Source organism: Fukomys damarensis, unplaced genomic scaffold (genome assembly GCF_012274545.1).
Source record: "Fukomys damarensis isolate Sample0158 unplaced genomic scaffold, DMR_v1.0_HiC HiC_scaffold_14, whole genome shotgun sequence".
Taxonomy (NCBI): Eukaryota; Metazoa; Chordata; class Mammalia; order Rodentia; family Bathyergidae; genus Fukomys; species Fukomys damarensis.
The window spans coordinates 68,695,639-68,767,556 of NW_022900926.1; the positions used below are offsets into that span (position 1 = coordinate 68,695,639).

The following is a 71,918-nucleotide window of genomic DNA, read 5'->3' on the forward strand; positions in this document are numbered from 1 at the left end:
TACCCACCTTGTAATTTTCCATTGGGTCTTATAGTTCTGTCCCATTTTGTACCTGTCTCACCACGTGGCCCTAGTGGGGTGAGTGGGCAACCCACTTTCTGGTCCCCCTTCTGTCTCTTAGAAGCTTTCTTTCCCTTAATAAATTTTTCCTACTCTTAAAAAAAAAAGTTATCTTAGATGATAAAAATCTGCTCACTTACTGTATTCATTCTGGTCCCCCTTCTGTCTCTTAGAAGCTTTCTTTACCTTAATAAATTTTTCCTACTCTTAAAAAAAAAAAAAAGTTATCTTAGATGAAGAAAATCTGCTCACTTATTGTATTCAGTAATGACTGGGCAGAATGTAAAAATTTCAGGAATACCATTCCTGCCTTCAAGTGTTGACTGTTGAAATTGACATCTTGACAGGAGGGCAAAGATCTTCGTGGCTGCCCTCATGGCTGGCCAGTGGTTAGAAACAGGTGCTGCCCCTGCTCCTGACTCTGAATAGCACCTTAGTGGGGCTGCAGCCAAGGACCCCCTGTTTGCTGACACCTCTGCCTACTTCTCCAGCCTCATTCCTGTCACCTCCCTCTTAGGTAGAACATGGTGTTTTGAATTACTATTCATACTTCCATTAATGGGTTGAGAAATAGAGGATTCCAACAGGGGCTTTTTTTTTGTAGCTAAGAATACTTACCATGAGATTTGCGCTTTGAAGTGAGCTGTACAGTATTGTTAACTCCAGAAGCAAGGTTGTATATGTCTCTGGAATTTGTTCATCTTGTATAATTAAGATTGTGGTCATTGATTAGCAACTCTTCATTTCCTCACCCCAGCCCTGGCCATGAATGTCCTAAATCCTGGTCCTAGGAGTTTAATTAAAAAAAAAAAAATTTTTAGGAGTTTAAATATTATAGGTACTTCCTGTAAGTGAAATGAAAGAACACAGTATTTATTCTGCTGTGACAACGGTTTATTTTATGTAGTGTAAAATTCATCAAGTTATCACACACATCAGGATTTCTTTTAAGGCCAAGTAATATTCCATTGGTTGTATATACCACACTCACTGTGGCCAGTCTTCCATGGATGAGCATGTAGGGTTTCCACACGATACTTGCCATTGGAGTGCCAATCTCTCTTTGTCAAACAGAGCCTTTTGAAAATGAAATGGAATCAGTGAAGAATATCAGTTTATTGCCGGGCTCACACCTGTAATCCCAGCACTCAGGAGGCTGAGACAGGAGGATCTGTGTGAGTTTGAGACCACCCTGGGCTACATAGTTCCAGGTCAGTCTCATCTACACAGTGAGCCCCTGTCTCAAAAAAAAAAGAGTAGTTTGGAAGGGATGTGTAGTTTTTTTTTTTTTTTTGGTCCTGGGGATTATATTCAGATCTTGTGCTTGCAAGGCAGTTGGTGGCACCACTGAGCTAAATCCCTGGTGCAGAGTAAAGTATTTCTTAATGGGGTTCACAGTTAAAGGATCTTGAAAGCCAGAGTGTCTCAGGTTTTATGGAGGGCTTCTTACAAGGTGACCCTCATAGAAAGGAGCCAGAAGTTGGCAGAAACACCTGCACACAGTAGGAACTCACAGTCCCCATACCCTGAATATCGGTCCCAGCTGGCCTGGCAGCAAGTCAGTTTGGCTGAATGCAGAAGCTTGGGAAATAGCTGAGCATCAGGCTGAGCAGATAAAAGAGAGAAGGGTGTGGGGAGTGGGGTGGCCCTGGAGATGAAGGGTGTCTGTGCTGAGCAGAGGAGTGGCCTGGGTGTGATGTGCTGGAATGTATGGGCATGATAGCATGGTATTTTCAGGGTTAGATGTGCTTACAAGGCAAGGAGCAGTAAAACCTTAAAACTGCTCATAGATGTGTTGGAAGAGAACTTGTGCTTAGAAGTGCTCAGCTTTACAGACTAGGCTGTACCTTCACACCAGAAAGAACCCTGGGTCTAGGGTCAGTTTGTGTTCCAGTCCAAGGTCTGCCAAACTGCCTGTGCAATCATGAGCCACAGTCTTCTTGATTTGGAAATGAGAGGGTTTGACTTTTGTCTTATCCCTTCCAACTTCTACAGTTTAAATGATATTTTAATAATGTACATATTTCAATTAAGTCAAACCAGGATGTGTTAACTCTGAAACCCACCTGGAGGTGCCTGTCGCTTTGGTAGCATGGGTTGTATTGTAAAGGCCTATATATGCTGGCTTCGGGGCAGTGCAAAAATACTTCCTGCAAGTATACACTATATACTAAATAGGCAGATTCCCAGATCACCCCACAAATGTCTGCTTCACCTTTACTATGACAGGTCCAACCTTAGGTACCACTTACTGTGTCTTTTGTGTGAGAAGTAATTCTGACTCCCAGGTGCCAGAATTTCCTTGTTTTGCCTGTGTAGAGAACGTGATGGGGAGAGGGGAGTGGGGTGGATGTTACTCCTAGGTGCTCTGCAGCCTGCTGGAGTTGCATGCTCCCCACCCCAGTCTGCAGATGCATGTTTTGTGTGTAATTTGAATGTGCATATTGAAAGGCTGATCCAGGAAAGCAATCTGGGATGCAGATATGGTGAAGAGTATCACTCATGAGGTGTCCAAGCCTTTTCCGGATACTTCATGGCAGAGGTATCATCAGAATTGAAATCTGTGACTCCAGCTGCATTTCTTAAATACATTGTATAGGATTTGAATAGTTTACAATGCTATTTCCCCAAATCTTCCTTTGGAGCATTCAAAGTGTATAGGTTGTGGAGGTGTAAAAAAACAGCACTTAAAAGCTGGGCTTGGTGGCACACGCCTATGAATTCGAGACCAGCCTGGGCTACATAGTGAGTTCCAGGACAGTCTCAACTACATAGTGAGACCCTATCTCAAAAAAACAAAACAAAAACAAACAAACCAAAAACCCAGCACTTAAAAGCAAACATTGTTTTTCTAGTTTTTTTAAGCCAGTGCAATGCTTCTTAAAAGAGGGGAAGTAAGGCCAGTGCTGTCCTTGCATGCTCCCCACCCCAGTCTGCAGATGCATGTTTTGTGTGTAACTTGAATGTGCATATTGAAAGGCTGATCCAGGAAAGCAATCTGGGATGCAGATATGGTGAAGAGTATCACTCATGAGGTGTCCAAGCCTTTTCCGGATACTTCATGGCAGAGGTATCATCAGAATTGAAATCTGTGACTCCAGCTGCATTTCTTAAATACATTGTATAGGATTTGAATAGTTTACAATGCTATTTCCCCAAATCTTCCTTTGGAGCATTCAAAGTGTATAGGTTGTGGAGGTGTAAAAAAACAGCACTTAAAAGCTGGGCTTGGTGGCACACGCCTATGAATTCGAGACCAGCCTGGGCTACATAGTGAGTTCCAGGACAGTCTCAACTACATAGTGAGACCCTATCTCAAAAAAACAAAACAAAAACAAACAAACCAAAAACCCAGCACTTAAAAGCAAACATTGTTTTTCTAGTTTTTTTAAGCCAGTGCAATGCTTCTTAAAAGGTAAGAAGATAAATTGTCCTCTGATTAGTGGAAAAGTTCCTGTGAATTTTTGAGAGGTAGATGCAATGTCTTAATATTTATGAGTGTTATGGATAAAACAAAGCTGAAATTGGGTTTATTAAGGTTTGGTTTGTCAGTTGAGCCTGAACTTCAGCTTTGCTTGTGATGTGGTCCACAATGCTTAACTATTTAGATGTAGTTTTAGTGACTTAAGTATTCTGTGTATATAAATGCAAAACGTTTGTGGAACATTTCCATCATACAAGTTCTTGTGGCCTTTGGCAGATGTTGGAGGGGAGGCTAAGAGAAGATTTCAAGTTCTTTAGATATCACCCTTGGAAAAGAATGTGTATTACAAATAAAATTGTTTTGAACATCAGTCTGCAGATATTTGTATGGGCTTATGCTTTGCTTTATCTTGGTTATTACTTACAGTGGTGTGCTCTTAACTTTTTTTGTTTGGTATCGGGGATTGAACTCGGGTCCTTGAGCTTGCAAGGCAGGTCACCGAACTGCTGAGCTAAATCCCCAGCCCTAGCTCTTAACTTTTTAAGGAAGCTACCACATTTTCCAAAGTGATTCTGCCATTTTATATTTTTACCAGCAGGGTACACCAGTTCTACTTCATGCATGTCCTTGCTGACATTTGGAATGGAAAGCCTAATTGCACGGAGGTAGTAGGACTTTTGTGTGTGGCAAACTTTTGAGAAGCAGGGAAAGATAACGGAGTGAGGCCATGGCTTTTCCCATCAGGCAGGCACTGCAGGCTCTGGTAGCAGTATTGTGGGTTTTTGGTTTTTTTTTTTTGTTGTTGTTTTTTTTTGGTTGGTTTTTTTTTGTTTTTTTTTTTGGTACTGGGGATGGAACTCAGGACCTTGCACATACAAGGCAGGTAGCGGAACCACTGAGCTAAATCCCCCGCCCCAGCAGTATTGTCTTGAATGTATCAAGGACTTGGAAGAGCAAAATTGGATTTCTAGCCAAAGTAAATGTCACAAGCTTATATGCATGTTTTAATGGCTCAAATGGTCCTTGAAATCCCGACTATAATTTTTAGAAATGGTTGTAATGCATGTACTTTAGGGTCATTTAGGTAGTGTTTCCATGGCCGCTAGTGAGTGCTTGACCCTATCATGAAACTGAATATAGTGGGTTGAGTATATTAGAACGATGGCCCTGAATGAATTTCCACTTAAACCTGTGCTTCTCAGGTGTTGTGTAAAAAGATAGGAAGCATGTAATAAGCCTCAGCTCTAGCCAAGTTGTTTTTGTTTGTTTGTTTGTTATTGTAACTTCTGTTTACATTGCTTGGTATGGAACCCACCCAGGGCTTTGCACTTCCTAGGCACCCCCTCCACCACTGAGCTATACCCCAAGCCTGAAGAGTTTATGTTTTTATTCATCTTTATAGGTAACCAGGAAACTCGGCTATCTGGATTGGTCTGTTCTCGGAGTTCCTATGGCCATGTTTCTACTCTTTTGGATGCTTTCTAGAGGCCTTTTGGTATTCCGGATTTTTTGTGTCTGTTGTGGCTGGGATTTGATAGTTGAACTGATTTCCAGAATATGATTACAAAAGAACCCCCAAAACAGATGTTCCTAATTACATAAATATTAATGAAGAACCATTGTTGTCTTTGTTTTCTCCCTGCCAGGTTTTGATTCTTTGGCTTCAGTTAACTCCTTTCTTTTTGTACTAAATACTGATTTAAGAATTAAAACAAAGCCCTCACATGGAAGGCTCCATGACCCCTTTCCTGGAAGCTGTTGAGAATCTGGGGAACAGATCAGCCACAGGAGTTAAGAGCTGGGGTTTCCAGTTTCACAGAGATGGGAAAGGTCTTGTAGTACCTGTGAAAACTGACTCGCACTTTGCTGAAGTGCTTGAAAAAGTTGGTTTTGCAGCAAGCAACCTGCTAGAAACACTAAGAAAGCTGACAGCAACAGAAAAACACCCTCCTGAAGTGTGTGCCCTGAGATATGTAACCAACCCTAGGACAGATCGGAGGAGGTCTTGTGTATGTGCTTCCTCAGCTACCCTCTCTAAATGCTCTCCTGTCCAGCAGACCAGGTGTGGAAACTGTCACTATGGAGCCCAGGCTGAGCTGGGTCTGGTGGAGGTGGTAAACCTAGGGGTTGTGATGTGTTGGTTCTGCTACTCGAATACAATAAGAACTAGGAAGTAAACGTCCTCTAAGCAAGAGTTCATGCCGTGTGCTCCCAGAAGCGTGTCTCATGCCCTTCCCCGGATCACTTACTTTATACATAGGTCTTGTAGCTTGGTTATCTGATGTGTCAGCTCAAGATGAACTTCAAGAAACAAATTAGGCAGAAGACCACCGATCTAGAGGAACAGCTGCAAGAAAAAAACAAAAACATGTAGATAGGGCGAAGTGGCCGTAAGTCTTTCTTTGCTCTGTTTCTAATTAAAGAAATAAAATGGCTAATGAAATCTAAAGCTCTAATTTAAAAAATGAAGGTATTATTTGGTAGCAAAGGAAGATATAGTAAATTTTGGAAAAATTCTCACCCACATATATGTAAAAGTTGTTCAAGAGCTCATACTTTCTAGTGAGGCCCTGACCGAGCCAGCCTTCTTGGCAGTGCAGAGCAGGACCTGTGTTATGTTTGGTACTGGTGTGGATGGCTCCCCCTGGGGAGGCCAAAGGGGGCATCACCTTGTGCCGGTAGAGGTTTCTCTGAAGAGATAGCACTTGAGCCCCAAGCTGTCTGAAGGCTGAGGGGAAAGCTTTCAGGCAGAGGATCAGAAGCACTTCAGAGGTCCTGTGAAGTCATTGTTGGAGGAACCGATAAAGGCCAGGACCATGCAGCAGGGGAGGCAGGTAGAATGAGGAGGCCAAGAAGATAGAGGGGCTCTGGTACTCCTGAGGAGGAGTGTTGGCATTTCTGACAGTGAGCCACGGATAGTTTCCAGGAGAGGATACTGATCTGCTTGCTTGGGGAGAAACCCTGGGTCTGCGGGTAGGCAGTTTCCATATTAGTAACTTTCCTTTGTGCCCAAGACCAGAAAATCTAAAACAAATGCCTTTCAAACAGTACTTTTGTGAAATAGGACTTCCCTTTCTATGAGAGACATACTCTCATATCTTACTCTCTACTCCTTTAAAAAAGTTTAATAGTGTTGATCACAGCCCACCATGGCCCCGTAAAGTTGAAACCAGCCTTTGAAAAAACACTTAAAAATTCTCTACCTCAGTGTTATCACTACCCTAGAGAAATTAAATTAAACCAAATCCACTGATCTTTGAGTGGTACTGTTGGCTCTTTTTTTTTTTTTTTTTTTTTTTTTTAAAGACAGGGTCTCACTATGTAGTTGAGGACTGACCTGGAGCTCACTGTGTAGCCCAGGCTGGTCTCGAACTCACAGCAATCATCCTGCCTCAGCCTCCCGAGTGCTGAGCTTACAGGTGTGAGCCACCACGCCCGGCTTGTTGGTTCTTTACGTACCTGATTTGATGTAATGCTCCTCAGTATTGAAGATATTTCCTTCATTTTACCGAGGAGACACTGACCCACCAAGAAGTAGCCAAAATTTTATCTGATTGCCTGCACCCTTCTCTGCTTGGCCACAGAGGTCACTCACATAGGCAGGAAAAAAGGAGCCCAGAACACTTGGTTGGTTGTTTGTTTTGGGGGGGTGTTGATGCTGAGGACTCTTACTACCGAACTAAATCCCCAACCCATGACAGTTTTAATAGGCTCCAACCAGAGGGTAGAAAGGAAAAAAGAGAGGAAGGGATGCTGGTACTACAGAAAGTGATTTTATTTTTAAATGAAAATAAGTGAATCTTAGAACCATCAATGCAAACCTCAGCATTTTTCATTACCAGTTGGCCAGTAACTTGAGTGAAATACCAGTGTACTCACAACAGCTCTGTTGAATATGCTTGGTGGACTTCTCAGCCCACAAGACCACTGCTGACCAACTAAGGAAGGTGGCTGCAGCCTTGCCAGTGAGCCCTGTGCCCCAGCACATGGATGGCATTCCCTCTTAAGAACATCAGGCTGACTTCACTTGTGAACTATGAAGCCATAGCTGACCTTTTCCCAGGGCTGCAGGAAAGGGCTGGAGTCTGAGCACCAAGCCCAGAGCTTTGAGATTTTCATCCTCCAGAGTGGTGTCAAATATGGCAGGGAATGAATTTAATTAATGTGTCTAAATCTTCCAAATTCTTTCTTGACTAAGAGAATTTCTCTGTTGGCAAAATCTGTTATGACATCCAGGTAAATTTCCTGAATGGGCACCCCATGCAGCCTCAATGACAATGACTGAGGTTTTCATTAAGATTTCAAATTGCAAAGTTCCTGTGTTATCTTGGTGGCCACAACAAATGTCACATTAGTGACTTGCTGTGCTACTCTTGCAGAGTTGTTGTGTGAGAAGACTGGTAAGTTTCAGAAAAAAGAGTGGGCTGCTTGCATGGGCTTTGTACACACAAAGCACAGTCAAGGGATTTCTTACGAATTAGCCCATGGGAATGCAGAGCCCAGAGAGTATATTTTGCATGCCATCTGTGAGGTGTGAAAGAGCAGATCGATATCGAAGGATTTCCTTTGTGCCAGCATTAGTGTGTCTGGTAAAAATAATACCCAGTTTGTGGTTTCTCTTGGGTTTTATTTTAGTTCAGTGCTATTCATTATGGTTTTTACATGATACAATTTAACATGTTCTTCACTGTCCAGTAGTGACTAGAGAATTGAATTATTTTGTTTTTGTTAATTACTTTAAAATTAACCACACAAGCCTAATGGCTACCATAGTGGACCGCATGCTTTGTTTTGTTTCTTCAATAAAGGTTGTCATTTTCTCTTTATGAGACTCCCGTTTTCTTTCCTTTTAAAGACTTGAAAAATTTCACATGGGTCTCATATCACTAATCTAGGAATGTGGAGAATGTTTTTTCTTTGCAAGACAACGTAATGATTCCAGGAAGTTATTTCACTTAATCGTGTGGGAAAAAAAATAATTTATTTTTATGCAGTGTTAAAATTGAGATTAATATATTATAAATAAAAAGCAGCCTGCTCTGAAAGCTAAATTCCAAATCTAGCACACCAAGGGATAACCAGGTCAGGGTAAGGCATGTTTATTTTGGTTTCTAAAAATTTAAATTTCCTGCAGAGCAGTGATGTTGAACCTTACAGAGACCAAGTGGCAAAGTGCAACCCAGTAAATGGGTTCACTTATTTATTGCAAAGTGCCAATACTGCAGTTAAACTTGAACAGTAGCCAGGCATAGTGGCACACATCTGTAATACTAGAGCTCGGAAGGCTGAGGCAAGAGGATTGCCTCAAGTTCGAGGTTGGCTCATGCTATAGCATGAGTTCAACCAGCCTGAGCTACATTGTGGGACCCTGTTTCCAAAAAACCCGAATACATTTAGGAAAAACAAATAACATGCATAAGTTTAACACCACTGCCCTAGAATGAATCACGTGGAATTCTATGGTATGAATTGACATTTTTTAAATAGGTAGAAAGCCTCTTCTCTCAAAATACATAAAATGTTTTAAGAATTTGTTATAACTTGAGACTTAACTAAAACTCTTTTTAGGACACAGAGCAATTTAATATATCGTCACCAATTTAAAATATCACCCACCATATGTACATAAAGAATCATAGACACGCACTTTACATATATTTTGTACTTATTGGCCCCCCAAACTGCTCACAATATGACTGTGAAAACAGTTTTATGATATTTGTAGCATCATTACCAAATCTAACCCAAGGCCCCCTCAAACCATATTTGGAGCTGTTTTGAATTTTATTACATCCGAATTACAGTTTTTTTAATTTGTATTCCTTAACTTTATTGGTACATTTTAGGCTTACAATATGATGACATTCATCATTGGGAATTTGTACCTTTACATGATGTATCTTGGTTCTTATTTTTTCCCCATTCCCCTCCCCTCCCTTCAACCCCTCTACCCCTCCCTATTTACAAAGACTTTGTTTCTGTTTTTTCCTTTCCCTTCTTTCCATTCCCCTACCCTTCCACTTTCCCTTCCCTTTTGGACCTTTTCTTCCTATTTCATGTTATATATTTTGATCCTTATTTACACTTTCAGTTTCTCACACCAGAGAAACTATTTGATATTTACATGTGTGTCCTATGTATTTCACTTAAACAGTATGGCCTCAATTTGCATCCATTTATCTATAAATGGCTCTAGTTTCTCTTTTTTTTTTCCTGAGACAGGTCTCACTGTGTAGTTGAGACTGACCTGGAATTCACTAGGTATCCCAGGCTGGTCTTGAACTCACAAGTGATCCTCTTGCCTCAGCCTCCTGACTGCTGGGATTTCAGGCATGTACCACCATGCCCAGCCTAGCTTCTCATTCTTTATGGCTGAGTAGTACTCCATTTTAGTTTTTTTTGTTTTGTTTTGTTTTGTTTTTGTACCAGGGATCAAACTCAGGACCTTGAACTTTCAAGGTAGTTGCAGTGCCACTGAGCTAAATCCCCAGCCCAGTAGTCCATTATAAATATATATATGTATGTGTGTATACACACACACACACACACACACACACATACACGTACACACACACACACACACACACACACACATTTTCTTTATCCAGTCTCCAGTTGATGGGCTTTTGGGCTGTTTCCAAGTTTTAGCTATTACAAACTGTGCTGCAATAAACATGGGTGCTGAATTACAATTTCTTACACAGTTTTCCACTATTTAAAACACATGCTCTTTGAGTCTTGATCTTCAGGTCTTCCCTGTGTAACTCTGGGTGCCTAAAAATTAGGTAGCATTGCTGTGCCTAGGGGTGTCCCAAGTTTGGATATCATGCTAGATACAGGTACCATCCTGCTCACTGATCAAGAGTGCTTGTTAATATTGTGCTGTGTGAAGAAATGGTCTTCGAAACAAAGGCTTGGTCCTAAACCTTAAAGAGTTTAGGACCTGCAGGAGGCCCACAGGTTGCACACGGGGGCATGATCTGAGGGCAGTGGCACCAGAGCCTTGCCTTTGCCCTTTTTTGTTTGTTTGTTTTTTGGTTTTTTTGGTTTTTTGAGACAGGGTCTCACTATGTAGTTGAGTCTGACCTGGAACTCACTATGTAGCCCAGGCTAGTCTTGAACTCATAGTGATCCTCCTGCCTCAGCCTCCCAACTGCTGGGATTTCAGGCATGCGCCACCATGCCCGGGTTGCCCATTTTCTAGAAAGGCGTTTAAATGTAAGTGGATTTCCTCTGGGAAGCCGGATTCCCTACATGGAGTTTTGGAGCATCCCTTTGTTCATTCTGCATGCTGAGACACGTAACTTAGCTGTGCCCTGTTGTTCGCTGTCTCCAGCTATGAGCAGTCTTGAGAGAAAGGAGCCACATCTGCCTGGCCTCGATGCCCAGCATGCTCAGTGTGGGGCTTCATACAGCATGAACAGGGCAGTGTTCAGGCACCGATCAGTCATCAACACTCCTTAGAGCCTTGGCCCTCAGGACAGCTGTGGACTTGTTTAGGAGTTGGTATTCAGAAAAAACTGGGCCCCTGAGGAGCAAGCGAATCGAAACAACTGTGTAATTGTGGAAGAGCCAAGGATGGAGTGGAGGAACCACCCCGAAGCCTAGGCCTCAGGAGGGTGGCTGCGATCCTGTCTGCACCACAGTCCTCCTTGCAGGCACGCAGAGCTGTCACTTTTGGCCCAGACCAACCTTCCTTGGGGCATGGGCTCGCCCCATTCACTGCCCCTTGCACACTGTCCACTGAGGACTTGGTGGTGGGCTCCTCCTCAGGGCACGGACACGCTGGACTTGTGTGGTTGTGAACGGGCAATTCCTTGTTCTGCAGAACTTCTCAGAGTGTAATATCCCCAAATGGGAAGCTGCTGTAAGTGTTCTGAGGCTTGTGGAACTAGATTATTTCCTAAGTAAGCAGTTTTCACATCTAGGGAGTAGAAATAAGTCAGTGTTTTATAAAAAGTGCCTATCTATACCCTAAGATCTGGAAGCCTTTACCCTCAAGAAAAAAATAACAAAATGTATGAAACTAAGAAAAAATAATTTAAAAAAAAATTTGTACTCAAGGGCTGGGGATTTAGCTTAGTGGCACTGCACCTGCCTCACAAGCACAAAATCCTACGTTCAATCCCTGGTACCAAAAAAAAATTTTTTTTTGCACGCATGCCATTTAAAGATAACATAAATCCTTAAAAAATTAAATACTTATACTAGCTCTTATTTTAAACTTTACAGTCCCAAGCATTCTGCTCCATGGCTAGTCTGTGTTCAGTATTGTACTGAGTACAGTACTTATATCACCCTCTCTTAAGATTATTTTTTTTTGGCCTACTTCTAAATAAACTTAAGCACCTTATTACCCTTGTTGAAACCTGCATTAAATGCCTGGAGAGGATCATTGTGTCCAGGTTGTTCCTAGCAATACTTTGTAATACATAAGGAGAAGTACATAATGTCTTTCTTTTTCTCATATCCTTCAAACCATTTTTAAATTTTTTTTCAATTTTTATTGTGTCTTTGTCCTTGGGTCAGCTGCTCAGAGATGTTGGTGGCCTTTATTGTAGTGAGACAAGCCTTTTAGTAAAGGGGATGTGAATTCTCATAGAAAACAGCACATGAGTGACTTGGCAAAGAGGTCCGTTATTTTTATTGAATCCACTGTCTCCATATCAAAAGGCAACTGCAGAGTAGCAAGGTTCCTAAGTCCATTCTAGCGAGCTGTCCTCTGTGCAGTGTGGAGAAAGGAGCTTGCTGCTTCCAAGGTGGTGTGTTAATACGTGAAATTGAACGGTGAGCACGTACCATGCTCTTTGGGTGTGTACTTCACAGTTGCACGCATGTGTGAAGTACACAGGGGTGTTGCTGGGATTCTGAGCTCATTGCCTCTAAGTTAGGAAGCTGATATGGTAAACCAGACCCCCAGCAGATGCCCGAAACCCTGGGCAAACCCTATATATACATTGTTTTTCCTGTACATGTGTGTCTGCAGTAATACAGAGTAGTTTATAATGTGGCTATTCTCTCAAAAGCACAAGGTAAATGTTAATAGTTTCAGACTGTGGTAACTGAAATGATAGGAAGCGAAACCTTGGATAAGGAGGGGGAGTACTGTGAATTTAATCCTGGGGATCCATGTGGTGCAGAAGGGCCGCTGAATCTTTTGTGTTTATCTCCATCGGATACGTGGAGGGATATGGACAGATGAGGGCTACGGACAGAATCCAGAACATTATAAGGAGCTTGCCATGGCTTTGGGTTTTTTATACCAGGAAAGCGTTGTTTTGTTGTATCACTTCAGGTTATGATCATTTTCTAGGTTACTAAACCAAACGCATTTTAAGCTCTGGCTTGGCTGTAAGGATTCAGTTAACTGAGTGCTTGTGTGAACTAGAGTTGGGAATAAACATAAATGTGTTGAGATGATGGGGGTGAAACAACAGAAGCGAGAGGTTAGAGTGGAAGTAGGTGTGGATGAATGTGGGGAGCGCACAGTGACTGGAGGAAGAGCACTTCAGAAGGCCGAAAATCGCCCCCACCACCACAGGGGTCAAACCAGGACCTGCTGTAGCAAGGCAGGCACGGCGGCCCTGAGGCCCTGAGCTAAGTCCCCCCGGCACCGTAAATTTCAGTTTGAAAATGTTCAGAAAGCTCTTAAGGCTTCCACTAAGAAATTAGACTTATCAGAACATAGATCTGTTTTCCTCCTTCATTTGGTAAATATTTTGATGTATTTATTTCATTTGCTTAATTAGTTAATTATTTTTTAATTAAGGAGAGGCTGGTTTAACATTTTTAATGTCGTCTACTTGGCTGATACTGGACCTCAGAATGAGTTTGAGCTATACCTGTCCTTTTTGCCTTACTCAGGCTGACTTTGTAGGCTAAGTGATTTTTGAAAACTAAGAATTTCAAGTCTTCTAGGAAAGCAACAAATTTATTACAAGTTAGCCTGTTTCATTGCTACAAAAGCTCATGCTAATGTTGGAAATAGACCTATGGTGCAAAGCTAGGCACTGTCTCCTTAAGGAAGCGTCTTCTGTGGGGGAGAAGACAGTTCTTATAAGGTAGATAGCAGGCAGCTGTGCTTTAGCCAAGGAGTGAAGAGGACAGACTGCTAAGGGACTGAGAGTTAGGAATGCAGCGTAAGGAGCATGGGGACTCCAACCCATAGGCCCTAAGAGGTGAGCTGAGTCCCATCTGTTTAACTGTGACTGCAGCTATTGCTTGCAGCTCAGCCGCTGTGTTAGAGCATCCGGCCTGCTTCCAGCAGAGCAGTAATCCAGCTGAGAGATTGTCAGCCAGTACTCTATACCCTTTCATTGCCTTAGAGCACAACTTTATAAAAAGCCTGTCATACCTTACGAAAATCGTTGTCCTTTGTATTCCTAGCAGCAAAGTAGGACAGCTGGACTCTTGTGGCCATGGGTTGCTGATTTAGCCTCTTTGCACACCTATAAAACGGGTGATAAAATTTACTTTTATATGATAGGTTTAAAGGTTAGTATCCATAAGTGAAGAGTTCATGGCACAGCTTTTCTGTTTGCACATAGTTAAAGACAAGCTTGATTCCCATACACAATATCTTTTTGTCCACCCAGCCCAGGACTGCACATCGCTTCTTTGCACAGGCCTCACTGGCTGGGTGTCGGAGCCTGGTGAGTGCTATCTGGCAGCCTGCGTGTCCAGACTGATGCTGTGGGCAGTGCCTGTGTAGAGTGCACACATCTGCTGCCAGGCCCAGTTCTTACCCTTTCCTGATCTAAAAAATGGATGAGAACCTTACCTCATCAGTAAGATGATTCATAAAAATAAATTCAAAGCTTATTTTTTGCTGTCGTTTAGATCTGCCCCACTGTTTTCTGTGGTTACCAGAAACCCCCCTACCCCCAATTCTTAGCTGCAGGCCAGTCCCTCTCTTATCACATTATAAAACTGAGAATCTGTGTTTCCATGTGAACTGTCAGGAAAATAGGGGGAGTACTGTTGCCTGCCCCCCCTTTTTAAGTGTTGTAAACCAGATGAGATGTCAGGATGTCTTCTCTAATGGTCATTGTCATGGTGCCTTATACAAAGTACTTTCAGGTATTTGCTTGAATAATCCAGTTCCATACCTTTCCACTTCAGTATGCATACTGACTCATAATCCTGTCTATTCATACTAACCAGCACGATTTAAAGCACACAATAGCAGGGAAAACAAAACACAAGTTCTAGTTGTGCTCTGCCCAGAAAGGACTTACATTGGTAGTTAGCTCTCTATTTTTATCAAAATTCCAACAGGTATCATTGTAAATGCACTAATATGCCCCGCATCATAAATTTTTACTTTTTCAGTGGGAGGAAGTATATTAAATTATTTGTGATATGCCAAAACTGAATTGTAGGAACCCACAAAAGAACTTTTCCACACAGTTGTGTTTATAAGCATGGTTTAACTCTCCAAAAATAGGACATTTCTCAGGCATGGTGGCACACTGCTGTAATTCCAGCACTTGGGAGGCTGAGGCAGGAGGACTGCTGCGGATTTGCAGCCAGTCTGGGCTACATAGTGAGTTCAGAGCCAGCCTGAACTGCACAGCAAGACCATGTTTCAAAAAAAACAAACACTAAAGTAGGACTTTTGTAGCAAGCATGATTATTAAAGAATCTGCCAGCAAGTATAATCTTTAACTGGAACATCCAGAAAACCACTTTCCTTATTAACTATGATAAACTGAATGAGGAAATTTTAAAATGCATCTTGTTTACAACTGTTGTGCATAGAACCTTAGCTTTGAGATTTGTCTCTCTTGAGTAGAACTTGTCACAGTGGACATCTTGACCTTTCTGTAGGACATTGAGTGAACAGGAGCAAGGGATTGGAGAATGTGTTTTTGTCCATAAACAGGGCCACTGGATGGCCACCTCTGCAGGTCCCCATGGTGTGCAAACACACCCTCCTGTGTGCAGACGTGTGAGCAGATGTGACATCTGTGTTTCCCTGACTTTATCTCTAAAGGCCACACTGAGCTCGGATCTGGAAAAGTGTTAATCTCTCCTTTATTATTTTCCATAGGTGGAATACATGTTGGTATCTTTTGATCATGAAAATAAGAAAGTCCAGTTGGTCCTGAATGGAGAAGATGTTCTTGAAACTCTACAAGAGAAGGGAGAAAGGACAAATCCAAAGTAAGCTGCTGCTGTACTGGGAACTTGATCCAGTGTTTCCAGGACTTTTGGCCCCGCTGAGACAGAATCTTTGGTGGTATAGCTTAGGAGTGTGAGCTCTTGCTCCACGTGGAGTCAGTTTCAAATACTGGTTCCTCTACTCGGTAGATGAGTAGCCTTAAACCTCTCTGTGACTCCGTTTCCTCGTCTCTACGGAAGTAATATTGATACTTGCCTCTACAGTGTTGAGATTGAATACATTAATATGTTGAAACAACGCAGTAAGCGAAACATAAAGCCTGTTTACTATGACTAAACTTTTTTAAAAATTGCCAAAACAATGGAGGTCATATGCCATGCTGCCAGCTAAAACACTTGGAGGTGAGCTTTGTTTGGTTGGCGTGATGTTTTAACAGCATCTGGGAACACGCAGGGTAGTGGCATTGTGCTGTGGTTATCTTGCTCCCACGAGCTTGCGAAGCTGCCCTGGCTGACCCCGCCAAGGACCACTCACTCCTTTCTTGCAGCATGCGCTCGCTAGCTTTGTCCCAGGCAGCGAGTGACTTACAAATAGGTTTTTTGTTTCTTAATGGAAGAGCTGTGAAAGTGAAGAGCCGTATTAAGTTTTTAGCTTTGTGTAGTGTTCAGTTTTTTAAAGCAATTTTTCAAACTTCTAAAATTCAGGTAGACGGCAGCAAAAGACCACGATTAAAACAAACCTTTCTCCCTGTAGCCATCCTACCCTCTGGAGACCAGAGTATGGGAGTTACATGATCGAAGGGACCCCTGGACAGCCCTATGGAGGGACAATGTCCGAGTTCAACACAGTGGAGGACAACATGAGGAAGCGCCGCCAGGAGGCTGCTTCGATATTAGGAGAAAACCAGGCCCTTTGCACAATAACTTCATTTCCCAGGTTAGTCCCTGTCATCAGTTACTTTCTCACAATGGGAGAAAATACCTGACACCTGGTACTTAAAGCAGGAGTGGTCTTTTTGGCTTACGGTTTCCGGTAAATTCAGGCCAAGACAGAAGAAGTACAGGTAGATGGGCAGGGGGAGGCCAGCTGCTCAACCCCGGGCTGCCAGGAAGCCAGGGAGAAGGGCAGAGCTGGGGGCAAGTCCAGGTCATGCCCCAGTGAGCACCTCCTACAGAGCTTGTCAGTAGGTGAACCCCCTGAAGTGTACATCACCCCTCAGTCAACCACTTTCCAGATGCATGAGACTTTGAGGACTTGTGAGTGAGCTCCAAGCTATGAAAGTTCCTATTACCAGTGTGTCTTAGCTGAAGCAGAGGGATGTCCTAGGGAGAGAGGCATGTGCGGCAGCCCTCGGTGAGCAGGCGAGACGCACCTGCTTGGCCCTGGAAGAGAGCCATTAGTTAGCTGGTACAGACAGGAGGCAGGGTGTGAGGTGCCAGTGTGCCAGGCAGGCAGCAGGCCAGATCAGGATGGAAAAGCCCTAAAAATGTTGGGATAAGTGCACAGAGTCACGTTTTTGGTCTGTAGCCCTGGTGTGGGCTTGTGGCTTAAACAGCTATAAATGGGAGGCAGGCACATGGTTGCCTGGCTGAGGGTAGACTAGAGCTGGGGAATGCAGAAGGTGCAGAGCAGGCGTCGGGGCTGTGGTGCAGGTCGTTGCCGTGTGCCTTGGAGTGCTAGTAACAGCCACGAGCAGACCTCCTCATTACTGGACAGCTTTTAGTGGCTTGAGAATTCAGTGTCATCTTTTCCTTTTTTCTCCTTTAACATTGTAGAGGGCTTACATTTTACACAGCACATTAAAAAGGGAACATAAACTAGAGCTGTCTTATATTTTTAAATTCGAGAATATGTAGTACTGATAGGTGGTAGATTTTGTTTCTGGGTAACAAAATACAGTATTTGGTTAAACCGTACCATGTCTCATACCTTAATTCTGAGAATGGCTGTGTATGAATATGTGGTTGTCCTGTTAAAAATGTTGAAGCTCTTTTAAGTCACTAGGAAGGGAAAGTTGAGTCAGGGCTTTTTATTTATTTATTTACTGTGCCTAGCCATATGTATTAGGATGGGAGGGTACTTTTGGACTTGTAAACAAAATAAGAATAATTATTAGTGATTTAGTTCTTAGAAATTTCCCGTTACAATACCACTGCACTAAATGATGACATTTTATTGTGCTATGGGGTCAGGAGAGAAGGGAGTGCTCTGTTTAATTATAAACATGTGCCTGTCTCTCTGAAGTGTTAGAGCTCTGGAGAGAACTAGAGTCCAGAGCAACGTTCATGTGGCTGCTTGAATTAACCTCACATAAAACGAACCTCCCGCGTGTCTGGCAGCTGCATTTGGCTATTGGCTGCTAGACTGGTTTGGCCACACAGAGATTCAATGTTTCCATCGCTGTTGGACTGCACTGTCTGGGAGAGCAGGGCTGCCAGTCTGAAGAGCCACTCTTGGCTTCTTCTCAGTGCCGCACGAGCACATTCTCATCCTCTCTGTCCAGCCTGACTGGTTGAACAATCTCCCAAGTTTACATTTGCTGCACCCCCTAAAAGACATTTCCTAAGTGTGTGGCTTGTAGTCAGTTAGTAGATGATACACAGCTGCAAGAGTTTTCTCTGGCACCCACATGGCAGAGAAGTTTTCTGGGTAAGATCAGCACCTCCAGTTTGCCGAGTACAAGTGGGCAGCTGTGGGCTTTTTGTTTTATAAAGATAAGGGGAAAGGTAGAGAGGGAAAAGAAATAATTTGTGAAAAGGACAAACACAGAAACGATGTCTTTGTAAACAGGGAAAGGTGGAAGGGCTGAGGGAAGGAAGGGCTGAGGGAAGGAAGGGCTGAGGAATGGGGAAAAATAAGAACCTGATAAGTTATATAAAGGTACAAGATCCCAATGAGAATATAACTGTGTATACCTAATATATACCAATAAATTTAATAAAGATTAAAAAAAAGAGGGAAAAGGAAAAAAAAAAGATAAGGCAAAGTCTGGTCTTGGCCCACAAGCCAGCAGTTCCCTTCTGTCCACCTAAACCCTGACGTGTGCCTTCCTTGGCTTCTTCCTCTGATCGTTAGGCTTTGTCCTCCCTCACAGCACTTTTAGCGCTGCCCTCATGTTCTGAACTGGGAAGCGCCATTGGGCTCAGTGCAAGGGAAGGAGAATGTAAGCTTGAGACCTGGGGACAAATAAGGAGCTGCATTTTTCTGTGTTGGGATTAGAGTTGTGCTTGAAGTTAAGACAGCAGCGGAGGTTTCAGACCTGAGAAGAACAACAGAGACCTTGCCTAACTGTGGCAGAACCTGAAGAGACCCTGCGCAGATTCAGAAGAAGCCTGCCAGGTCTGGGCAGTTGTGATCAAGGGTCAGAAGGAAGATGGTCTGAGTTTATAACTAGTGAAGGAGGACACCTCAGAAGCTGTGTCCCATGTAGTTAGCTGACCAAAGGCCATTGCCTGCCGTCACTCTCTCGGGAGGGCCTGAGCACATGCATGCTCTGTAGATGGGGAGTGAATGGCACAACAGGTGCTGGTGCCGGATAGTGAAGTGCGAGGCAGGGCTTGGGAAGGAAGGGCCAGTACTTCAAGGCAGAGGGGGATCCAAGTAGTACAAATGAGGTGTTTTGACACATGGCACAATGAGGCAGTGGACTCCTGAATACGCGCCCCATCTGTTAAGTTCTTCAATTTGTTGTAGATTAGGCTGTCCTGGGTTCACACTGCCCGTGTGTAAACCCAACCCAGTCGAAGGAGGAGCATCAAAGTCCCTCTTCTTTCCAGATGAAGCAATAAACAAGCACCCCCGCTTCAGGTGAGTCCAGCTCTCTGCTGCAGTACCCTTGCACACCCACTTTCCCAGCTGATGTTCTGTCTTGGAGATGCTTTCTGAGCATGTACTGCCTTCAGGCTCCTTTCTAACTCAACATAGGAGACAGGAGACACACACCCAGTCACATCCTCACAAGCGCTAGGCCCTCTGACTGGCTTCTTGCAGCCAGGCTTGATCTGTCCACTTCCCAGTCTCTTTACTTTTTTTTTTTTTTGGTACTGGGGCTTGCAAGGCTGGCAGGGGAACCACTGAGCCAAATCCCCTGCCCTCCAAGTCATTTTTAAAGTCAACTAGCTTAGGCATTGTCCTCCTTACCTAGCAGATGTGTCACAGCCCTAAGTTCTGTGAACACCAGTTTTGGGAAGCGTTCTCTCAGTTACTCCTAAATCATACCGATCTCTGACCTCGTCTCATCCTGTGTACTATGACAGTAGCAAAAGATGGACATCACTGCTGTAGAGATGGTAGTACTCTCTTCCTTATGTTGGCTTCTAGGCCTATTTGTGTGTAGTTTCATTATACTTTAAATTGCTTCAAGGCCCCAACCAGCCAGACCTTGGCTTTGTACCATGAGTGCTTCAAGTGCTCTGTAGAAGAGGAGGCCTAATCACAGCACTAACCACTGGAAGCACAATGGGAATCACAAATACCACGGTTAATTTTCTAGTATGATGTTAAAAAACAGAGGAACTGAATTTTATCCTACTTGATATATATCCAAAGTGTTATTTCAGCATTTTATAAAATACTGAATAATTTTTTACTTTTTATACCAAGTTTTCTAAGTCTGGTATGTATTACTCTCGCGCCATGAGTGAATCAGAGCCAGTCCCATTTCCAGTCCACAACACAGTGTACCCCGGAGCTTCTGAATTGGCCAGCACAGATTGGGGAGGGAGAAGGGAGGCACTGGGACTTCAGAGCTGCCCGGGAAAATGAGTACTTAAATGTGACCAAATCTTTGGAAATAAAGTGGGAACTGTTAGAAAAGTACCCGGACGTGTTAAGGAGCAGGGAGCAGGGAGGCACAGGTAGTGAGCAGCAGAGGGAATGGTGTTCTCAAGTGGGAGCCCGGGGAAGGCTGGAGCAGCGGGCCATCTCCCCAAAGCTCACTTTCACCTGGGCATAGCGTGTTCTCTGGAAGGGTGTTACTTACTGTGAGGTAAGGCTCATTCCATTATGAAACTGTGTGGCCTCACATCCCATTACACGGTGGCTCGCAGGCACCCAGTTGATGTGTTTGGTTCTCTTCCAGTACCCTAACAAGGAATATCCGGCACAGGAGAGGGGAGAAGGTCGTCATCAACGTACCAAGTGAGTCCGCAGCGTGGAGGTTGGCAAGACACAGCTGCTGCACTGTTGTTAACCCCAGCTCACTATTTCCTTTTCTTCACAACTAATACAGTATTTAAGGACAAGAACACACCATCTCCCTTCATAGAAACATTTCCTGAGGATGAGGAGGCAGCCAGGGCTTCCAAGCCAGATCACATTTACATGGATGCCATGGGATTCGGGATGGGCAACTGCTGCCTTCAGGTACTGTTTGAAATGCACAGGGTAAAATGACCTTATCTATTTCTGCTTAACTTTTTTCTTTATATGTCATGTTTCCTATTTCAAAAACCATTTGATGAGATTGAAATGGTAGTTGCTATGCCTTTCTAAAAACAAAAATTATTTTAAAGCGCAAGGATCCCGAGTTTGATCCTCCGGTACCAAAAAAAAAAAAAACAAACAAAAAAAAAAACCCAAAAAATTACTTTAGTAATATTCATTTGAAACTGTCTCAAGTTCACCACAAAGGTATACAGTTGTTAATTATCAAAAAGCGGAGCCATCCTTGGCCACTTTCTGCCTGGTTTGTACTGCCATCTAATGGTAGTTTAACAAAACACTTGCTGAAATTGAGCTGTGGTGGAAGCACTCCAGTGATTTGCTGATCCAGGGGAAAGATTGTTTGGACTTTATATTTCTGTAATAGTGCAAAGCCATCTAGTGGCATAAAAGAATAAATATTTAGGAGCCCAAGTTTGCCTCTTCCCTGACTATGTTATACCAGTGGTACTGCGCCTGCCCTCACAAGCACGAGGTCCTAAGTTCAATCCCTGGTCCAAGGAAAGAAAAAAAAAAAGGAAGAAAAACAGGAAAAAAAAGGAAGTAAAGTCGTGCTTGCCTGTGAACACCCTTACTCTTTTTCCTGGATCCCAGCGTCCCTGAGGGGGTTTGCACCAATCACCCGCTGACTGAGCAGGAGAGCAGAGCAGAGGCCTCCATGTAGGAAGCCTGTGTGTGTTGGTCTGTCTGCTCCCATGCTTGGGTAATTAATGCCTTTCACTTCTTTTGGCTTAGTTTTCTCAGTTTCCAGTTAAAAGAAAGGCTTCTATTGGATCCTCCTGGGTCTTGACTGTAAGCTAACTTATTTCATTTATTAACACATACTTAACCTCTAAGTTGTTTAAGGTTGTGATATAACAGGAGAAGTTAACCAAAATATAAATTTTCCAATTAAGAATTTCAAATTTAAAAAGAGAGGCTGTTTATTGTCCAAGATTTTCTTCAGTTGTAATTGCTTCAGCTGATTGGAAACAGAGTCCCTGGGGCCCAGAGCCCAGGAAACCTGGCTTCACCCCTGTGGCTCTCAACAGGGCCCAAAACTGCTAGCGTTCTTCTCTCCGACAGCTGCAGCAGATACATGCATCTTCTTGCACATAGATTTCCATCCTGTTTGTTTTTGAAGTGGTGTATAACCCAAATCGAATGCCAAGGTCAGATTTTTCCATGCCAAGTATGTTCAAATAATATGGCCAAGCATGTTTTTTTCCTAGGTTTTCTTGACATATGTAGGCAGTATAAAATATGCGACTTCAAAATAGAGGCCAATAAGTTTCCTTACAAATGAGCACACTTAGTTTATAAAGAGATCCTTTGACTTTTAACAGTGTATCTGCTGTCCTGTCTTAATTACGAAGATGTCTAAAGTGAGCCATTAAACTCTAGCACTGAAAGTACCTGGCTTCAGAATTATGTTTTAAGTGCTATCAGAGTGCCCAGTGTCTTCTCTTGATTTAATAATAAGCCAGCATGTTTTGCCAAGAACAGCACAATTGCTCTAAGGTAGTTAGTTCCAAAGGAGCATTCTTTCTCTTGAAACACATTTTGGAAAATAAACTTGTCTTAATAATTGTAGGAATAAACATTTTAGTAGTGCAACAATGTAAGCCTTTATGATGGGTTTAACATTTTTTCCCCCAGTGATACGTATCCAGTCTCAACACTTTTAAAAATCAGTAACACAGATTTTACATTTAAAATGTGTGGCAAATGAGATGAATTCTGCAGGTAATCTCAGAAACTTCTGCTTTGTATCTCTGTGAGACAGTAGGAATTGCTATTACTATAAAGTAGGAAAAGAATTTTGAAGTAATTTTTAAAATAATTCCTGTACAAAACACAAAAGCATTTTAGTCACATTCAGATTCTTAGTTCTTTTTGAGCTTCTCAGAAACCAGTTAGTAAGTTCATGAGCTATTAGAGTAGTTTATTTCTGCTGGGGATAATTGTGTGACTTCAAAACTGGAAGCTCGGGCAGCTTTAGATTCACATCTACTTTTCAAAGCTCTCCTCCATCCTAGTGAAATGGTGACTTCTTTGTGTAATGCTTTTAAAGAACACAGGAACCACATCTCTTTGTTTGTCTCTTATGAAGGAAGGTGTGAGATCTCTTTTCCTGTCTGCATTAAAGCCATTATCCACACTGATACCCTGTTTTGTTTTGTTTTGTTTTGTTTTTGGTGGATGCTCTAGGGTAAGCCAGATGGTTACTAAATATCAGATTGCACTTGCTGATTTTCTTAAGTAAACTTTCCTAACATTGGTTTTTCCAAGATTTGCTTATAAATTGCTTTGTGTGTCCTAGGCCAGCTAAGAAAAGCCAGCAAAATACAGGAAAGGAAAAATATTTATTGTAGTATCTTTGAAATAAAAAAAGTGACACTAAAATACCCCAGAATCACAAAAGGGGCATAAATAAACTAAGAGATACGTGATCAGTGGAGTTCATTAGACATCACATGGGAAGTATTAGGTGTTTTAAATCTCATCCTTATAAAAGTGGTCATTTTCAAGTATCTCGACACATCTTTGTATTCTCTGCATTGTCATGCCCTTTCCCTTGGGATACTCTATTAATAAATATTTGTTAAGCACTAAAGAGCTGTGAGGCCATCCCCATTTCCTTACCTCACACAAATTGATTTCCAAGTTCTCATTCTCTGTAAATGCTGCCCTTGCTTTGGTTATCAGTGACCTAACCACCAGTCCTCCTTAAATTTGTAACCTTTGAGACTTTTTTCCTTGATGTGTGTGACTCTTCTCCATGTTGAATTAATCAGTAATAGCTAGTTAATTATTACCTTTTACTCAAAGTACAGGGCCAGATTAAGCATTAATATGGAAATTATGGGAAAGCCAGGATGTTAGATTGTTCAAATAATCGTTTTCTGTAGTCGCCACATGGACATGAGCTGCACTTTCATTGTCACAGGTGTACTTGTGAGTCTCGCAGAAGTTGTCTTTTTTATAGGGCAAACCAGATGAGATGGTTAACAATAAACATGCTCATTCAGCTGTTACAGAAAAAGATTTTTGCCACACTGGAGAGTGAACCCAGAGTTTTACATGTTCTGTGCATGTGCTTGCTGAGCATGTCCATTATTTTTTGCACCAACACTATATGTAAATGCTCATTACTGAGTGACAGTAATAGAGGAAATTAAAACTTTGCAACTTGCAGTTAGGACAGAAATAGAAACACGATTTGTGTTCCTTCTTCCTTCCACCACCACCATTTCTACCCTTCCCCATGGAAGGTGGCAGGACTTGTCTGGTTTCTTTTGGATATTTTAGAGGACTCTTTCTCTCCTTGCCTGCTGTCTTATGCGGTCTTCCCACCTTCACATCTCCCCCATCTTCTAGGCCTAATCCCCAGATGTTTGCCAGCTCAGGTTTTTCCTCCACTTACAGTGATGGAGACCCAGCCACTCCTGGGGGGCCTCTTGTCTGTCCCTCTGGATTCACAGCTTGCTGGGTTGCAGCTTCTGCTTTCTAACCTCTTCCTGTGTGTCCCAGGAACACCTGGGCCAGACCCAAGTCATTCCTCACTCTGTCCTGCACGCCACCTCCTGCTCGCCTTAGCTGCGTGTTTGTACTGCTTTTCTTTCTTGTTAGTCTGCTCTCTTCCCAGCTGCTCCCCATTTGTACAGATAGATCCAAATCACTTTCTACTATTTTTGTTTGTTTGAGACAGGGTCTTGCTATGTAGTTCAAGTTGGCCTTCAAACCACTATATAGTCTGGCTGGCCTCAAACTCTTCTGCCCCCCAAGTGCTGGTATTATAGGCCTGTGCCACCAAAACTTAAATAAGCCCTCAGCTCACTGAAGTGATGAGAAGCTGCAGGAGAAAAACAGCTAGTAGAAGAGGAAATGCCTCATCAACTTCACCATGTTGTGTGTGTCCTATTTCACCTAGGGACATAGTTACTTAAAGAGGTGTCCATGTGTCATAGAATGTGTTTAAAATTCTGCTTTCTCGTTAAATTCACCCACGACAGCTTTTAAGCAGGATTCTGGATTACAGGTAGCACTGATGTTAGGGGTGACATCACCACCCCCTCCCCCAGCCACCTTCATTCTCAGACTTCACTGCCTATGGAGGACGCTGGTGAGTCTTTGTTGGTGTTAACGTCTTGCATTCTTAAACAGGTGACATTCCAAGCCTGCAGCATATCTGAGGCCAGTTACCTTTACGATCAACTGGCCACTATCTGTCCAATTGTTGTAAGTAGAAATTACATTTTACTTTAAATATGTCTTTGTATAAATGATCACATGTGCAGTTTGCTAGCAGTGTGCTGTTTCAGTCCAGTTAAGACTTCTTATAGCAGTGAGTGATGTAAATAACATGCCGATAAAGGGCTGATGAATCAAAAGTCTAAGCTGTAGACCCCTAACTGTTGCTAGTGAAGCACGTGTGTGTTAAACACATGTCAGGTGTGTGTGTGTGGCCCTTGTCCTTCTTGAATGTTGTCCTCATGTTGTAGAGAAAATGGGCTAAACAGGTCAAGTCCACGGATTTGGGATATTTCTAGGTGTGGTGTAATCTGTATGGGTCGCATAAAATGGTTCCTGACCAGATGCACACATGCTTTCTTCGACATGTAAGTGGTGCTCTGAACCGCAGGAGCTGACTTGTGTTTGTTTGCAGATGGCTCTGAGTGCTGCGTCTCCTTTTTACCGAGGCTACGTGTCAGACATCGATTGTCGCTGGGGAGTGATCTCTGCATCAGTGGACGACAGGACTCGGGAAGAGAGAGGACTGGAGGTAGGGTGATTTTCCTTAATAGTCCTTTAGACCGTGGTAATGGGGTAAATGGGGCTGTGGGACCAATTTGCATCCTTGACATCTCCCCTCACTGTCCACCTTGAGTTGCTTGGTCACATGTGGAAAAAGCACATGGGATATAAACAGTCTTTGTTGTGGGGTGAGTATTTTATTGTGGGAAGGTGATTTGGTTTGGGTAGGGAATAGTTTTCATCATTTGATGAAATCTGTGTTTATTTTAGCATCTTTTAAAATAATAGCACAGGTTTCTGTGTTGTGGAGTCCGTGCTGAAGGCTTCTGGGCCCCACAGGAGCACCTTGTGTAAGACACTCTGCTGTGGGTGCACCCTGTCCTCACAGGTGGCCTCCAGAGAAAACAAGGTTTTGACCGCTGAGGGTGGCTCAGCCCACTCCCCTCTAGCACTGAGTCCCTCCAGACAGCAGTGTGCACCACCTTACCTATGGAGAGGTTTTAAATGAGCAGCCCAACCCCTCCTAGGCTTGTGACTGAGAATCTTTGTAGCTGGGACCTGACTGGATGTTTTTAAAGGAGTTGTGCACAAAAATTCTGATATTTTGGGCCTGGGATTTAGCTCAGTGGTGCTGCCACCTGCCTTACAAGCACAAGGTTCCAAGTGCTATCCCCAGTACCGCCCCCGCAAAATCTGATGTTTTCAGCTAGGGCTATTAAACTGACTGAACCAGGGCCTTCATGCTGAGCTATATCCCCCCACACACACTTAAATTAGTTAGTTAATTAATCCATTTTGAGACAGGGTCTTACTAAGGCACCTAGGCTGGGCTCAAAGTTGTGATCTTCCTGCCTCAGCTTCCCAGAGTGCTAAGATTATGGGAGTATGCCACACCGCCTGGTTTCCACTCTGGTCTTTGTGCAATTATTCACAACTTCTTAAACATGTTGTCTAGAAATACATTCTTTAAAAAAAAGTTGTATATGACTTGGGGTATTAATTTCCAACCAGTGTGGCATTGATTCTTATTTTTTGTGTTTTAGCCACTGAAGAACAATAACTATCGGATCAGTAAGTCCCGATATGACTCGATAGACAGCTACTTATCTAAGTGTGGTGAGAAATACAATGACATCGACCTGACCATAGATAAAGGAATCTATGAGCAGCTGGTACAGAACGGTGAGCAGCCCTGCAGTATTTCTGGGTTTGACTTTACACCTTTTGTTCTTTTTGGTACGGGGGATCAAACTTGGGACCTTGCATGAGGCAGGTGGAGGCCCCACTGAGCTAAATCCCCAGCCTTACACCTTTTGTTCTTGAAAGCACTCTTTATCGTTTTCCGATTCCCAGTTGGGTTTCTGTTTTTAGTCTGTGACTTTTCTCATGAGGCTGCTGGTTCCTAAAGCCCAAGTTTGAAATACTTGTGAGATCTTTTTGAGTTTTAGCAGAAGGCACTTTTCTTTGGAGCTCTGTCTAGGTCCACACCAGTGTTTAGCGGGCACTGTGTAAGTAGAGAGTGAGACTCTGACTCCCCCTGATCCAGAGAATCAAGTCCTAGGCGAGCTGGTCACTGCATTGCAGACTCCTAAGCTTCCAGGTGCCCTTGCTTCAGCCTGGACTTGGAGAGTGGTGTGGGGGGCTGGGCAGGGGCCCATGTGCTCTGTCTTTGCAGGCATCGATCATCTACTGGCCCAGCACGTTGCTCATCTCTTCATCAGAGACCCCCTGACCCTGTTCAAGGAGAAAATCGACCTGGATGATGCCAACGAGTCTGACCATTTCGAGGTATCACCTCACTTTTACATGAGTTCCACTGCACAAATCAAGAGACAATTTTCTGTACCTATGAGGAATTGGTGACAATAGAAGTCTCACACGTCTCTCATTTCTTACAGTAGTAAAGAACTAAGAGCAATAAAAAATTGGGCCAGGGTTCAGTGGCGCCACACCTGCCTGGCAAGTGCAGTGTCCTGAGTTCGATCCCTGGTACCAAAGGGGAAAAAAGAAAAAGAAAAAAGTTAAAAATGGATTTGAAGTACCCCTTTTTTGGGGGGATACCGGAGATCGAACTCAGGTCCTTGTGCTTGCAAGGCAGGCAGTGGAACCACTGAGCTAAATCCCCAGCTGAAGTACCCTTATTTAATTCTTACCAGTTGTTTTTTCAGTTCTACATTTCTGTGTTAAGTTTTTCTCATTTGCTTAATGATGGAAAATTCAAACCTATACTGTACATTTCAGTGCTGTAGATAACACCTGACTCTGATTGGACATTTACTGTCAATGTCTTGTTTTCCTAATATGTCACACTTGAGAACATCTTACATTACAGCAGTCTTCCCTAATTAAACACCACATCATTGTAATATTTTCCTGAATGTGTGAAGAGATGCTTTCATCCTCTGCTGTCTTGTATTCTAGAATATTCAGTCCACAAATTGGCAGACAATGCGATTTAAGCCCCCGCCCCCTCACTCCGACATTGGCTGGAGAGTGGAATTCCGCCCCATGGAGGTGAGGCTTTCATGCTCCCAGCCACTCATCACCTTCTGGTGCTCTCGTCAGAAGGCTCTTGGGTTTTTTATGAGGCAGGCGAGATCCAGTGCACCCGTTCTAAACAGAAATGTGGGCAGGGGCTCCAGCCCCAATTGGAAGGAGTAAGTGGTTCAGGATGGTGCCCCGTGGGAGGGATGGGGAGGACAGCGAGTCTGTGAGCTGCTCCCTGACTGATCTTTCTGGGCTTGCCTGCAGGTGCAGCTGACCGACTTTGAGAACTCCGCCTATGTGGTGTTCGTGGTGCTACTCACCAGAGTCATCCTCTCATACAAGCTGGACTTCCTCATTCCTCTCTCCAAGGTGGGCATGCAGGGAGGGCTTCCAAAGCAACCTCGCTGCAGCGTGGGCCTGGGAGCCCATCAGTGCACGTGCCCTGCATGTTCTCTTCACATCCAGTCTGATTACAGGGGGAGTTCGTTGCCCTGGAGGACAGAACACTTCTCGCCTCACTCTGTTGTCTTTCTTTTTTTTTGGCTTACACCTGGTTTCTAGAGGCCTCCATTCAAGGTGATGGCTGGAGAAGGTCTCCACAGGAGGACATGAGGGAAAGGTCTCCTCAGTCAAACCAAACTGGAGCTGTTTCTGGGGAATGTACATGGCTTTGTACTGTCATAGAAACAAATCAGAGACAGGCCTGGTGGCACATGTCTGTGATTTCAGCACTCTGGGAGGCCGAGTCAGAAGCATCTCAAAGTTTAAGCCCAGTCTAGGCAACTCAGCAACTTAGAAGGACCCTGTTTTAAAATGAAAGAGGGCTGAGGATTTCATTTAGTGCAGAGGCTGTGGGATCAATGCCAGATACTACAGAGAGTGGGAATGAGGGAAGGAGAGGTCAGGAAGGAACGAGTCAGCAAATGAGCATTAACCTGAGAAGACCAAAAGAGCCCCTTGCAGGTGTGTCCCTGCAGTGCTTGGAGCCTCACAGCTGGGCAGCCTGGGGCTGGGGGTAAGGCCGAGGAGTCGTGGCCCCCTGGCAGGAGAGTGGGCAGCTGGTCAGCGCCACAGGCACCTCCTGAGGGTTCTGAGGCAGAGAAGAAGCTGAGCAGCCCCATCACAGCAGGCTGGGAAGGAAGCTAAAACCACTCAGACGACCTTGCCCCTCTACACACGCTGTACTGGTCCTTCCGCAGTGATTCGCGAGCAGTGCCTGTCACCTGTGTCACCCTAGGGACCTCTCTGACTGAGGGATGTCAGGTTGTTTCTTCCTGCCACCACCAGGGCCAGAGGTATCCTGTAGGATAGGGCCCGCCTGGTCCTCATTGGTGGGCATGCTGGGGATGCCTTCTTCACCAGAGGGAGCCAGCCAAGCCCCCAGGTGCTGGTAGAAGTGGATGCCTGCAAGCCAGCAGGAAACTGACAGTAACCCTCAGCCAGACCCACAGAGGACACTGTCCCTGTGAGCAGTTCAGTCAACCACCAGAAAGAGTTCTTAAGCAGAGCCTAACGTGAGCGCACAGAAGTACCTGAGAGGGTGGCACCCGTAGACAAGCACTGTGGACCAAAGACCACGGGAAGCGCAAGAATTTTCAGAAGCAAATGCTTTTTATTTCATCTTTAATGTTTTGGTTTTTTGAGACAGAGTATCGCTATGTACTCAGGCTGTCCTCGCACACAAGTGGCGATCCTTCTGCTTCAGCCTCCTGAGTACTTGGATTACAGGTGTGTGCCACCATGTGCAGTCAAAACAAGTACTTCTAAAACTCAATATGCACACAAGAAAAACACACATTACAGAGGACCCTGCATAGGGACTTGGGAATCCAGATTTGTATTCATCTCTGCAAAGTGGCAAAGAAATCAAAGTTATGGAAAATTGCATTGGAAAGTTCAGTGTTTGACTAATAATTTAGAAGAAAAGTCTGTATAGACGAGAAGTGAGGTACCATAATGAAATAATAGACAAACATTAAGGAGAAGAGATGGAAAGAAATCCCAAATCCTGAGCAGGAAAAAAATACAACTGTAGAATTATTTTCCTGGCCAAGTTCTTTAAATTCCAAGCGATTCTTGCAAAACTTAATAGGTTAACTTACAGCTAAAAGTATGCCAGTAGTATCCTGTCTGACCAGCCTGCTGTAGGTATAAGCCAAATGGCTTATAAACAATAGAAATTTATGCTACTTGGTTCTGGGTGTTGGAAAATCCAAGATGAAGACCCTGGGAAATTTAGGGTCTAGTGAGAGAGTTCACTGGTTTCAGGGGGCCGCTTCTCCCTGTGTGACGGGAGCTTGCTTGCCACCTGCACGCTGCTGTGTAAGAGCATCAGTGCCCCCGGAAGGCCCTGCCTTGTGACACTTCCCTGTGGGGATTGGGCTTCAGGGTGAATTATTCAAATTCTGGCGTCTAGCAAGGCAAATGGTAGGAGGCAAATTTTAGTGCCTGACATTTAGTGAACGGTAATTTCAAAATGACTTGTTTAAAAGTTAACTAGTAGTATAGAAATAGAATTTTAAAATCTAAAATTGAATTTACTTCTAAGCCTTTGCCCAGAAGAATGAAGAGAACAGAGAAAATTCAGGGCCACAGAGATGAGGTGGGCCCTCTGTGGCCCTGAGAGCGCTAAAACAGTAGAACCCAGAGAAAATAAAGTGGGGAAAAGAAACAAAGTTGAAACAAATGTGAGGCACTTCTTACTAAAAGCTAAAGTGGGGAACATAAAGTGGCAGTACTACAGTATGTTGTTTATAAGGGGTGCCTAAAACAAGGACACGCTGGAGGAGAGAACAATGGTAGAGCAACACCAAACAGAAAAATTGTGAAGTAGAAGAAACTGTTGGGGGAGTCGGGAAGGAAGTGTCTGCTCTTTGGCCTTCGGCATGGCCCTGTGCCGGGCACTTCTTATGCCAGGAGCAGAGCTGCACTCCTCCCTGTGAGGTGCATCAGCCCAGGGAAGACATGGCCTGGAGGCCAGCTGCACTCCTCGGTCAGTCACGCTGCTTACGTTCCTTTTCACCTAGGCAGGTTACCTCCACTCTCAGCACCTCAGCTTCCGTATGGAGAGGGGTAGTAAGCCACAGTAAGTTTGTCTGGGCAGCAGGGGAAGCCCTCAGCAGAGCACCTCACTGCAGCAGGGTTGACCCATGGGCCCAGGGTGAGAGAGAGGACGGTGCATCCTCAGGCATGTTCCCTTCTGAAGATTACAGAAGTCAGTTGAGGACATTATCACTTCTCAAAAGTAGATGTATAGGATGCATTCCCACCGAAGTTCAGTAGAATGCTATTCAAGAGAAACCTCACTATTGGAAATTTAAAATACTTTTCCTTTTCCTTTTTTGGGAGGTGCTGGGGATAAAACTCAGGACCTTGAGGCAGGTGGTGGCACCACTGAGCTAAATGCCCAGCTAAAATACTTTTCCTAATGTGTTTTAAATTGAGTCAAAATTAGAACGGCAGATTTATGTAGGAAAGTGAATGGCAGTGAGACGCTGACAGAACTATTCTCTAAGAAAAATATCTTGGCTTTTAATTTTAAGAAAAAGATTGAAAATAAACCTAAGCAGTTAAAAATCTGGAGAGCAATTATATTTTTGTTTCGTTTTTTTCTTTTTGGTACCAGGGATTGAACTCGGGTCCTTGCGCTTGCAAGGCAGGCCATGGAGAGCAATTATGAAACACACCTTTTACTTTGGTTTGGTTTGGTTGGTTGGTGTTTTGAGGCAGAGTTTCATTTTATAGTTAGTTCATGCTGGACTTAAAACTGCTGCCTCCCTCAGCTCCCTAAGTATTGGGGTTACAAAGGTACACCACCATGCCCAGCTAAAATAATGCTTTTAAAAAATTTTTATGAAAGCAAAATAAATCTTTTATGAACTTTTGTCAAGACTAAGAAAAAATAAAATTTCATTAGAAGATTAGAAATAGCCACAGCCATGGTAGACTTTTAGGCTATTACTGGAACATTGTTAGACGTGTCTACATTCTGCAGCTCCAGTGTATAATAGAACAAAGTGGTCACAAAATTCTCCCCCATATGTGGGGAGGCTGTACACTCCTCTTTCACATGGCCCTTCCCTTGCATTTCACCTGTTGAGACACCACAAACAACTAAGCATCTTAAAGGATCTGCTTCAGGGTCTAAGTCAGTGGAGAAGTGGACAGTTCACAAATGGAGATTTTCAGGCTTACGAGAGTTGACATGGCCAGAGCCACCAAGAGGTCAAAAAATGCTGGGAATTTAGGTTTTCCAGCCCTCAGGCTTGTCTCTCTTAAGTCACCAGAGCCCCCTGGCAGAAGGGGTGGGCACTGTCTTGCTCTGCTCCTGTCTCCCTGGCACCTCTGAAGGGTGCAGAGAGCCACTCACCTGCCATTTCAGCACCACAGACTCACACAAGAATTAGTGCAGGGGCCCTGTGAAATGAGACCTCCCACCCAAATACTCTTGAGGTGCGCTTCTCTGGATCTCCCATTGTTCCTCACGTGCACAGTGACCCATGCTAAGGGCTGCAGCCCCACACAATACAAACATCAAGCTGGAAGGACTGGAAGGGAAGTAGAATGTGTACAGTGTGTGAGGAAGGCACCACCACCTCAGCTAATCAGGAGTGTCTTGACTTAGTCATGATTCTTTCTCTCCTTTAGGTTGATGAAAACATGAAAGTAGCGCAGAAACGAGATGCTGTCTTGCAGGGAATGTTTTATTTCAGGAAAGATATTTGCAAAGGTATTACACTCTCTTGGGTTTCGAGGGTCAGTCTTTGCTGCCACCAGCTGCTGCAGCTCATCTGCCCTCCCCGCAGGTGGCAACGCCGTGGTGGATGGGTGTGGCAAGGCGCCTGGTGGCTCGGACCTGTCCTCAGAGGAGTACACGCTCATGAGCATAGACACCATCATCAACGGGAAGGTAGGCCTGCCTGGCCCTCCCTCTATGCATCAGCTCAAGGGCCTCACAACCTGTCCCCTTGCTTCTTGCAGGAAGGTGTTTTTCCTGGACTCATCCCGATCCTGAATTCTTACCTGGAAAATATGGAGGTGGATGTGGACACCAGATGCAGTATCATGAACTATCTGAAGCTAATTAAGAAGAGAGCATCTGGTATAGCAGCCTTTTTTTCTTACGCAGAAGTACAGACCCTTAAAGTAGTCCTGCAAAGACCCTTTAATATATACCTAATTTTGTCCCTGCACATTTTCCACATTTGGACAACTTTGCAATTTAGGTAGGCCTTACACTTTTTGATGGTCACGGTTTGAATTAGCAGAAAGTTCCCTTCTTAGTGACACCTTTAAATCAGCAGTGTCGATGCAGCTCAGGGCTGGTGGCCTGCCTGGTGTTAGTGACAGCTCTGTGCTCCTTGCACGTCCTGCAGGGCAGGGCCTCTGAAAGCCAAGTCTGTGCAGCCTGCGTGGCGGCCCCTCAGCTGGTGTGGTGATGACTTGTGGGTGCCTTTGCTTACTGGCTCTGTAGAGGTCACGTTTACAGTGCCCGGCACCAGGGACACCAGCAGTCATAACAGTAATGGCGTCCGTGGCCACAAAGGGTCCGCTATAGAACGCCACATCACCCCTCAAATGGTTCATCTGCTAGTTTCCCTCTGGATTCACTGTGCTCACTACTTCCTAGTCTTTGTTTTCTCCACTGCTGTGTGAGCGATCATCCTGGGGGATCCTGTGGTCCTTGGAGGCAGCCTCGTGACCACAAGGGAGGATCTGTGCGCTTGTGCATAGCCACTGGTTCCCGTCCCTTAGGAGGTGGCTATGTCGCTGTACGGGGCAACACTTACCAAGTAGCCATAGGGATGGACGTGTTGCAGCGTTGCCCTCACCCAGGAGGAATTCTTCACATACTGTGTGAGGCACCGCAGGGCTACACTGACAGGTCAGATTGCATTCCTTATAGACTGATGTTTAGTTGGCCACTAAGGCCCAGTTCAGCTTTTAAAAATGTCTTACGTTGTCTTAAAAATTTGTGTTTCAGGAGAACTAATGACAGTTGCCAGGTGGATGAGAGAATTTATTGCACACCATCCTGACTACAAGCAAGACAGTGTAATAACTGATGAAATGAACTATAGCCTTATTTTAAAGTGTAACCAAATTGCAAATGAATTATGTGAATGCCCAGAGTTACTAGGATCAGGATCAGCATTTAGAAAAGTAAGGTACAGTGGAAGTAAAACTGACTCTTCCAGCTAGAAGTGCCACGGAGACTCTGCAGAAAGACGCAGGGCCGACACAGGAGCGTCTGCAGGGCTGACCAGCCCATGCGGAAGGTATGGAGACCAAGCACTAGCCCTGCGGGGTTGCCCAGGCCAAAGGGCTAGAAAGCGAGTTACAGGCTTCCTTCAGTAGGTGACTTAGGGTTTATACAGTGTACATGTATATAGTAAAGTATTTTTATGATTAACAGTGTATTTTAATATATCTGAAATCATTGTGAACTGGCTTGTACATTTTTTAATTCTACTCTGGAGCAACTACTGTCTAAGCAGTTTTGTAAATGTACTGGTAATTGTACCATACCTGCATTCCAGAGTTTAAAATGTTTACTGTAAATGTTTGCTCCTTTAAAGACTACCCGGGACCTGATTCACTGGAATTTATCACTTTACTTTAAAAATTTTTTCTTGTTAATTTTTTTTGAGTCTTTGTTGTATACATTAAACTACTGGAGTCCACTGAGGCTCTTCAAGAGTAATCTTGGATTCCTGGCACCTTATCTATGTTTCTTCTGCAATTAGAGTAGCTGGCCACTTGGTCACCTTGCCCTAAGCTCTCATCGTTAAATAAAACTCATCAAGCTCTGATGGCTATTAGAAAAGGAACTTTCCTTCTTAATTTGTTCAAATTTGCTGATTCAGTCATTGAAATCCAGCTCTGTAGGAGGAAAGGAGACCGTTCATAGGTAAAGATTACTGTCTTCCTTCCTCCCTGTACATGCCAAGAGTACTGTTAAAATGGCATCAGCTCTTCTTTTTGGCCTGTTGTTCTGATTGCTACTGTGTATTAAATTTTCAAATCAAATGGAGTTGCTGTAGTCTTGTTTGTTACTCATCCTGTAGTTTCTAAAAGCCATTCATTCCAGATTTTACCTGGGGAATATTTTGCATACTGCCCTACCAGCTCTATAAAAACTCAAATAAATCATGAAATGCTCTGGGTTTTGTGAATCAGGTCCCTAAATGGTTGACGGTAACCCAGCTCTGGATGGCATCCACTTGCCTAGCACACTTGCAGGTATTTCGGGCTCTGCATGCCCTAGGCACATACAGGCTTTCTGAGAGCTCTCACTTCTGTCTGTCCAGCTTGCTTGTCAGCCGGGCCCTTTGCAGTGAGTCTGGGGTGGGGCTGAGGTCGCGTTCATCATAGGCTCTCACAAGTACTGGCAGCTGCTGCTGTGCGGGTCACAGTAACCTGAGCTGTATTATGGCAAGTCCTTTTAAGGTCTCAGATAACAGTTGCCTTTAATTCTGATGAGATGTGTTTACATTTTCTCGCAGTAAGTTTTAAACCAGGTAATGGCGCTCTTCCCCAAAAGCCAAGTAAGACTCTTGCAACTTCGATGAATGTTACTGTCTGAATGCAGCTGAGAGTGCACGGTTAGTGGACAGAACTATACACCCTGAAATAAGCAGGAGGTGCTTTCTTTTGGTAGAAACACCATGGCCACTTAGCACCCATTGGCACACACTCACTTTCTAACCCAGGGCCTGCTTTCCTGCTGGTCACATCTGCTGAACTGAGAAGAGGTTTCTGCCTCTTGGCTCATTTCTGAGGCCAGTTGTGAACCCTTCAATGAGAAATAGAGGGTGCTTGCCTGGGCTACCGGAGGACCTCTTGGTGCAACCCAGGATGTGGTGCAGGGTAGGCTGTGCCTCTGCAGAGCTGAAGGGAGGTTATGTGGGGCCCTGGTTTTGTGAAGATGAAGGGTGGAAACACCCTTCAAACCTCTTGTAGCAATGATGAGACAGGAGAATGAAAGGAAGTGGGTTTGTCATATCAGGCCCTTCCAAGCTTAGCTAGGTGAGGCGCCTTGCTAATGAGCAGCTTCCCTTGGAGCTGAAGGCCCCCATACTCCCTGCAGATAAGCCATCAGTTCTGTCTGCTCTTCCCTCATATGCTTTTGTGTAAATATTTAACTTTCCCTATAAACATTTTGGAAATAACATGTTGAGTGTTATTTTTAAAAGTGTCAGATGGCATGTCAGTGCTGCTGTAACGTCACTGGTATTCATTGATGAGTGACTTACACATTTCTCACAGTTTTGGAGGCTAGAAATCCAGGATCAAGGAGCTGGGTGATTTGTTCCTGTGAGGGCTCATCAGGATCTGTGATGCCACCTTCTATGCCCTGAAAGACTTCTCCATGGCTTCAATAAGGACACTTGTCTCATCCTTCTTTGCCCTCATGACTTAAATGACTTCTCAAAGGCTCCACCTCCAGATGCCAACTTATTTGGAGTAAGGCAAAGTTTTGGGTGCATAACAGAAGGTAATTGGTGTGGACTGGAGAGGAAGTGGGACATCGGCAGGTGACCTTACCTGTGAAAGTTTCAGACTCTGGACTGTTGGGTTTTCTTGATCAGAGGCTGAAATAGGCTGCATATTCCCCAGAGCCCATTCTCACTGTACAACAATGATACAAAAGCAAGAACTGTTAACATAAGCGGATGAATCTCTGATGGCATGAGAAAGCCAGATAATGAAAGAATGGCATATGTTTGCGCACACGCATGTGTGTATAAGAACAGATAAATCGTGCCATTGGTTACCTCTGGACAGGAGTAAACATGCAAAGCTGCAAAGATGACAAACTCTTGAGTAGGTAGATGTGTTTCATATTTTAATCTGGGGGGCAAGTTGTGTATTTAAACGTCACGGAGCAGTACACATAAGATGCAGGCGCTTTACACATTCTGTTATACACTGAATAAAAGCTATTTGAAAGGAGTAGAAAAAAGTTCTATAAGCAGAAAGTCTAGTGGCGGTGTTATGTACTGACTAACTGCTTTTGACCCCCTTTTTATTACGTTAATTGCTGAGTGTGGCACCTCAGTGAGAGCAGTGCATAAGCTAACATCAATCAAGCAGGGGACAGGCAGACTGGAGATGGTGGACACAGATCAGAGGAAGGGGAGGGGGAGGTAAATGGTCAGGTGCGATTATGTGAGCACCAGCTCCCCAAGATGAATGGGATTGATGGGTCGCCAGCATATCAGTATAAAAGTTTAGGAAACCAAGTGTATTCCGAAGTGCCTAGGAAGTTCATCCGAACGGAACTCTTAGACAGGATCCAAGTACTTCTAGCATAAAAGCAAAAGTAGATTCGAGTTCAGATCCTAATGTTTCCACGCACTGAGTGGCTTTAGGCAGTGGCAAAATCTTTCCGTCTCATCTGTAACTGGCATGGGAAGACCCTGGGGAGTGAGGCGCTGCCCACCCGAGCAAAGTACTTGGACTGTTCTCTGGCAAGCTGTTGCCCTTTTCAATTGAAGTACTTAGTTCGCCGACATTGACAGTAGTAGTTGATACAGCTGGGTTTATGTCTACCTTTTGTTCCTGTGTGTTTCTGCTGTTCTTTCATCTTTCCATTTTTGGTATTGTTTTATATCCTCAGTTAATGCAGTCTTACGTCTTTAAATGATTCCCCTGTGTATTTTCTAGACGTTCACCTCTGCCTGTCATGGTTTAGTGTGTATTTGTGTTGTATTCATTCATGTATAATTTAAGGGCCACACAGCAGTATACTCGCTGCACTTTCCACTCTGTGCTCTATTCTCACATATTTTACTACCACACATTATGTGGCTCACCATCCGTTGGTGATGTTTTACATTAAGAGAAAAGTATCCCAAGCCTCTGTGCCTAACATACACGACCAACTGATGCTCAGCCAGAGCCTGTCCAGTGTATTAAGCATCTTCCTCCCTTCAGGAGCCTCTATAATGCTTTCAGGGAAGGTTAATTTCGGGTGATTAATGATAGCAGTCATTTATCCAGTGCTGACCCTAAGTGCTAGTGAGAAATGGGTTCAGAGCTCTTTTACACTTGTGGTTTAGAAGACTTAATCCTCTCATCTAAGGACAGTCACTAGTAGCGACGGAGTCAAGTCTTGCTTACTTTCCTTTCTGAAAATGGGCATCTGACAGCAATTGGTTATTTTAGCTAAAGCACCTTGGAGTTCCAGCAGCGCCTCGTGATGGCAGTGTAAGACTAAAGCGTGTGCCTGCAGCTTTCAGAGCCCAGGAGCCACGCGAAGAGTCAGTTCTGCAGTTGTGTGAAATGCTGACGTAGGGCACTGAAGGGGGAGAAAGTCTCAGGTATCTAGGTCGTTGAGCTCAGGAACAAAAGGAATTCAACAAATTTGCTTGTTTGGTATCAGGGATTGAACTCAGGTCCTTACGCCTGCGAGGCAGGTGGTGGCACCGCTGAGCTAAGTCCCCAGCCCAAATTCAAATTTGCAAAACAGAAAATAACTTGCTATGGGAGAAACAAAGCACCTACTTGTTGCTGCACATCCATTTAATAACTGGCCTTGGGAGTTGTCCAGCAGCAAGCACAGTAGCCCTGCCCACAGATGTTTTCCTCATTTCCTGTATCCCCTTCAATCCAAGCATTTGAGAGTAAGTTGTACTCCTTTCTTGATCTACTCTAGTGGTTGTAAACAAAGGGACAACTGGCATATAGAAATGTCTCATTTTTGTAGACACATAATGGCCTCTGAACTTCTGCCTAGGACTTAAGTTTTTTTAAAAACCCAGAAGGGTGATTCAGCCAACATTGTCAAAGTGCTTGGTGGAGACTAATAAAAGCAAAAAACACTAAGCAGTGAGGATTTATCTAGTTATGTCCAAGGGCAGTAGACACCCAGGACCAGATAGCTTTTTTTAGACAACTGCCCTATCCACCCGTAGAATTGGCCACCACAGGGTCTTGTTTTCACTTCAGGGCTCTTGTCACAGCTGGTTAGACTAGAGGTGAACACCTGACTCAGAGGAGGCAATCTAGATTGTTGGCCAGCAGCCAACGATGCCCTCCCCCTTGAGAACTCAAATAAGAGGCCCACATGCAGGCTGTTGTGTTAAGTCCCAGGTGGAACACAGAAGAAATCATAAGGACCCCTGCTGCTTGGGGTCCACCTTTTTTCACATGCCGGGGTATGCCAGATCCCTATCAACGACCCTGTTTTTGTTCAAGCTTATTTCAAGTGGTATAGTGCTACATGCATTTCGTGTGGAAGCCGCCAAGTTTCTGTGCACCGTTGGAGGTGTAGGTGAATTTTTGACGTGTTCCCTGTTCCTGTGGAATCTTCCTTACTTTAGAAAAGAACAGGGTCCTCATGACCCCACCAACGTTCTTGTTTCTCTCCCAGAATCTCAGCTTTGATTTTCACAAAGAGAGACAATAACATCTGCCTAATGAGGTGATTCTGATCAGGAAGCACCTGTCTGGCGATGCTCAATAAACGGTAGCCTCTGCTGCCCTGCAACCAAGTCTTTCACCTGCTCTCAATCGCCCTGCACACAAAGACCATGGGAGCTTTTTTTTTTTGGCCCTGGGGATCAAACTCAGGACCTGTGCTTGCGAAGTAGGTGGTGGAACCACTGCGCTAAATCTCCGGCCCCCATGGGAGTTTTTTGAAATAGAAAATACACCATTCCTATAAAGCAAAAGAAATGGCCATAGTGGCTGTGTAGCCAGGGAAAGATTCTCTGTTTGGAGCCCATGGAGTGGTGGAGAGCAGTAGGGTCACTTAGGAACAGGCATGAAGCCCATTTCTGCAGAGAAAGGCTGTGACGAGAGGGTGAGCAGAAAAGCTCAGGTGGACCCACTTCCTCGGCAACAGTGGCGCAGGGCAGGTCTCATCTTACTGGCCTCTGCCCTCCTGTTAGATCTCTCGTCCATCTGATCAACCCTTCCTCACGAAAGGCACAAGAACCCCATGGCAGTGCCCCTTCTCAAGAAGACGGGGAGGACACACAGACAAGGAAAACCTTGATTCGTGCGTGGAATTTGGCCCACCATTAGGGAAACCTTTTTTCTTAGGGTAGGTTTTGGAATAACTTCCTGCTCTGCCTAGAGAAAAAATTCCCGAGTCCTGGGGGGTTCTGGGGAGTCACTAAAGTCCTCATCGCCTTGGAGCCGAGAAAGCTTTGACATAGTTGTGTTAGGTTGCAGCTGGTGGCTGACAAATCTGTCTGGAGGGCCTACTTAATGCCAAGGATGGTTGAGCATTGCAGCTGCCCCAAACAGATTCAGCCCTTAAGAATCCTATGCCTGGGAGGGCCAAGGATTTAGCTCAGTGGCACCCTGCCCGCCTCACAAGGACAAGGTCCTGAGTTTGATCCCTGGTATCAAAAAAAAAAAAAAGAATCCTAGGCCTGGGATGGCCCGTAGCCCAGAAGCTGAGCCTCCGCCTTGGTCCTTACTCACCACCACCCCAATTCCCTGCCCTGTGGCTATACCAGGCACAGTATTCTCAGCAATGGAAGGAGCAATGCAGTGTGTCAAGTTCTTGCTCTATGCTGCCGGCCTTTTGTGTCCAGGAGGCGGCATTGATTGACATGAGCGTAGGGGCCCAACTTCTCTTGAGTCACACCAGGCCCCATGGAGCTGGTCCTGTCCCCCTGCTGCCTCTCAGCTTCATTTCAGTTCATGCCTTCCTCTCCCTGGTGGCCCTTGTGGGGCCTGCAGGAGCTGCTGTCTTGTGAACGCATTTGCCATTTTCCCGTCCCTTACCCTGTGAGCAGAGGTGGCTGCTGCCATTGCTGGCTATGTTTAGAGGTAAAGAAGGGGATGATAGCAGTGTTTAATAAGGACTTGCAGCCACAGGGACAAAACTAGCAAAAGCAAAAGCACATAAGCATGGCTCATTGCGGGGCATAACGGAGGAAGAGTTTACCTGAGGTGGGACTGTGAGCTACACAGGTCAGGAGAACACCTGAGTATGATCAACAGGCAGGTGTCTGGCTGAGTTCGATGTGATGGAAGGCTACACCAAGGCTGCACGGAGAAGACTGTGATCTGGCTGAGGAAGTGTGCTGGGGTGTCTGGAGCCACGCTGGGCATTGCTTTTACAGAGGCCTCGGATTTGCCTCTGCCAACTGCCTTGTGAAGATACTTGAAACACCTGTGAGTGATGTAGGAGGTCAGGTCTCCATTCCTTCTTCCAGTGCAGTGGAATAGTATCTTCCAAGTTTTCCATGAAATGGATTCTATTTTCAAGCTCCGCCCCCTGCCAAATCCTATGTCTTCACTAGTATCCACCAAGCATCGTGTAGAACTTGGGACTCAAGATTTCTTTCACTATCCAGCCTTCCCTGGATTCATCTCCAAGTGCTGTGGAAAATGTAGAAGAGCTATTTCCTCAGAGCCCTTTAGAACACTGGGGGCCTCGTATCTCCAGTCCTCTTTTTAAAAGTGAAATATGTAAGTGCTGGGCATGGCGGCACACACCTGTAATCCCAGCACTGGGGAGGCTAAAGCAGGAGGATCACTGTAAGTTCAAGACCAACCTGGGCTACATAGTGAGTTCCAGGTCAGTCTCAATTACATAGTGAGACCCTGTCTCAAAAAACCAAAAAATAAAGAGAAATACGTAAGGCAGAGGAGGCTCCAGTCCATTATGCAGCTGTGCCCTGACCAACTTTGCCATCTGCAGTGTCTACCCCAGTTGACACTGCTCTCACCCACTAGGTGGGTCCTTCTCCCCCACAGTCTGGCTGCCTAAACTGGACAGGTCTGGAGGCACCACCTCATGACCGTGTGTGATCCAGTCCCGGGGACAGACCCAAACATTACAGGGCCTTCCTATGGAGCAGAGGCCAGCAAAACATCGCTTACATAATCAGAGAACAAAGAAGAGTGACGTTTCAAAATTGAAGGACTAGGGTAAATAGGATTCTTTCTGAAACATAAACAAGATATGAGATAAGGATCTTGGTCTGCTTTGATAGCACTGTGATGGCTTTCAAATCTTTTACCTCTTTTGAGTGCATGACCCACACAAAGTACTTCTGAGTTTGGCCTGGGGTGCCTTGGGGCATTCTCTTCGATAAATGGAGAAGGGACAAGTTTTGCACACTGCTGAGCTTAAAAACAAAAGCAAAAAGTCTCCTTCTCTGGCTCATGGACACCACCAGTAGGACAAAGTTACTTAGTGTGAATGCTTGGTGTTATCAACCTCACTCATAAGTAAGTAGTTTTAGTGAACACTTCTGAACATATTCACTATAAGAAGTCACTGGCCTGACAGTTATTGTTCCACATAGAGTTTTAAATAAATTTCTTAATTTTTTCCATTGTGTTTCCCCTTCCCTGTCAGTGGGCCTTCAGGGAATCTCGAGGAACGTGCTCTGGACTCTTGCTTCCCTATTCTAGACCCAGGGCCTGCAGTGAGCAGGTCTCACTGCTGCATGATACTGTTTCCTGGCTGGCAAAGGCTCTCCCTGGAGCTTGCAAAGATCCCTTGCTTCTTATTCATTTTTGCTGATAAACCTATAAGAAGTTTGGATGATCACGAGGAGAATAAAATATATACATGAGGTGAGGAGGCGCTGAAATATAGAGATCAAGAAATGAAGCCTCGGGCCAGGGATTTAGCTCGGTGGTTCCACTGCCTGCCTCACAAGCCCAAGGTCCTGAGTTCGATCCCCGGTACCAAAACAAACAAACAACTGAAGTCTCTTGACATTTGACTGCTTGGCTTCAGCTACGTGACCCTGGCTAAGTTATCTAAACTTGTCATGCCTCAAGTTTCCTCATGTGTAAAATGGAAGTTACAGTAATAGAGCTGTTGGGAAACTAAAAGAAAGAGTGTGTGTTGAACACCAAAGACAGGACTACAGAACAGGAAGCCCTGCAAATGCTGGCTGCTGTTTAGTCAAGTGAAGGATTAAAAATGTATCCGAAATGAGAGATATTCAAGAGATTACTGTAAACATTAGCTTGATGTAAAACTAATAGCAAAACAGCATCAAGAAAATGAAAAGATGCATAACTAACTGGGGAAAATATCTCATACATTACAAAAAATTAATACCGATCTATAAAGGGTTAACAAACATTGAAAACTAACAATATTGGATTTTGCTGAGTGGTTCTGCCGCCTGCCTTGCAAGCACAAGGTTCCAAGTTTGATCCCCAGTACCAAAAAAAAAAAAGAAAAGAAAGAAAAGGAAAACTAACAATAATGAGGCTGCCTAGCAAAGGCAAAAAAAAAAATCTATTCATAAAAAAAATGGAAAGATTGGAGAGACACACCATGTTCATGGGGTAGAAAGAATTAATATTAAGATGTCTGTACTACACAAAATGATCTACTGATTTAATGCTTTATCAAAATCCCAATGACATTTTTTTTTCAGGAACAGAAAAACATCCTGAAATTCACAAGGAATCTCAATGGACTGGCAAATGGTCAAAATAATCTTAAAAAAGAACCAATTTGGAGCCTTCATACTTCCTGATTTCAAAACTTACTACAAAGCTACAGTAATCAAACCAGAATAAAGACATATGTAGGAAACCAGTGCCTAGGAATAGCCCCTTAGGTATGCGGCCAAAAGGGTGACCAGGCGAGGATGACAAGACTATTCAATAGGAAAAGACCATCCTTTCTACAAGGGGGTTGAGAAAACTGGATATCCACATGAAATAAAGAAGTTGGATCCTTATCTTACACAATATTCAAAAGTCAACTCGAAATGGGTCCCCGACAGGAATGTAGGTCCTAAAATTATAGTACTCCTATACAACAAACCAAAAGGGAAAACAACATTGGGTTTGGCAATAACTGTGGATGTGACATTAAAACCATAAGCAGTAAAACAAGAGACAAACAGAAATATACAAAACCTAAAATCTGTGCACAAAAAGAAACAGTCAAATTAAAAAGGCAAGCTAAAAGAGGGGGGAAAATGTTTGCAATCACGTTTGATAAGGGGTTGGTACGTGGAATATTGAAGGAAATTCTACAACCTAACAACAACAAAAATAAACCACCTAATATTAAAATGGGCCGAAGACTTGAGTAGGAAATTCTCCAAGAAAATATACAAATAGCCAATATATGAAAATGTGTTCAACATCACTAATCATTTGAGAAACGCAAGTCAAAATCACAATGAGCTGTCACTCCATTAGAATGGTCACAATGAGAAAAAAAAAAAACCAAAACCACAGGTGCTATAGCAAAACAGGCACCATACCCTTGCACATTGGTTTTGTTTTTTTGTTTGTTTGGGGGGTTTTTCTTTGTTTGTTTTTTGAGACAGGGTCTCACTATGTAGTGAGACTGACCTGGAACTCACTATGTAGCCCAGGCTGGTCTTGAACTCACGGCGATCCTCCTGCCTCAGCCTCCCAAGTGCTGGGATTACAGGCGTGCACACACCACCACACCCAGCACCCTTGCACATCGTTGGAGGGGCTGCACAGTCGTGCCATCTCTACAGAAAACAGGAAGGGGATTTCTCAAAAAATCACCAACAAAATTATCCCATGATCCAACAATTCTACATTTACATCTATATTCCCCAGAATTGAAAGCATGAGCTCACATTTGTATATCTGTACACCTGTGGTCAGAGTAAGGTGGAAGCTGACCGACTGTCCCTCAGTGGTCTCTAGCAGAGTGGGTATTATCTAACCCTAAGAGGGAAGGAAACTGGCGCACAGTATAACACGAATGAACCTGGAAGATGTTTTGTGGTTAAGCCAGTCACAAAAGAACAGACGCTGTATTGTTTCACACAGAGGTGTCTGGAGTAGTCAGAGGCAGGGAAACAAAGTAAAAGAGGGCCATGCGGATAAGGAGGGAGTGTTGTTTAATGAATATAGGGTTTCAGGTTTGTAAGATGAAAAGTTCTGTAGTTTGGTTAACAACACTGTGAATGTATGTACTTACTGTACACTTAAGAACGGTTGAAGTGACACATTTTTTTTTGGTACCGGGGATCAAACTCAGGTCCTGCAGGAGGCAGGTGCCAGAACCACTGAGCTAAATCCCCGGCCCCTAAAGTGACACATTTATAGTATATGCATTTTACCATCGCTAAAGCTATTGTTAAAACATTTTTTAAGACAACCTAATGGAACATGTGGAAAAATAGACAAACTGTGTAGCCAAGGAGATGGAAATTAAAACGAGATGAATTTTTGCTGATCAAAATAGCAGTTTGTTTCCGAGTGTTGTATTTCATGTGAGCACAAGTAAAGCAAACGAACACTTCCTTATTCCTCAGAACACCAACCTTCACATATCCCTGTCCTTGCTCAGGTATTCTCTGCATAGGAATATATCATGAAAATAGAGCTTTGTGAATTTTAACAAAGTCTTTCCTCACATTGTTATTATAATAAAGAATTAGATAACTCAAAGCTTACTAATCAAGAATGGTTACCAATGTTGAGTTGTAGAATAACTTTGGCAGCTGTTAGAAATTATATTCACAAATAATATCTAATGACACGAGATAACTGTTCTAATTTTAGTCTGTGAAATAGGACAAAGAATATGCCAAAGAACTACAACAAATAGATACGCCATAAATATAGGTGAGCAGAATAAGATGAATGAAAACAAGTGAGATATGCACAGTGATTTCCTTTATTTGATCAGAACAAGGGTGGTTTCATTTGCTTCTTTTTTCCTCCTTTTTTGGTGGTATAGGCAATTGAACCCATGGTCTTCACACCCTTTTTTTTTTTTTTTTTTTTTTTTTGAGGCAGAGTCTTGTGGAGTTGTTAAGTTCCCCAGGCTGGGCTGGAACTCGAGATCCTCCTGCCTCAGCCTCCCAGTGACAATGCTTTTCTACTGTTTTAATTCTTTCCCAGGGCATCTATGGTCACTGCAGGGCTTCTGCAGAAGGTGCCTTCTTCACTGTCAGCATCACACCAGGTCTGTTAGTCAGTGATTCTTAATCAGTGGACATCAGGGCAGTCATCGGTAAGCTCTCCTTTGGATCTCAAGCTTGTGTTTGTTTTGTCCTAAACTCTGGGCCTAAGAGGTAGTCTTATTAATATTAATTCTATTTTTATTTATTTTTTGTTACTGTTTTATGGTAGTAAAATACATATAGATAGTTTTATTATGCTATTTTAAGGACACCATCCTTGTTTTTGTTTTTTTGTTTTTTGTTTTGGGGTTTTTTTGTGTACCAGCGATCGAACTCTGGTCTTTGCACTTGTGAGTCAGGTGGCAGCACCACTGAGCTAAATCCCTGGCCCCTGTTCTTGTATATTTTTAAAGAGCAATTACATGTACTCCTAACAATACCCAACTTTTGCATCCTCAAAAGTCACGTTTGAAGTCCTGCCTTTCCAGGATCTCAGAATGTGACTGTATTTGAAATTGAGTCTTTAAAAAACAGTGACATTAAAGCGAGATTCCTGGGCCAGGCCTGCTCCAGCTCGGGCTAGTGTCTGCTTAAGAAGTCTAGACACAGATGCAGAAAGGAAGCTGTTTGCAGACACAGGGAGGAGACCCTAAACCCAGCCGGGAGAAATCAACCCTCCTGACACCTGAGCTCTGATCTGGCCTCCAGAATTGTGCAGCAAGTAAATCAATTTCTGTTACCGACCCCACCCAGTCTGGAACACTTCGATATGGTAGTGCAAAAATAGAAGCCGTGTACCGATGTCGCCGCCCTGGGCTGGGCCAAGTAGGAAGACCCCAGCGGAGACGGCGGACCACTGATACCAGCTAGAGTCCCTTGAGCTCCACGCCACTGACAAAGCACGATGTTCGGGTGGTATTAGGATCCGTCTGGAGTCAGCCACAGGCAGTGAGCGCATCCACCTACTTCCTGTACCTGAGTGAGCACGCAGTGCACTTTGTTCAAAGAAATGAAGCAGCGCATCATTTCCCAATGTGTCAGCGAACACTTCTACTCTCCCTATCACCCCACACACTTTCTGCAGTCAGGTTATTTTTCTAAAAGCACCTCTTCCGCTGAGGCACGGTTTCCATTCTCCTTGTTGTGAAGTTCCGCCGCTGTCCCTCTGAAACGAGGGCCTGGTGACGCCCCCGTGGGACAGCGACATCCAGCCTCCTCAGTGCAGGCCTTACCCGGAGCCCTGCTCTGCAGAGCCGCGCCGCTGTGGCCTGGGCAGTTGGCGGATCAGGCTTGCTGGTCACCCAGGACCCGGCTACCTCTACCCCAGCCTGCTCCTAGAGGGGATCCGGCCTTGGGAGCAGTGGCTCACTTTCATCCATCCTCCGCAACAGGCTGCCCGTTTCAGAGGCTCAGGGAAACTGAGTTAGTCCTGGCAGAGTTGCTTCCTGGGCCTCCTGCTTTCCAGTTCAGGAAAGACAACGCAGAGACTGTGAAAGCATCCTGGGCCTGGACAACAGGCTGTATCTGACCCTGGCCCAGGGGCACCAGCCCTGGGGGCTCAACTCCCCTGGCCCTGGGCTCCCTGATTGGAGCTCTCAGGAGCCCAGAGGAGCCCAGAGCCTACCTGCCTGGAATGCTGATTGCTGCTCTCTTGAGCCAGGGCGTCACCGCTGCCGGGCCACATTCCTGCTCGGCCTCCCATTGATGTCATGGGCCCTGGGCTCTGGGTCCCTCTGATCCTCCGGTCAGTTGCTGCTCTGCTCACACTGTCCCTCTGCCTTCCTGTGGAGAAATGCTGCTCTGGGGCCACTGCAGCTCCCACCTACACCTGTACGAGCACTTCACAAGCACGGTTGCAGGAGGCCTGCATTCACCTCCACTGGGCCAGCACCGCCTGACCTGCAGCCTCCCTGGTAAATAGCGGCTGAACAAAGGTTGCTCCCAATTGATTTCTAACTTGATATTCTGGTGCCTCCAGGCAGCTCTGGAGAAAGAGAGGACTCCAGGGAAGCCTGGAAGGATGAGTGCATGTGTAAGTATCCATGCACGGCTGTGAGTGTGTGTGTGTGTGTGTGTGTGTGCACATGTGCACTGTTTTAGAAAACCCTTGCTCACAGTCTGCACGGTTGGTTCAGAACAGCATCTCATTTTCTCTTCGAAGAGCTGCAGCATTGGAGCCAACTGCCCAGAATGTGGGTCACTTTCCTTGCTTCTGAACAAGCAGGGGCACCAGTTCATGCCATTCCCATACCCAGCTCTACACTGAAATCCCAGCCAGCTTTATGGGTGTGTGAGCCGCACAGGACCTGCTAGGGAAGTTCCCATACCTGCTGTAAATGCTGCCCTGTATTGCTGACATTCTCAAGGGTGGCAGAAGCAGGAGCCCTGCCATTAATATATTGTAGTTGGTCCTGGGTAAAATGCCTTGCTCGGCATTCATTCTCCCCCCAGGGTTCTCCAGCAGTGCACACACACACACACACACACATGCACGCAGCCCCATGCACATGCATGGATACTTACACACGCACTCATCCTTCCAGCCTTCCCTGGAGTCCTCTCTCTGGCTCTTTGGAAAGTGAGAGAGAGTTTGACTCGACCCTCAGCCATTGCTGGGTAATCACCATGCACACATCCCGTACTGCCCTGGTGGGATGCTCTGCACATCCTCTCTGAGGACACAGGGTCCCACCTAGGAGCACACATGAAGAGCCTTCCTGAGTCTTCCTGGGGCCATTCTGCACAGGCCAAGTGTCTGAGCCCCTTCCCAGCCAGCTACCATCCCTCCAGTCATCACTTGGGGAAGGTAGGGACACTGCTCTCTCCTGGCTGCTGAATTTCTTTTTTTTTTTTTTTCATTTTCTTTCATTTTTTTTGGTTCCAGGGATCCAACTCAGGGCTGCTGAATTTCGGAAGAACCAGACTTGGGGAATTGGAAAGACTTGTTTTTGTGGAGACTCAGAGCTGAAGAGTTTCCCAGGGAACCCGAACTTGCTCCCCTACCCTTCAGAAGTTGTGCATTCCAGTCCGAGTGGAATGCAGCCTGGCAGGTACAGCCCTCGGTAAACAGCCACTGGGAGAATAAGGAGCAGCAGTAGTTTGAGGCTGTCTTGCTTCTTTAATGTCATTTTGCTTTTATTAACATATTAATTATGCATATAAGTGCAGTTCTGTGTGATAGTTCAACACACGCATACAACAGGCACAGATCAAATTCAGCCCCCTTAGGCATCATCTTCTGCCCCAAACTCCTAACAACCACAATGAGTTAACTTTGTGTAATTTCTGCTGCTTGTGAGAGATAATATGCAGTATTTGTATTTCTGTGTCTGGCTTATTTGACTGGTCAACACAATGTACCCGGATTCCATCCATTTTACTGTAAATGACGGTATTTCACTCTTCTTTAGCTGAGTAGTGCTTCACTGTATGTGTGTGTGTGTGTGTGTGTGTGTGTGTGTGTGTGTGACCTTCTTTAGCTGAGTAGTGCTTCACTGTATGTGTGTGTGTGTGTGTGTGTATGACATTTTCTTTTCTTTTCTTTTTTGGTGCTAGGGATCAAACTCAGGACCTTTTGCTTGCCAGGCAGGCGAGGTGCCACTGAGCTAAACCCTGGCTAAACCCTGGTCCTCGACATTTTCTTTATCCATCCATCTGTCAATGGACACCGAGGCTCATTCCCTGTCTGGCTGTCACAAACAGTGCTGCAGTCAGCATGGGTGTGCGGGAGTCTCACTGGTGTGCTGACTCCCTGCCCCTTGGATATTTTCCCAGGGATGGGAAAGCTGGGAGACCTCGTGGGAGGTCTGGCTCTAGCTTTGTGAAGGCCTTCCACACTGCTTTCCATAATGACTGTACTAATTTACAGACCCCTTAGAAACAAATGGAGCTTTTTCTTTCTTTTTTTGGTACCAGGGATGGAACTCGGGTCCTTGCACTTGCAGGGCAGGCCACTGAACCACTGAGCTAAATCCCCAGCCCCAGGAGCTCTTTTTTACACCAAGTCTTCACCAGTATTTGTTGGGTGCTTTTGTTTGTTTTTTGATAATAGTTATCCAGACTGATATGAGATCTCTCATCGTAGTTTTGATTTGCATTTCCCTAATGACTGATGATAATGAGCATTTTGTCATATATTTGTTGGTAAGTTCACCTATATGGACTTGACTGTGCTGTTTATATTTTCCTTCTGTATCCAGCTGTGAACCAGAGATGTTTCAAGGAAGCTTCGTTTAGCAAAGCACTCATCAATTCTGTCCTAAAGCATCTGTTCAGGGTTTGTCTTCTCTGTAACTATGAGCTCTCTGGGGACACAGACTTGGTCTGATTTCATGACGGTACACATTATAGGAATTAGTTCACTGTCTTGTGTGTAGTAATTTCTTAGGAACAATTGCTGATCCATACGCAGAAATGACAGCAGCATCTCATCGAGTCGAAAGTGCGCCAGCAGATTCCCATCCAGTATGGACGATGGGATTCCAGAGCTGTGAGCGAAGCTCCTGTGCCTCCTCCCTACTTTTCAGGCGTGGGCAGTGCTGCGGCTCCCCTTCTCTGAGCCCTTGTCTGTGCGCCTGCTGCTGGCCTTTCTCCAGGACCGGGCTCTCCACTGCCCTTGCCCCGTGCAGGGCGCAGGTCGGAAGGAGGCCTGGCTGTGGCTCTAGTGCCTGGTCTTGACGGCAGTCTTAAAGTTCTGAGTGGCTTCACCTCTGAATCTGCCTGCTGGGTTAGCGGCCCCCACGCCAGCGCTCAGAGTCTCGGCTCACCAGAGGTCCCGGCTCTGGGGCTTCATTTCTTCCCCGTGGACCCAGACTGGCCTCTGCCCCCACCAGTGGTTCAGGCACCTGTGCAGGCGCTATGGGGTCCGTCTCAGGACAGGACCTCTGACCTGTGAGAGTCTGCACTCACCTTGTGAAAGCCCCTGTGCCCAAGGAAGCATGACTTAAACATGCTTTTCTATAAAAAATATGACAGATGAAGAAAGACAGGAAGAAAGGGAAAAGTTTTCATCCTGCCTATTAAACAGGGAGCCCCACGCGGTTATTTTACACTAGGCTCCATGAACTTTACAGCCAGCCCTAGTTGGCAGCTGTTGGTGGCCACCAGGTTGATGATAAAACCCATGGGTTACTCGGATAAAATGGAGACGTGACCCCATCATCACCTCCATCTGAGAGCTTGCAGTGAGGTTCTGGGGAGACTAAACCTACTCAAACAGCCACACGGCGGTGGCGAGTGACAGGTGAACAGCCCAGATGGGAGACGTCACTCTGTGTCCACCTGGTGGAGCCCGGTCTGAAGAATTTGAGGGAACCTGAAAGAGCTGCCACAGCAACAGACAGCCGCTGGGACTCTCAGTGTGCCAGAGTGCCGACGCCGTGCTGTGATGGGCCCTCCACAAGCAGACACTCAGACGTCACCAATGAGCCCCATGGCCATGGCCAGACCTCCCGCCTCCCACTTCTCCTCTCCAGAGCAGAGGCATCCTTGAGATGCAGCTATGGGGAGATTCAAGCGCAGTTGTGAATAAAGTGCTGGCAGGATTATGTTAAAGACCACACGTAGGAGATAACTAGAAAGGGAAAGAAGAAGTGAACTGGATGCCGAATCCAGGGCTGGGGGGCAGCATGAACGATGGTCCCACTGAGACCCTTGGAGACAAGGGAGTGAGGTGGCTCGGGGCAGGGGCTGGAAGGAAGGAGACAGGTGGGAAGATGATCTTGGGACGGTCATACTGCTTTGGAATTGTCTGTAGGTCCCAGCACCCTCTTGCACAAGCCTAGGGAGTGTCACTCGTGTAGAAGATGCACTGAGTGGTGGCCCCTAGCATTGGACGTGTCCGGTGCGATCTAAAGTGGCATAGGCCTATCCAAAAGTGACATCTAGCAGGAAACCCTGCTCGATGGAAGATCAGGCTCCAAAGTCCACGTCAGGAATGACTTGGGATCGTGATGTGGGGAGCACTAGAGCCACGGGAAGGAAGGGGGTCCCTGAATGAGCTCCAGAGGCAGAGGGAAGAGACAAGCAGTCAGTCTGGGCACTGAGGTCTGAGCCGGCCTTTGAGTAAAGGAGAGATGTGGTGTGAAATGCGTCATCGGGAACAAAGGTTCCATAAAAAAGGGATGGGGGTCGTATAACTGCTCTAGGGTCTGGAAAGGTGCTGGGAAATGGGGTCAGGATCCACCAGAGGGGTGAGCCCCACTAGAGCAACTCCCAGGTGAGTCTGCTGACCGGTGTCACCAGCAGTGGGATACCCTTCCACCCTCAAAAGTGTCCCTGTTCAACCACCCTTATCATCATTATTTCTTAGGAAGAAATGGTTTCAGTTCAGCAATTGGAAGCAAAAGCCAGATTTCACTGGGGTAAGGAAAAGATGTAAAAGTAGAGGCAAGCCTATCCTTCTCCTCTGGTCAGGAAAGTTTAAGAGTGAATAAAATAGAGGTCAAAGAAATGGCTGGCTTTGTACAGGTACATTTACTCCCTGATTTACTTGTTTTCCTTTCAAAAAAAAGTAAAATCAAAAACAAAGAAGCCGTCTGTTCCCAAAGCTGACTGGGAATGGGTGAGGGCCTTCTGTTACGCTGCTGGATTCTTCGCTGGAATATTCCAGGCAAATCCCTGCATGACTTTGGTGGGAGACACACTCTTCCTCCCGAGAACCTGCCCTGATGGGATGGAGGGCTAAAGCTCAGAGAACCAGAAGGGAATCAAGGGGGCTGCTATTTTTAATTGTATTGTTTCATATATTATGTGATCTTTTTTTTTTTCTTTTTTCCGATACCAGGGATCAAACTCAGGAAGTTCTGCTTTCAGGGCAGGCGCACTGCCTCTGAGCTATATCCCTGGCCCTTATTATGTAATCTTTATGCAGTGTATGTACACATCAAAACCTTATGTGGTCTCCGAATAATTTATATAATTTTGTATTTTATATACGTTTAAAATAAAAATTTTTCAAAATTAAAAAAAGGAGTTTAACCAATAAAAATACATGTTTTTAAATGTTACTATCTGTATTATATAATTTATTTAATTCTGCTGTGTGTGTGTGTTCATGGTTCATCATCTCCTTATTTTGGTGGATGTGACACAGTGGGACCACAGCTTATGCATAAAATGAACCCTTTGCTTCTTCTTTGAGATGCAGGAAGCTGTGACACAGCAGAGAAAATGTGTTTGAAAGGAGTTGTGAAAGTTGAGGGCTTGAGCAAAGGGTATCGTTTTAAGGATGAAAAAACATTTCAGTGAGAGGAAGCTGCTTTATGAGAAATATGCATACCCTTGGGAAAATTATACAAAATATTTCAATGATCGTGCAAATAAAGCAGACGTTAGCGGCTTGGTGTATCATGTGTTCCCCCGGAGAAATCCACAGTGGCTCAGGGAAGGTGCGAGGGAGGACGTCGCAGAACAGGCTTTGGTACAGACATCACAGGCTTCTCCTGGTGCCTGGCAACAGCAGCAGTGATCTTACCAGTGGAGAGGTAACCGCCGGTGATAGAATAAGTTCAAGATAAAAGTTGGGAACTCTGTTATGGTGTGTGTCTAGATGGCCCCTTCAAAACCTCATAGGTGGGGCTTTTCAGAGGTGGCTGGATGTAGGGCATATGAATATGGATTAAGGGGATATGATAACTAAAATAATCTACTGATTGGCTTAACATTGTTGTGGGTGATGGAATTACTGTAGAAAGAAGCCACAGTCTGGATGTGGGTGGCACTTACCAAAAGGCTTGTATCCTGGATCCTGGATGGAGTATAAAGGGAAGGGAGACTTGCTGCCTGCTGTTTGCTGCCTGCCACACCATGGACTGTTTCTCCCTTGCCATGCTGCCCTGCCTTAGAGCCAGGATTACATCCCTTGAATTAGCACCCTTGAATTGTGAAAAACCACGAATTTCAGATATGGTCAGGAAAATGCCTATAAATACCTATTTTTTTAGTTTAAACTGTCTATAATTTTTAAATGATATGTCTCCCACAATTATGCAATTTAATTTAATAAAATACTGTATTAATAAAAGCCTTAGAAGGTAGAAGGCACTTTGGTGACATCTTAGAGATTTTAGGGCTTTAAGAAGAACAAAATCGAGAATATTTGAGATAGCTACACACAGTACAGAGATCTGTTATGATTTGGGAATGCTGGTGTGCCTGCCGAGATGGGTGACAGGGCAGTAGCCAATCAGCAGCAAGGAAAACTGAACACTGCTCTTGAATTGGCTACTTTCAAACCTCCCTCCAAAAAGTAATTGCTGTCAGGTATGGTGGTGCATGCCCGTAATCCCAGCACTCGGGAGGCTGAGGCAGGAGGATCACTGAGTTCAAGATCAGCCTGGGCTACATAGTGAGTTCCAGGTCAGTCTCAACTACATAGTGAGACTCTGTCTCAAAACAAACAAACAAACAAAAGCAATCTCGGAGGATATTTGCAGTTTCTACTAAATTGTGAATGTTTCCACAAACGATTAGTTGGATTCTAAGGAAAAATCCACCAATGCAACATCTATAATGTTTCCTTCCAACACAGAAAATCTTTTATTTCTCTATCTTTGCCTTTTGCAGCATAATTCCCTGTTAGAGTTGTCAGGTTTAGCAATAAAAATATAAGACATTTAGTTAGACTTGGATTTTAGGGAAACAATAAAAAATGTTTAGCATCCCACTCAAATACTCCGGACATAGTTATACCAAGACATCACTCATTGTTTATCTGAAATTCATAGTTAGTGGGAATTATATGTTTTATCTGACAAGTTTATGGGCCCCACTCTGACTTTAAGCTTCCTCTAAAATAAGAATAGTTCACTTTAATTCAATAGACACTTTAGCACAGGTTAGGAAAGTCTAACAGAGTAACAGGGATGTTCAAAAATAAGGAAGTACAATTTCTGATGTCAAGAAACTCACAACCTACTGTCTAGGCATACTCAGCTTGAGGAGGAGAACTTTATTTGGCTCATCATTTCAGAGAGTTCCGTCCCTAATCAGCTGTTCCAAAGTAGCAATGGCACGGTGAAAAGTCATGGTGGAGGAAACAGTGTTCAACCCATGGCAACCAGCAAGCAGAGAGACGGGGTAGGAGCTGAAGAAAAGAAAACACCCTTGCAGTCATGCCTCTGGTGACCACCTCCTGCAGTGGGCTCCATGTCCCATAGCACATTCAGCCATGAACTCAACAATGGATGAATCCACAGATGCACATAGCACCCCTACAAACCAACGTGAAGGCAAATAAAATCATGTCAACTGTCATATAGGTCACACGGAAGGACAGTCTGAAGAGCTGACACAGGTGCAGGCAGGCTTCCTGGGAAGGCATTTTTCAGAGCCTTGGGCTGGGAAAGGAGAAGTGATGACAGTGAGTGAGCTTGCACAGAGGAAACCACAAGAGTGAAAGCCCAGGGTGGGGAGGCAGCAGGGACACAGGGTGGCTTAGGTATCTGTTCCTGGGTCAGAGAATGGTTGTGGAGGTCAGAGCTTTGGGTGGGGCAGTGAGAAGGAGGTTGACCTCTCAGTTGGGGCTGTGTCAGAGCAGACCTTAAGTAAGGGATGGAGAGATTTTTCTCCTCTGAGACTGGTTTCCGGTGCTGATCAGCTGTTATCTCTGTGATCCTGCTTGGCTTCCTTCACTGGGACCAGTAGGGAACCAGGGTTCATGGGGAGGTGCGGTGGCATCCAAGAGGCCACATGCCAAGAGGCCCATGTCTTTTCCAATGGCCTCTTTAGAAGGACCACCTGACTGAGGCCAGAAAGCAGAAAAGAAGAAGAGGTGGAGTCGCAGAGGAAATGAAAGGAGCCTGCGGAAACCCCTCCCGTGTCCAAGACACCACACTTCCTGTTCGGGCCTCACAGCTCATCTTCTCCATGCCTTAAGGAGCTCAGTGTTGTCTCCATGCCGCAGCTGACAGAACTGAGGTCCACCCAGGTTCACTTAGAGTCAGGGTCTGAATCTCGGAAATAGTGGGGAGAAATGGGGAAATAAACAGGAACAAGGTTTCTGAAAGAGACTGAGGGTGAGGAGGGAGGAAAGGCAATGAGTCCGTCACACTGAGGTGGTTGTAGTGTGAGCTTTAGTCCTCAGTGAATTCAATGGGAGAAGGGCCCATCAGCTCACAGAAAAGCTGACCTCACAGGAATATTTGGAACAGACAGCTTGGAGCGTGTTTGAAGTCAGGCAGTTCACTTAATAGAATTCTCGTCCCCACCTCCAATTTTACTTTTTTTCTTATACATTAACAATAGACAAACAGTAATAGCTCTTTAAAGTGTGCTTGGGGATGCCTTTTTCCCTCAGTCCTGGTAACTGAATCTGGTATTGTTTACTTTGAGATAGGGCCTCATTCCAAGTCCATGGCAAGTCCAGGTTGGACTTGAATCTGTGATCCTCCTGCTTCCGCCTCCCAGAGCTCTGGGATTACAGGAGCACAGCACCACCTCTGGCTGAAAATTCGTTCTTCGGAGAGCTCATACTTGTGTGTTCATTTGGTCACTCCCCCAAACCCATCACATGCACGCAGTGAGCTCACTACTGTTACTTAGGCTTTTGCCCTATGTCACACACGTCTGCACACATTCTGTTACCAGCACAGGTACAAATATGGGCTCTGCTACCCTTAGGTACCATGAGGATGAGATGCAGTGGTCTTTGCCAACTAGAAAGGCTGGTAAAATTGTGCCTGTTATCATTACAAACTTTTGGTCTGGGAGGCTTCCTTGCAACATTTGAAAAGTCATTCTATTCCACTCCCTTCTCATGTAATTGAGAATTATTAAAAGCTCAACATGGCTCTATATTGGTTTTGACTGTAGCTGCTGAGAAGTGGCTCATATTACATTGATCATAAGGCCCATTTCCGTCCCTAACACAGCTAGCGGCCATCTCCTGCTTTGGCACATCATGGTAAATGAAATGTCTCTCTTGATCCCTTCTCAGGTTGCCTTTATGGAAGGCACATCTGTCAGAGATATTATTGAGCATTTGCTCATTTAGCCTAGTACATGAGTCTCCTCTGCCAAAAAGTTTATTTCCAAGTGACGATAGTAGACAAGCTGGTTTAAATTTGCAAGCTCTCAGCAAATGAGTTGGTTGGGCACAGCTGGGAAGCCCTTCACTCCTGAGGCTCTGTTCTCTGGGTGCATCTCCCTGAGTCAGCGGTGGAGGAGAGAGGGGACTCGCCATTCAGGAGAGGTCCACACTTGGAACTGAATTACACACGAGGACTGGAATGGAATCTGCACTTGGGAACATTGGAGTGCATAGGGCTAGGGGTTATATAAGGGAAATAGTGCAAGATAACTGTAGTTTAGAGAAGTCCCTATTGTCCCCGTATATAGTATGATGCTGGAGATGCTGAGGGTCTGCTGTTGTTGGGTCTCAGGAACCCACAGGGGAGAGCAGACCTCAGCAGTCAGGGCTGAGTAATCAGGGCTAACTCCTGGCTTTATATAGAGTCTGTCCCAACGTGATAACCATGGTGGGTTGAGAAGCTATGAGAAAAGGATTGAAGGACTGGGAAGCTGGCATGTCACCAAAAAGAGTTGACCTCTTCCAGGCCTCAAACAACTCACTATGATCATTGAAATTCTCAAGTTAGGATGCATATAACTGACCACACTGTAGGAATCATCTCTTCAATATTTCTCGGCTCTGTCCAGTATCAATACCAAACTTCCTAAGCAGAACAACACAATATACATGCAACAACATACTACGATGTACAACACAGAGCATGTAGCTGGTTTTTACTCAGTGATGAGCCAAGCTGGAATTTGGATATGAATAATATGGAATAGGTTAAAGAGCAAAACTGGGAATGAAGTCCCCTGACTTCTATCTTTTAAAGGGCTCAAAGAAGAGAAGGGAGAAAATAACATGATGTTATACATGACTGTTCACAGCAGGGCTATTCACAATAATCAACAGGTTGAAGCAACCCCAAAGTCCATCGGTGGATAAACAGATTTTAAAAAGTGTGGTATGTCCGTACATTGGAGTACTACTCAGGGGCAAAAGGAATGGGTTACTGCTACATCTTACAAATCGGGTGAACCTTGAAAGCACGCCAGATGGAAGAAGATAGATACAAAGGGCCACATATTTTACAGTTTCACTTGTACGGAATACCCAGAAGATGTAAGTAAAAAGCAGACGTGGAGTTTCCAGGGGCTGGAGAAAGGAGGAGGAGTAAAACCACAGAATTAGAGAGTACAGTGTCAATTTTGTAGCTGTGAAATTATTTTGGAACTAAATAACAGTGATGGGTTGCACAGAATTGCAAATAGACTAATGTCACCAAATTGTTCACCTTAGTGTGGCTATTTTTACAATTACAGGAGGATTAAAAAGGGGATTTGGTGGAAAATTGCAAGAGATGCTAAGTGGCTGTACTTCCTACGGCCATTTCTTTACTCTGGATCTTTGATGTGTAGCTAGTACCTTTAAACTGAATTGAACTGGCTCTTTACTCTAAAGCAGAAATCAAGAGGCATGGCCCACTAGAGTGTATCATTTCCTGATTTGTAACTCTGTTCATATGAGATACACAGTCATGGTTAAACATTAAAGATTGGCTTTTATTGAAAAATTGTAAAAGTACATGAAATCAGAATCACTCTGGGACATATATTTACACAGTGTATCCCTACTAAATTGTTTACTATTCTCATGCTTGGTTCACTAACCCGAAGGCCTGTGCTTGTCCTCACGCTGATAACCCCGGCCCTGATATGCCACTCTGCTTTCCCCACCCTCTCTGGAGAGGTGAAATGTAACACTTTACGCCCCAGCAATTTCCTTCCCATCCATCAAGGTGCTGGGAACCCTGCCCAGCCTGTGTAGGACACATGAGTTAGTGGTGTTTACAGGGCTGCCTAACTCAGGTTCTGCCCAGTACACACCTGCAGCCTTATCTGTTGTTTAGAAAATAATTCCTTATTTGGTATCAATTTAGGACCCAAAGGCCCCCTAATTTTATGAAGATCTGGAAAGGGTTAAATTTATCTTGCCTCAGAATCAGCTGAGGGACTTATTAAAACAGACTTCTGGACTCCATCCCCACAATTTCTGACTTTGTATGTCTGCTTGGGGTCCAGGCTTTTACATTTCTGGCAAGTTCCTGAGTAATACTATTGCAGCAGGTCAGAGACCACACTCTGTACACCACAGTGCTAGATCCTCAGGGTGCCTATTATCTACTATTTGGTGGGGGGCAGGGATTGAACTTGGAAAGCAGGCAGTGGAACCACTGAGCTAAATCCTTTGCCCTGTGATCTACCATTTTGATGGTCCAGAGCAAGCAGCAGGGTTGCAGTATTTACAGTATGGGTTGTGAGTTGCAGTACAGTTACCCAACAGGACTTGAGCCTTACTGTCCATTACAGCACATCCAGAACCTGCCTAGTCCTCGGCAGCTCCTCTCTCTTTACAGATTGATTCTTATTAAAAAGTAGTATCATTATCCAGGCATGGTGCACATGCCTATAAACTTGGCACTCTTGGAAGCCGAGATAGGAAGATGGCAAGTTTGAGCACAGCCTGGATGTTTTAGCGAGCTCTTCTTTCAAAATATAAAAAAGGGCTGGGAATATAGCTCAGTGCAAAGGCCCTGTGCTCAATCCACAGTGCCAAGGATATAGAATGTCACCCAAAACTCTCATGTGTTCAGAGGCAAGAGTTTTAGAAGAGACTGGATCAGGAGAGCGTTATGGCTGACGTGCTGTTAGGCAGTGGGGCCATTGGGCTGATTTGGAAGGGTGGATTCTCATCCTCAGCTCCTCCTTTAGTGCTCTGCCTCCTGGCTGCCATGGGATGAGCAGCTGACCTCCACCCAGGCCTTTCTACTATGCTATTTCTACCTCGGATCTGGACACCCACAGACTGAAACCATGAGCTAACATAAACCTCTCCTTTTAATTTCCAGGTTGTTTCACATTGTTCCAGCAATGTGAAAGTGACTAAGATATTAGTGATGTATATGGACCTAAAGGCAGGTAAATAGGGTAAAATTCCCAAACAAATGCATCTTCTGCAGGCTGGACAATCCGAGACACCTTGATTCATCCATCTACATTTGCTACTAACATGACCCAAGTAAGCAGACTGCCTTGGTTCTTCAGATAGAGAAATCGTGGTTGCAGCTAGTCTCTGTGTGGTGGTTAATTGCGGTGTCAACTTGGATAAGAAATACCCAGTTGAATGGTTCAGCACAGTTCTGGGTCTGTCAAGAGGTGGACTTACTGAAGAGGGGCAATCCACCCTACGTGTGAGTGGTACCAACCATAGGCTTGGATAGAATAAAAGGAAAAGAAGAAGGAAGTCTCACTTCAGCTTCTTTGGAGGAGCTCCAGTCTTCACTATCACCTTTGGACGTCCATCTCCAGGCTTCTAGCACAGATCCTTCAGTTTCCTGATATAGGCAGGGACTCTGAAGGGAGCTCCAGACCCTCGACTTTTGGCTGAATCCTTCAGCTCTCCAGCATGCAGACAGCCTTTTGTAGCCTTTCACACCTACTTTGCAGGTAGCCATTAAAAGCCTACTTTGTAAATCCTTTATATAACATATATTTTAAATATTAAATTTGTTCCTCTAGTGAACCCTGGTTCACTTGAGATGCTCTGCCCTCTGCTGTGCCTGCAACCTTCTCTCCATTACTAAATTCCAAATTGCAAATTATGACTCATTAGTCAAGCAATTCTGTGGATAGCAGTCTTTATTTATTTTTTGGTTTTTGTTTGTTTGTTTTTGGTAGTGGGGATCAAGCTTGGGACCTTGCACTTGCGAGGCAAGTGGCAGAACCACTGAGCTAAATCCCTGGCCCTACTTAGTCTTTATTTTTAATGAAATAGAGCCAAAATATCCAAGGTCATTATTCCTATATACTGCACTCATTACCATTATGTGCGTGTGTGTGTGTGCTGACGTGTATGTATTGGTACTTTATCATTTTGCTTCTCGACCAAAAATGTTTGAAAACCTGTGCTCTAGTTGCTCATTACCTTGAAGGGCAAGCGACGCAATTTGTTTATGCTTCATTTTCTATTGGAAAAAATGATTTGCCTGAAGAATCTAAACCTCTGATCAAATCTTTCAAATGCATCCTCTGTCTATCATCCAGCATATTGAGGGCCTTCTAAGCACATCAGTGTTTCTGGGATCATAATTTACCATGTTTTTCAATACAAGTTGCCATCAACCATTAGATTACTGAGTTTGCATTACCATCCTGGAGGACAGCTGATTCTTTATTATTCCTGGCGTAGGAAATATGGCTAGAGTGTAAAAAATGTAAATTCATGACCTAAAAGCTTCCTTTCAGATGATGTTTTATAACCCTCTAAAAAGTGAGATGAATAATATGGTCATATGCTATGTCTGGATGATCTCTTCCCCCTGCTCCACTGTCTGTTTTAGGGTGCCTCATAAAGGGATAGCAGTGTAGACAATTTTTGCCAAGTCAGGTCTGCGAAGGCCCCAAGCCAAGCTGTTTCTGCTCACTCCACCTCCCTCAGATGCTGCTGCACGGGCAGTAAGTCATTCTTCACCAAGGCCACACCTGAGCTTGGCCCCAAAGCATGCTGGGCTTGGCCCAGCGGCCTGGGGGAAAGAAGTAGCAGTACTGGTGACCCTACAGTCTCCATGTGTAGCAGCTGACTGTAATTTCATGTATGATTCCCTGGACTATAGGGTTAAGCTTTCAGGGGTCTTAAGGCTTTAACCCATAATCACCTATGTCCCAGAGACTCATCACTCACTGCCTGGTTAAAAAGTTAAGTGGTAGGAAGGGCACGAGGTCAGGGTCTAGTCAGAGAGTTGAAGCTTATACAGAAGCCTTGAGAATGGAACAATTCTGCGAATATTCTCCCCACTGCACCACATGCTCTGAAGGTACCAGGCACTTCAGGCCAGAACTAGCTTTCCTGAACAAGCCATAAACTTTTCTCTCTGTGTGTGTATGTGTGTATGACTTCATAATTAAAAAGTCTATGAAAATAAGTCTATGTCTCCTGGTATTCCATTCTGTGTCCTCCTCTCCAGGATCTCCCACTGATAGAAATAATAGTTATTTTGTGAGTAGCATATACATTTTTTAAAATTTAGGACTGTTTGCTTGTGTATGTATTAATTTCTATTCTCTTAATTCCACCTTCTCCTCCTATACCTCAGTAATAACTAATTCTAATCTGAACTACTGGAGGTCAGTGTGGCTTTAAGACTCTCCTTCCCTACTGCCTTCAGAAATACAGAACTCAGCTAAAGGACTCTGTAAGTCAGACAAGCCTGACTGGTCTAGCAAGCTGTTGGGCTGGAACTGTAAAGATTTAGGGTTATTTAAAAGGAAATTAGCAAGTCACAATTTTTCCGCATAGCTTCTTTATGTTTCAAAGAAAGGGTGATTGAGAGGAAGCAAAAATTCTGAATGCATTTCCTCCTTGTAAGGGCTTTTAGTGGATGTTGCCAGCCCTGGAATTCATCTTTTCAGCAAGAAAGTTGACAAGGTCTGAGAGCTGCAGCACTATTAACACACAAGCTGGACTAAAAAACTGTGAGGTATATTGCTTATCAAAAAGAGATCAGTATGGGATTTGGCTCAGTGGTGCCACTGGCTGCCTTGAAAGTGCAAGGTCCTGAGTTTGATCCCTGGTACAAAAAAAGAAGAAGAAGGAGAAGGAGGAGGAAGAGGAGGAGGAAGAGAATCAGTGTTTGATTTCTAAGCATCCTGAAGGCCAAGAGCCATGGTTTGTTATTATTATTATTATTACTTTTTTTAGTAGAACATGTTAGCATGTACATGCACTTTACAATCATCTTGGAGAGTGGGTACATGTATATAATACAACTTGTTTCTGTTTTTAATCTTTCTCCTTCGCCCAATTGCCCTTCCTTTATTTTCATTATTATTGGTATTGTTAATCTTAGCTCATGCGTATGGCGCGTAATGCTTATATTCATTGAGGTTCTTGGGTTCCTGTATGTGGCATATCTTTTTTTTTATTGAGTTTATTGGTACTTTTTAGGTATACAGTACAGTTACATTCACATTGGGATCTTGTACCTTTACATGACCTATCTTGGTTCTTATTTTTTCTCCATATCCCTGCCCTCCCTTCACCCCCTCCATCCCCTCCCTATTTTCCATTTTTCCTTTTCTCATATTTTTTCTTTCCCCTTATTTCCTTTCCCCTACCTTTCCCACTTCCCCTACACGTTAGCCTTTTTTGTCCTATTTCACACTGAGGAAATCAATATGGAAATACCTCAAACAACTAGGATTAGAGGTCTCATTTGACCCAGCTATCCCTCTGCGGGGTACCTTTCCAAAAGAATTAAAAGAATCATACCACAGTGATATATGCACACCCATGTTTATAGCAGCACAGTTTGTAATAGCAAAAACTTGGAAACAGCCAATTGGCCATCAATTGGAGACTGAATAAAGAAGATATGGTTTTTCTTTGGTTATTTACAAAAGTTCTCTGTAACATTAGAAGGTAAAACACTTGAAACCGTAGGTATAGGAAAGGGTTTTCTAAATGGAACCACAATTGCCCAAGAAATAACCAGCAGAATCAACAAATGGCATTATAATAGGCTAAAAGCTCCTATATAGCAAAAGAATCATTTAGTAGAGTGAAGAGACAACCTACAGAATGGGAAAAAAAATTTTCCAGTTACTCTTCAGACAGAGGACTAATATCTGCAATATATAAAAAACTTAAAAAAAATTAGACCACCTAAACTAAAAGACCCTGTCAAGAAAAGGGCAAGAGAAAGGAACATACACTTCATAGAGGAAGAAATACAAATGGCCATCAAATGTATGAAAAAATGTTCAACACCTCTGACCATTAGTGAAATACAAATTAAAACAATGCCAAAATTCTATCTCACTCCAGAAAGAGTAGCAATCATTAATAAATCAGCCAATAACAAATGCTGGTATGGCTGTAGTGAAAAGGGAACCTCCCTTCATTGTTGGTGGGATGTTACATAAAGCAACCATATGGAAATCAGTGTAGAGATACCTCAAAGTGCTATGGAAGGAATCAGTAAGTGGCACACAGAGAGGCAGCAGAATGGAAGTAAAATAACAAAAGTTTTATTTGTCAACAGAGATCGATCCCACATAAAGCAGTGTCCAGTTTGATCCAGTACTGGGCTATAATTCTTTTTTTTTAAATAGGGGTTTATAGCCTTGATCTCATTCAGGTGGTTACATTTTATTTTCACAGTTTTTATTATTGATATTCAAAACATGGTGGTGGGATAGTTGAATTTTAACCCAGATATAGCTCTTCTTTGTTAGGGGTGGTTACCTTTAAAATTCATCTAGTTATCTATTTTAGCCCTGAGGAAGGGGGAATATCTGGTCAACAAAATTAACATTGGTTCTTTTCATTTACAAAACTTGAGACTAGATGTCTCCAGTGTCTGTTGATTCTAAACTAAACAAAGCAAAAGTCAGAAGTCATTTCATAGGTTTTTTGCTATTAAAGAGTTTTTTATCATTCCTCCCTTTGTTTTGGGGGGTAACTCTTTACCCCTCATTATGTATATATCAATTTTATTATTCTTCATGGTTAACATCTGATAATGTTGGGCAGTGGCTCTCTTACGTATGAGTTTTGATATCTATTTTATTATGCAGGGACGAAATATGAGGACAAGCAGTATAACAATAATCAGTCTTGTGAGGGTGTTGATCCAGGGTCTCTATCTTGACAAGTTAAGACCAAAATTGAATGTCAAGTCTTCAGTACCAAACTCTTTTCCTAGCATTTTAATACAATCTCTTAGTTTATCTAGTGACTCCTTAACTATTCCAGATGTTTGTATAGTAGCAACATTTCTCTCCCAGAAATAGACAAGTTTTTCCTCCATGAGCAGTGAGAAAATCAAGGGTCAGTCTATTCTATACCATTACATTAGCTAATGAGTCTGAGTTTTTAAAGCTTGAATTGTATCTTGAATCTCTTTTAAGTTTTTTAATCTCCTGTCTCAAAGTCACAAACTATTGTTGTCCTAACCCAAGAGGTGTAGCACTTAGAGGAGGCTCTCTATTATAGCCAATCCTGTTAATATGGGGAGGAAAATTGTGTCCCTTTTTTTCTTACCAAACCATCCATTATAGCAATTTTTAAAGGCATCTTTCTCATAGCTGAAAGAGTACAGACAGACAAGTTGGGGATTAGGATTCCCAGAGCACATAAACTAGTAGAATGCTTTGAAATCACCTTAAAAACACCATTTTTACATAGAAAGTTCCATTTGGGGCAGACTGATTACTAGTGGAAGAAGAAAAATCAATGACATTAGTGCAAATGGCTGAAACATTGTGTGGCTTTTGAATACCAAGAAAGCAAGTCCATTTACCAATTATATATAAGGGGTAGCTGAGCAAGGGGTACATAGTAAGCTTTATTAGCACTAAGAGCAGGTCACTCATGACGCCAATCTCCTGATAAGTCATCATGGTGAGTGGTGCACAAATTTAGTAATCAGAAGCTAATTCCTGGTCTGTCTGTAGCAGCAGTGCATGAGTACCATCAATTAAATCTATCATACCTATATCGATTCTTGTATATTTTTGGATGTCCTTGTAAGATATCTTGTATTTCCTGTAGTGCAGGAGTTTTTCCTATTTCTGGAGGTTTTTTTTAAAAAAACCTTTTTAATCTGTAGAATCTATCTTTTTTTATTTTTTATTTTTCACTTTTTTGATACAGGGTCTCACTATGTAGTTGAGACTGACCTTGAACTCACTATGTAGTGCAGGCTGGTCTCAAACTCACAGTGATCTTCCTGCCTCAGCCTCCCAAGTCCTGGGATTATAGGTGTGTACCACCATGCTGGGCTGTAAACTCCCAACTCTTTCAGGTCTGCTCAGACTATGGAGAATTTCTTGTTGTAAGAGTCTCCACTTTGTCCTTTTTAAGCATGACCACAGACTCACAGGACTGACCCACACAAGCTCCACAACACTGGGAGGGCCTTTAAGTGCCCCCTCCATTTGTTTTGGTGCACAGACGAGGCTACCAATGGCTTTTGTAGCTTGTTTTACTCACTCTTTTAACCAAGTCTCTTTTACATGCACACAGTCACGCAAGAAGTTAACACATTCCCTCCCTGGAGCCCCTTACAAAGTACACTATAAAGCACAATAACAAATTGAGAGTATATAAATGAAACCCTCACAAATGGCAAAGAGCAGAGAGTGATTAGACCTGCACTCTGTATTTTGCTCAAACTAAATCCTCACAAACAGCAGAGAAAGGAGGGTAATTGGGCCTCCAATCTGTAATCTGCCCAAATATTCAATTAAGAACCAAAGCAAAGGAGAACAAACTCAGGGGCAGCCCAGGGGATCTCAGCATTCAAACAGATGATTCCATTCATTCCTCTTCCTTCTGCTGTCTTTGTTCTGGGTTCAAGCAATCTGCTGCTAGTGAGCTGCCCTCCAAGTCCTAGAAAGGGAACCCAGGAAATCCTGGGGTGTGTCTCTTCCCTTCTGAGGAGGTGGACAGCCTCTTCCTCCGGCAGGACACAGGTCAAGGCCCAACATGGGCTGTGTCAGTTAGCCCCTTCCTTCCTGGCCAATGCACCAAATGTTACTGAAGGAATCAGTAAGTGACACAGAGAGGCAGCAGAATAGAAGTAAAATAACAAAAGTTTTATTTGTTGACAAAGATAGATCCCACATAAAGCAGTGTCCAGATTGACCCAGTACTGCACTATAACTCTTTTTTTGTTGTTGACAAAAAAAGTTTTTTTTAATTTTGCTTCCATTCCGCTGCCTCTCTGTATGTCACTTACTGATTCCATCTGTAACATTAGAACTAAAATTAGAAATTCCACATGACCCAGATATCCATACCCCTTTGAGATATCATCCCCAAAGAGCTCAAGACAGCATACTATTGTGACACGTGCACACGAATGTTTATAGCTGCACAATTCATAATCGCTAAATCCTGGAAACAGCCTGTACGTCCATCAACAGACTACTGGATAAAGAAAACCAGGCACCTATACACAATGGAGTACTACTCAGCTATAAAGAAGGACAGATAAGAGACATTGTAAAAAATGGATGTACTGGAAAATATTATGTTGGGTGAAATGAACCAGACACACAAACTTGAATGCCATAGGGTATCTTTCATCTGAGTAAGGCGAAGTACAATCTAAAGAAAAACAAAACAATGAGAGAAGGAAACAAGAGGATGGATCGACTGCCAATAAGAAGGGGTCTAGGAGATGGGGTAGGGTGAGGTGGGAATAGACAGAGTCAAGGTATGCCAGTTATAAGGTCCCAAAAACTTCAGTGAATGCAGACATGAACTATGATTAATAATATTCATTGACATGAACTAAGATTAATAATATCCACAAGAACGAAAAGGGAAAAGGGGAACTAGAGGAGGAGGAGGAAGGGAAAGGAAGGGGATTAAATAAAGAAACAAGCTGTATTATGTACATATACCACCTCCCCAAGATGATTGCAAAGTTCATGTACTGCAAGCAGGCATTAATAAAATAAAAATAATTGTAAGCAAAACAAAACAAAACCAAGCTGGATTAAGAAACTATGAGATATATTATTCATCAAGAAGAGAACCAGTGTCCGAGTCCCCAGCACCTGAAGGCCCAAGATCTGGTTTTATCCTTAGCTATGATGGGAAGCCAAGGTCAGATCTAACCCATTTCACATTCCTTGTGTCCCAAGGTGCTGCCCTTTGGAAAACTGGACAATGGGCTTTCCCTATCCAGGGCCTGATAGAACAGTTTCCACTGTTTCTAGAAGGTTGGTTATTCCAGCAGCCACAAATAACCAGAATCTTTACGCACACAACTAAAAAACAACCATACTCTTTCATTACAAATATCACATCCTTATTAAGCAAAAGTTGCTGTTTGTGCATGTGTAGTACTGGGGATTGAACCCAGAACCTCGACACTGAGCTATACTCCCAGCCATTTCTTTAATTAAAAAAAATTTTTTTTGAGAGAAGGTTTCACACTACATTGCCCAGGCTGGGCTCAAACTTGTGATCTTCCTGCTTCAGCCTCCCAGAGTGCTGGGATTACAGTGTGTGCCTCTACGCCCAGATCAAAACTGTTGTTCATAATTATGTTGTAGTGGCCAAGTAGCACTGAAGACCTAGGATCAAATCTTTATAGAAAAGTCTATGCCAAAGTGACATTTTCTTGGTGGGCCTCAGGCCCCAAAAGGAGACTATCTTGGGATACATTCCAAGACAGACTAGCAAAGAATTTTCCTGATCTGTGAATTTATTTATATGAAAAAAAATTGAAAGGTATAAATCACTTGAAATTAGGATTGTCACTGGAAAGCTACACTGTTAAATCACAGTATTAATAAATTTTGAAGAGTTTGGATTTTGCTTATATTTCTTCATGAAAAAAAGAAGTTAGAGCTAATCCAGACATTTTTCTGCTTGAGATGTAGAAAAAAAAAATTCTTCCCTTGATTAGGAATTTGCTTTTATTTCTAAGCATGTATATTTTTAAACATACATTTTTCTCGGAAACGGTGAGTTGATAGAATAGTCGCATGTCCCTTAAACTTGGACTCTCCACCCCCACAGTGACCCCTGCCCATGGGGCTTCATTTATAGAACACAACCCCATTCCAATGAAAATAAAAGCTTCCTCTATGCCTAGTCTTTTTTTTTTTTTGGTACCAGGGATCAAACTCGGGTCCCTGCTCTTGCAAGGCAGATATTCCTAGTCTTTGACAGGGACAGCCTGTAATACTCAGGCTTTGGTGCACCCACGTGGAAGCAGTTGTCATGTACAGCCTGCCCGAGCGGACACTAAGGAGTGCTACCCTCTGCTGAGGCTGGCAAACCGCAAGCGGCTTGGTTGCCTTGAACACAGCCGGCGTGCTGAGCAGCATGAGCCTACTCCTTCAGGTTTCTGGAGGCCTACTTCAGTCAGGTAAGAAATAATCTGTAATCACCAGGAAGACGGACACAGTGCAGCAGGAAACAGGAGCGATAAAAAGATAGCGACATTACCCAGATTCTAGACCAAAATGTAAAACACGAAACCGAAAGTTTCCAATCGATCATATGAGTGGTAAATGCAGGTCAATCTATTTTATCTAAATAAATATTTATATAGTTATTCAGTAAGTTTAGACAAACCTAGTGAAATTTGGTTTTACAATGACTTTTTAGGTACAGCACCAAAAGTGAAAGAAAAAATTGGTAAATGAAACTATAGTAAAATTAAAAACTTCTCTGTATCAGTTACTGCCAAGAGAATGGAAAGATGTGTAGTGGAGAAAATATTTGCAAAATACATATTGGGTGAAGGACTGGTATCCCACAGTATATGACAACCATAAAAACTCAACAATACGAAAACAGCCCGGTGAAAAAGTGGGCAATAGATCTGAGCAGATTCCTCCCCCAGGAAGATGGTACCATGGCAAAGGGGCACACGGAAAGACGCTCACCATTAGGCAATTACTAACTAGATAGCAAGGAGATGCACTGCACACGTTTTAGGGTGTAAAAATATGAAACTGAGAGAACAGGGATTTAGCTCAGTGGTTCTGGCGTCTGCCTCACAAGCACAAAGGCCTGAGTTCAATCCCCGGTACCAAAAGAAAAAAAATCTGAACACTGAGAACATCAAATGCTAGCAGGATGTGGTGGAACAAGAACTCCCATTCACTGCTGGTGGGACTACAAAGCGAAGAACTTCGGAAGACGCTTTGGCAGTTCCTCAATACAGGCTCTCTACATGACTCAGCAACACACTCCTCAGGATTTACCCAAAGGAAGTGAAAACACACGTCCAACCAAAAATGTGTGCATGGATGCTTATAACAGCTTTATTCGTTTATTGCCCAAACTTAGAGACTACCTAAATGGGTAGGTGGTGGCACATCCAGCCAATGCAATATCAGTGCTAAAAAGAAATGAGCTACCAAGCCATACAAAGATGTGGAAGGAACTTAAATGCACACAGCTAAGTAAAAGAAGTCAAGCTGAAAGGGTGCACAGTACATGGTTCCTACCATAAGACATTCTGGAAAAAGCAAAACCGCGGAGAATTAAGATCAGCAGTTCCCAAGAGTCCCGAAGGAAGGGAAGGAGTGAAGCCCAGGATATTTTTAGGGCAGGGACACTGTATGACAAGGTAACAGTGGATACAGGACATTCTTTATTTGTCAAAATCCTCACAAGAGAAAGAGTGGTTATGAATGTAAAATATGGGCTCTCATTAATAACGATGAATCAGTACTGATTCACTGGTTATAAATGTACCACACTACTGCAAGATGTTAGAAGAGGAAGCTTCCCAAAGACCCTGCCTGGAAATACCGTAATTGGGTTAATTTTTCATCCTCTTAATACCATTAACATCTGACTTTGGGGATTAAACTACTGCATGAGTTCAGGGAGAGGGCAAACTATATTTAGAACAAGCAGCAAATGGGAGGAAGTGGAGAGGAAGGGAAGTGAAGACTAAGACGTGATATGTGCATGCACAAATTCCCCAGGATGAATACAGTTACTGTGTATTGCAAATATATACTAATAAAATACGATTTTAACAATAAAATAAATCATAGCACACACACAGGGAGACGGTAAGGTGAAAACGGAGCCAGAGATTGGCACAATGGACCCCATTCCAAGGAAGGCTGATGAATCAATGCAGAGAGAGAGAGAGAGAGAGAGAGAGAGAGAGAGAGAGGCTGGCAGCACCTTCAGGTCAGCCCAGAGAAACTGATGTTGAGCTGCAAAAGAGAAATTCCTGTTGCTAATAAGCCTCTCGGTTTGTGGCTATTTCTTATGAGAGACACAAGAAATGAATACCAGAAACAAAGACAATGATGTGTTCCTGTAACGCCCACCCCATGCCAGGCGCTATTTTAAGGGCCCCGCGTGTGTTAATTCACTGCATCTGTCCGACCACACGTGAGCAGATGTTTCCTGCATCCTCATCTTGTGTGGGTCATCTGATGGAGGTCATAAGTGCAAGTAAACCACACAAGTGATATTCAGGTCTCCGGAATCCTGTACTTTGTGCCCCGGCCATCCCGTCCTTGGACAGCAAGCTGCCGTGGTATATGAAGGGGATGTACATGCAGCTTGCTGAGTGAGACGGCAAGCAGCAAGATTAGGCCAGAAAGTATGCAGGAGCCAGGACTCCCGGTCTATGTCCCTTAGCTGCCAAGCATGCCTGTGCACATCAGAATCGCCCAGACCGTACAGCCCACCCTCCCTCTCTGGTTCAGGGGGCCCGGGGTGGGGCCTGATGTGGATGACCCCTCATCCGAGGACCACAGTTTGAAAAGCATTCTTCCAGGCTATGAGAACCCATTCAAGTTTTGAGCAGAGAAGTGACAAGTTGCTAATCCTATTTTAGAAATGACCTAAAGGTGAGATGGGATACATCAAAGCAAAATTCAATATTTAAAATAGAGAAAAGCCTAGCTATTCTAAGAAGGATGTGACGAGTAAGGTATGCATCATTGGCTAGTGCATTTGCAAAATCTGTGAGGCATTAAGGGAATTGCTGAACCTCTCCAAGCCTCAGTTGTCTCATTTGCAGGTGAAACAGAATCATGAGAGTGAATCAGCTAAACAGAGTGACATGAGAGATATCTTTAGCACTGCCATGGGGAGGGCAGGCCAGGATTCACCCTGGCTCTCCACACATCTATTACAGCATAACTTCATCTGAAGGGATACACTCAACTTAGTTTCATTTACCAAACACTGTTTGGACCAAAAATTTGTGTGTATTTTAAAATTTAA

The 71,918-nt window shown here is 44.1% G+C and overlaps 1 protein-coding gene across 1 annotated transcript; it reads left to right on the forward strand.

The window, feature by feature from the left end:
* The first annotated feature begins 14,512 nt into the window (after positions 1-14,512).
* Gclc (glutamate-cysteine ligase catalytic subunit) lies at positions 14,513-34,411 on the forward strand. Its single transcript, XM_019208143.1, has 17 exons — positions 14,513-14,563; positions 15,537-15,649; positions 16,362-16,544; positions 19,302-19,415; positions 20,689-20,747; positions 20,839-20,972; positions 25,197-25,271; positions 25,699-25,815; positions 26,831-26,969; positions 27,463-27,575; positions 28,209-28,301; positions 28,539-28,643; positions 32,922-33,003; positions 33,080-33,183; positions 33,255-33,375; positions 34,029-34,158; positions 34,258-34,411. Exons 1-17 carry the CDS (start codon positions 14,513-14,515, stop codon positions 34,310-34,312), a joined length of 1,788 nt encoding a protein of 595 aa, XP_019063688.1. The 3' UTR covers positions 34,313-34,411.
* The last annotated feature ends 37,507 nt before the right edge of the window (positions 34,412-71,918 follow it).

Coding starts and splice junctions, on each gene's coding strand:
- Gclc (XM_019208143.1), top strand. CDS start 14,513: ATGTCTTCTCTAATGGTCATTGTCATGGTGCCTTATACAAAGTACTTT. Junction 16,545..19,301: donor ACAATAACTTCATTTCCCAG/GTTAGTCCCTGT, acceptor AATTTGTTGTAG/ATTAGGCTGTCCTGGGTTCA. Junction 26,970..27,462: donor TGAGCAGCTGGTACAGAACG/GTGAGCAGCCCT, acceptor CTGTCTTTGCAG/GCATCGATCATCTACTGGCC.